The sequence below is a fragment of the Centroberyx affinis genome, unplaced genomic scaffold, assembly GCF_046629955.1.
Source record: "Centroberyx affinis isolate AG114_WGS23_722 - 3 ecotype Tasmania unplaced genomic scaffold, CSIRO-AGI_Caff_v1 ptg001908l_1, whole genome shotgun sequence".
Classification (NCBI taxonomy): domain Eukaryota; kingdom Metazoa; phylum Chordata; class Actinopteri; order Beryciformes; family Berycidae; genus Centroberyx; species Centroberyx affinis.
In genome coordinates this window covers 286,458-358,546 of record NW_027280271.1, presented here as the reverse complement: position 1 = coordinate 358,546, position 72,089 = coordinate 286,458, and the positions used below count along the sequence as shown (strand labels likewise).

The 72,089-nt window shown below is 39.8% G+C and overlaps 3 protein-coding genes across 5 annotated transcripts; 2 read left to right on the top strand and 1 right to left on the bottom strand.

Moving 5' to 3' along the window:
- Nucleotides 1–295: 295 nt before the first annotated feature.
- ccdc142 (coiled-coil domain containing 142) lies at nt 296–11,092 on the top strand. Its single transcript, XM_071530289.1, has 8 exons — nt 296–414; nt 2,045–2,200; nt 3,647–3,761; nt 6,020–6,197; nt 7,516–7,626; nt 8,527–8,627; nt 10,365–10,524; nt 10,736–11,092. The coding sequence occupies exons 1-8, from the start codon at nt 340–342 to the stop codon at nt 10,842–10,844; spliced, it is 1,005 nt and encodes a 334-aa protein (XP_071386390.1). The 5' UTR covers nt 296–339; the 3' UTR covers nt 10,845–11,092.
- Nucleotides 11,093–16,553: 5,461 nt separating this feature from the next.
- On the bottom strand, nt 16,554–25,968 carry tmem129 (transmembrane protein 129, E3 ubiquitin protein ligase). Of its 3 annotated transcripts, XM_071530284.1 has the most exons (8): nt 25,703–25,968; nt 23,037–23,095; nt 20,301–20,558; nt 19,026–19,037; nt 18,433–18,593; nt 17,813–17,972; nt 17,631–17,703; nt 16,554–17,549 (listed from the first exon to the last, which is right to left on the bottom strand). In XM_071530284.1, exons 1-8 carry the CDS (start codon nt 25,905–25,907, stop codon nt 17,365–17,367), a joined length of 1,113 nt encoding a protein of 370 aa, XP_071386385.1. In that variant the 5' UTR covers nt 25,908–25,968; the 3' UTR covers nt 16,554–17,364. The 3 variants fall into 3 exon arrangements, with proteins under 3 accessions (XP_071386385.1, XP_071386386.1, XP_071386387.1); XM_071530285.1 differs by lacking the exon at nt 19,026–19,037; XM_071530286.1 differs by lacking the exon at nt 19,026–19,037 and having other exon boundaries at nt 17,640–17,703.
- A 4,849-nt stretch (nt 25,969–30,817) lies between these two features.
- Nucleotides 30,818–64,510, top strand: atoh8 (atonal bHLH transcription factor 8). The gene is made up of 4 exons (XM_071530283.1): nt 30,818–33,658; nt 34,576–34,731; nt 40,686–40,877; nt 63,228–64,510. The coding sequence occupies exons 1-4, from the start codon at nt 32,975–32,977 to the stop codon at nt 63,231–63,233; spliced, it is 1,038 nt and encodes a 345-aa protein (XP_071386384.1). The 5' UTR covers nt 30,818–32,974; the 3' UTR covers nt 63,234–64,510.
- Nucleotides 64,511–72,089: the final 7,579 nt, after the last annotated feature.

Below are 72,089 nucleotides of genomic sequence, written 5' to 3'. Positions count from 1 at the left end.
GTACACTTGTGGTATATACTTTGAGGTAATGTGGAATTGGGTGTCATTTCGCCTATAGGGGGCGCTATATCAACCTTTTAAAAAGTAAATGTCCATAACTCAGTGACTGTAAATGATCTCATTGAAGGCTCATTGAAACATACCAGCACTATTATAATGTGGGGCCCTAACACAAGCACCTATGATCTAGTGTCCACTTGTGAAGATGGTCACAATGTGCCCAGCCTCTGTCTCTCTCTCTCCTCAGGTCCTGTAAGCACCTGCCCCTCCAGGTTAAGTCTCCACAGATCTACTGTTAACCTAGTGTTAACCTCAGTGCAGTCATCTACACTGTGGGTGATGTCTAAAGCCTACCAGTTCCTCTCCTCATGGAGCCTCAACAAGTTCCTGCTGATCACACAGGGAGACCTCAAGGTGGGTTACTCATTCATGTACATAAATAAAAAAGATTTTCCCTTTTGGGGATCAAGACTATCACAAAACATCATCATGATACTGAAAAGGCCTGTTGTTTGCTAATACCAGCATGGATGCATGCAAGGTATGGTAGGAATTCCACCAACTGGTTCAATAATAAGAAATACACACTTTGTCAAGTGTAGTTCGGCAACACCTGTACAGAGTAAGTGGGGAACAGCATACCAACAGCAGCCTATACAGAAGCATATATGTAGTTCCTCCATTGTTCTTTATTTGTTCCTCTATAAAACCACAACCATTGAACACATATAGAACAGGTAAAAAATAGGGAATTATGGGATAACACAAGACAACACCACTGTATAATGAAGCAGAAGGTCCACTGTTCTTTGTTTATTCCTCAGTAAAATGGCAATGAATGAACACATATAGTGCAATCTCAACAGCACTGTATAATGAAGCAACTTCTTCTGGTATTCTTTGGTTATTCCCCAATAAAACAAATACTTACCATAAATGCATATACAAAGCAAAATTTTGTATAACCAGATCCAAATCTTTAATTGTTATCCATTGAACAAGCTCAGTAATTGTTTTATAACAGAGGAACATTATGCTTCATTATACAGTGCTATTGAGATTGTATAATTACCACTTTTTTGCCTGCTCTATGTATTCAATGGCTGTGGTTTTACTGAGGAATAAATTAAGAGCAATGGAGGAACTGCCTGCTATAAACATGCAATTCACGCTTTTTTGCCTGTTCTATTAATGGATGTGGTTTTACTGAGAAATGAATCAAGCACAGTATAGTGTTAACCCAAAATTCCCCACTAAACAAATTTAATAGTAGTAAATTCAAGTGTTTTTCAGCAACCTTATGTCATTTCAGCATCCTCATGATTGAAGCAGGAAACTGGAGGTATTCTAGCAAAACAAGCCAGTAATAATAAATATCAACTTGATTCTATTCCTTTTTAATTCCTTTAAAGTCTTGCTGTTGCTCCCTTATTCTGTGCAGTTGTTATTCCTATTTAACTTTTATTTTATTTTCAGCACTGTCAACTAAATTGCTACCCGTAGATTTATAAGACTGTATCAAATAGCACATAAAACTAAGTTTTCATCTACTAGCCACCATGACTAGTAGATCTAAAATTGCACTAGCCTATTTCCTAGCAGCCAAAGTATGAACAGCTAAAGAAAACAAAAATGACTTAAGACAAACTGCGTGTTCGCCAAAGTGGTCTTACACATCTTACAGTCTTACAGGACATTCAAAATTATTTGACTTGTTCGATAGTTGTAATTTAAACTCTTTACATTCTTTGGTATGGATGAAAAAGGTCAAGGGATGTATGAAAATACAGAAATACAATGCCATACATAAAATGTAGGACTTTTTAGCTAATAGTTGGCCTACTCTGCTGTGTCATCCAGATTTCAAAAGAACATTAATCAAAGAACAGCTGTCAGTGCTAACTAAAATATGCGTCCTGAAACAGATCCATACTACAAATTAATGCTGAAATTGACCTAATGTAGAACAGAGAGATGGAACGCTGGTTTCAACATCAAAAATCCCTGAAATCAAATGCACCATGTCTTGTTTCTGTCTCTGTAGGTGCTGAGAGTGTCATTAGAGAGGCTTCTGCAGCAAAGTGAGTCCATGGTGATGGATGGAGATAATGATCTTCATCACTACATTCATCTTCACCACCACCAGGTTTTGCTGAGGCAGCAAATTGGAGCACTTCGCATGGCTGTCTCTGAGCTACAGGTGCCTAGTATGCCTTATTGTTCAAATCTCACTATGAAATTTGACCTTCTCTTCATGAAAGTTGGCCCCAGTAAATCTTGTTTGTTTTCTATTATTTGTCTTGCTAAGCAATGAAAGCAGTGCTTGGTTTGGGTTTGAAAGGGTACATGGTATCCCAGCAGTTTGAGCTGTGTGGAGGAGCAACGCTGCATTTTTAAATACAGGCTTTTCACTTTTTTGGATAAAAGAGACTAAGAATAAGGGTGCGTTCACACCAAGCATGTTTGGAGTGGTTTATTTGAACTCTGGAGTGTTTACTCCTTTAGTTTGGTTCATTTGGCCAAGTGTGAACAGTGTCATTCAAACTCAAGTGGCACCAAATTTCTGAACTGTAAATGCAGGTCTCAGTCCTCTTTCAAGCTAATAGTGGTGTGGTTCATTAGGAGTGTGTAGGGGAAAAATGAGTCTCACCCTTGTGGGTCAAAATGAATGAGCAAAGGTTCAAGAGTCTTCTGTGGATTCTTTATTCAGTCATGTCTGGAGAGAAAACCTTAAGCACATACAATTCAGTAGGCTGCAGGATATTCTCTGACAAAGGGTAGAAATGTCACTTTCTTTATACACTTCAGTATGTATAGCTGCTTTGTTCATCCTTTTCTAAGAAATCAAAATATAGCTAATGTAATATGCACGCTTCAAACTAGTCAAAACCAGTTCTACAATACACACTAACATAAAGTCTTTTCTTACATGATTGAGTAGGGTACTGAACTGCCCATCTGTGATGTCACCACCTTTTGTACTCTATAGAGGACATCACCTGGCACAAAGACCAGCCAATAGCAGATGACCAGTTCAGTACCCTACTCATTAGGTGCATTAGGTGTCAGGCTTCATCACAGATTTGGGTGAGGTTTAGTTACTCTTTAAAGTAAGGTTCAATGAGAATTAAAGAATGGAAAATCAACAGGTCTCATCTGAAGGACTGAATTCCAAGCTTGCTTGAATTTAAACCCATACAATGAACACAGGAGATATATTTATTACTATACTAAGGCACACTCAATAATCAATGAAACAAGTAAACATAAAGCATATAAGAAGTATATCTTCAATTGAACTGTGGTGATGAATGAATAGTAATACACAAATAGATGAGCATATGATAATAATGGATTATGAATAATGGACACTATGATCACAGTATAATTTCATCTTGCCATTGTGTGTACAGGAAAGGCCCAATATCTATAAGAGAAGAAGAGAGAACGGAACTGTAATTAAATGATTAGGCCTGCTATGTTACTACTTTGTTGACAAGCTCTGGTTCAATTGTAATCGGACAGTGTGAACCTAAACAAATCAAATGCAACAAAGTCAACTTTTCCACTATGGGTCAGACCAAAGGAAACAAACTGTAGGTGTGATCTCAGCCTCACATCATTGCTATCTGTCCCTGTCCCTCAGGCTTTCTCTACCCTGGTGTTGAAGATCTTCTCCAGTGACTGCAAGAGGATGTCGGGGGAGGTCTTTGAACAGACCATGCCCTCTGCCAAACACTGGAGACTGAACTACAAGACAGGTAACTTGTTATTATTGCTAATTTAGGCTATGTTCAGTCAGGCATCTGAAATCTGATTTTTTTGGCATATCCAGTGCTATATTTTTTTTCATTCGTGAACAGCAAAAAAAGCACATGGAATCTGATCTTTTCAAATATGATATAAACCACTTTCATATGTGGTCTGAAACCATTGGCGCCTAACTTAAGATTAAAGTGGGGTGATGGGGGTATCTAGGTTTTGGTGTTATGTTTTTGTCTGCAATTCTAAGAATTGCTGTGCAGCGACTGAGTGTCAGATCCACCGGCGGGGGCGAGCGGACACCGGAGCTCTCTCCTCTTGACAGACATCTCACTTTGATAACGGGGGAAACTCTACTTAGTGGCATTGTGTTAGAACAAGCACATATCCTATACAGACCCACGCTGTGTGTGTTCAATTCTATGCACTGAAGCACTGCAACACAGTTCAATTACCTAATTCCATAATGTTACTTAAAAAACTAACCCTAACCACAAGGTAATAACGTTACCTACCGTTAACGTTTGTAGAGCAGCAGAGGATGTGTTACTGTTTAGAAATCCGTTACTAACACAGGTGAGTTTGGAGCAAATTGTGGAATGCTAAGTTTCAATTTTGTTTTCACACCGTGAGACTCTGTAAGAGTACAATGCTGATGGTCTGCACATCTTCAAATGACAAACATGACATGATGCTCCATCAGAAATTGATTTAGATCAATTTCTATACACTGACCAACTTGATTTTGTGCCTCTGTATGGTAAACACTGCATCTCCCAGTCAAAGACATCTGACGAAGCGCATCATCTCACTAAGCGTCCCTGACTCACTGACTGACTGCCTGACCTGAATTTGCCTCGGTCCTTGCCTAGGACTGGAAATTAAAGGATAATGCTGGTGTTTTTTAATGCATTTTTTCAACAAATCCTAATAACAAAATCAGCAATGATTTTGTTTTGCCAACAAGTCTCGTCCATGTAGCCAGTGCCCAATGAAGCCATGTCCCAGTATCCATAGAACTCCATTGTATTAAAACAACTATTAAAAACAAATCAGAGAGCCATGCTGCTGCTCTGCAGCATATTTCATCATCGCGATGCACCGGGCCGGCCGACTTTTTCCTCAAACAACTTAATAAGCCGACTGTAAACATGTTTGCGATATTAGGAAAGTAGTTCCGTTGCACCGAAAATAGTCCCCGGTGTAATGAAGAATTTGTTCCCGTTTGAATTTGATTTGGTAATAACTACAATAGCCTCACTTTTCATGGTAACAGTTCGAGATTTTTAAAATTGAAACTATGTCTTTTTGAGCTGTATTTCAAGGTTTTTAGCTTACAATTGGAGCCAGTGACTTCCCGGTTGAAGGCTAAAAATGGTCTGTGGGAAGTCAGAAAGTAATGGGAGTAGAGCAAATGTATTCTTGATTTTGTTATTTTCATAGGATTTGTTGAAGTTCTCTAACGGTTGGGGTGATAACAGAGGTGAGCCACTTCCTCTAGGCTGCCCAACACTACAGGTCAACCTCTGTGTCAGTAGTTGCACCCAACTGGACCAAACTGTCAGCCGGTGCCTCCACAGGAAAGACTACCTAACCTGGACTAGCATTTTCAGCTCTGTTAGGCAAGTGTTGCAGGTCTTTTGCTATCCCTTGCCAGTATGCAGCCACTAGAGTACGAACGTAGTCGAGCAAGTTACAGGCAGTGGTTGCCTAGCCAATCACAGTGCAACTGTCCCTGCGGGCGATGGGATCTAGACTCTACCATAACAAAACAATCTGTTCAGAGCTTATGCTGTATTTTCTTTGAGATTCAGAACCAGATCTAGTAGGCCTATACAATTTAAGTTGCATGCTGCTGCAATGTTTTCTGGTGAAATGTATGGCAACTGGCAAGCCTGATCTGTTTGGAAATAATTTGACCAATGATTAGGATTCAGTGTGAGTTTTTTGCAAACAATGCATAGTAAATATGACATGGTTAATGTAGCTAATATAACATCAGAAAAAAACAAATATACTTTCAAGAGCTGACCCTGAGAGCAAGTCTAGACAACATGCTATAGCACTCGACTCGACTACTTTTAGACACAACCAACCTGTGTTGTCCAATTTGCTAGCTGTCTAGCTAAGATATAAATGTTAGTTCATTATTTATTTACTCACACACAGTAAACAAAGCCTTTCAGAGATTATAGGTTTCTTTAGCAGTATTTTCTGTTCTCTTATGTATCTTGTCTATTTCTCTATCCTGTCCTAGATTTTCCCAGCAGCCCCAGTGCGTACGTGTCTCTGGCAGCTCAGGCTGTGATTGGTCAGGTTTTAGAGGGTGTGGCTCCATTGTCGGACGACGCCCGTGTCCAGGCATTGAGTGTAACCATGACAGCTTTCATGGAGGCATGGATGGAACACATCCTAAAACAGAGGATAAAATTCAGGTAAAGTATTTGTGTGATCTGTGGTTTTACTATGTTGTGGTGTCCAAATGTCCACAATATAAAAGACATACACACACAACTGTGGTCACATCAACACGATCTGGTTACATAAGCCTATTGTTTAACATATGCACAAACACATAAGCAGGTCTTATTGATATAGCCATGATTCTAATATGTCTGGCAAAGTGAAATCCAACCAGCAGCCTATTGCACCAAGTGAATGTGTGTTCTTTCATAAGTTAGGGTGTGAAGTCTACACTACACATTACCTTGAAACTGGTTAGTTTTACACTAAAGCTGTGTCTTTGTTCAGTTGCATGAGACTTGCATGGAGATGTGTAGGATTTGAAAATTGTTGACTTTGGCAACTCCTAGTGGTAGTGCGGAAAAAGGCATTATCACGTCTTAGCAACGATTGCTTGGATACATGGAGGTGGCTGAGAAGAGGCATGATGATGGATATGTATTGTAATGGCTGTTGAATTATTCTAGGAGATCGCCACACCGCATACATATTTTGTTCATGTAAAATATGCAATTTAGTTTTCATCTTAAGTAACTTAGCTGTCATTGCCGTCATCGAGCTAACACTCCCTGGTTATTGTCCAAGGCAAATGCGAAATGTAGCCCCACTCTGTCAGCAGCCGGCCATGTACCGACAAGTGAAGCTAATTTGCTAGGTTAGCACTTAGTTTGCTAAGTTTTGTTAAAATCAGACCAGTTGTGTAGCAGTTTATGGCCTTTCAGAGTTTGAAATGTTGCCCTTTATTTCCACTGTTCCCATCAGACTAACTAGTGTAATTTTTTAAATACCAGAACTAAGTGCCAAAATGTAGTGTGTAGGGTCTGAGATATCACCTGCGTTCCACATTTGACATACGGAAACAGCTCGATCCAGTCTCCCCCAACTAGATGTTATGAATACAGACAATAATAGTGACATCAAGTGGTGTGACGTTACTTTCAACAGGGTAAAAGCTATGCAGTCCCCCCAATCATGTTGGCATGATGTGGCATGCCAACATCTACTTTACACAAGACTTAACACCTAGCAGGGGGTTGGGTGTAAGTTTTAAGTTGTAACTTCTGTCTACATTTGAACTATGTCAGTTGGTGCTACCATTAAGATTTTAGTAATGCAAAAACTTGAACTTGGTGTGAATATGCAAATTGGCCTATGTTTGAATTTAAGTTTAACTGGTGCAACAGGCTGCTAATATTTTGTTCAGTGGCAAATATTCAGAGTGTAAGTTGTAATGTGTATGGGTACTTTGGTTGAACTTAAAATTGATTTACCCTCTCTCCCTCTCTTCAGTATCCAGGGAGCTCTCCAGCTGAAGCAGGACTTTGATTCAATCAGAGAGTTGATCCAGTCAGACCGATATAGTCTATCAGCTGATCTAAACCAACGATTGCTCAACCTCAGGTATCATAGGTTGTGTTATGTCATATCATATTACTATTCACAATCTACCTCAGTATAATACTGTTCTTGGCTGCAAATCTACAAGTTGATGAGGAGTGGGGTTTTTACGTAATGATTTTCAGTGTATTGACAGAGTAGACCTCTCAAATCCTATGGGTGCTTTTCTGTAGAGGACCTTGTTACAACTGTAAATGTAAATTTATTATCAATGTAAAAATTGTAATGTAATAAACCATGAATAACAATTTGCAGCCAATTGTGTAACAATCCTGTTAAATTACTAATAATTATAATAATTACTAATGATAATAACTTTGACTTTAAGCCTGACTGACACCAAACTCGACACTAAGCTTGGTACAAATTCCAAAACTAAGTCCACCACAATGCTTTTGGTTTTAGTTGGTGAAGTGGGAGTGGCCTATGCAATAATGCCATATAACTCATATTGGGCTTAAATGTCAGTAGGGTATGAACCCTGAAATTGCATAGCTATATTAGCATAAAAAACCTCCTCTCTTACAGCTCAAACAAAACCTCAAATTAAAAAAAGAAAACAAGCTATCCCTGAATATAAAAATTCATTTTCATAGCAAAGAAACAAAAGAGGTGGTCTTTCCACAGGAAAAGATGAAATTAGCCAGTGTTTATGAACTAGATTTGATGTCATGATTGATGAAACCTTGAACTGGAAAAACACATATTTTGATTAATATTAGAGTGTGACTGCTGAACTCCATGAAGCTCTTGAAAAGCTATTCACCATTACTGACTGCCCCAGATATCAACAGTCATATCAAGCACCTAGATTCCTTTGGAAAATGTAGACTAACACATAACAAACTCAGGTAATGAGGACTTTGGTTAGGGAGATGAGTAATCTTTCTCTCTGTCTCTCAGGGTTTTTCAGCAGGTGGATTCAGCAGTGGTCTGTCTGCTCCAGCAGCCTCAGGTCAAACCATATCTACAGTCCAGAGGCTGGGAGCCTTTTAGACGATGCTGTGAGTATGGGTTTAAGTCAGTAAACCAGTCAATCATGTAGTCAGTCAACTAAGCCATATTTACAGGTCTAGAGGTTGGAGGCCTTTTTAGGGTGATGGTGTGTTACACCAAGCATGTTTGAAGCAGTTTAGTTGAACTCAAATATATTTATTATATTCAAGGGCACTTGCAGTCAGAATCACAGTCAGGGGTTCCACACCAACCCATGCTCTCCCACACCCTCCCTCCCACCACACATATCAACAGGAAGGGCACAGGTACAACAAAACCCAACAATTAAAAAAAAAAAAGAAGAATAGTAATAAAATAATAAAATAAAATAAATAAAAATAAAATAATAATAATAAAAAATAAAAATAAAATAATAGAAATAATAATAAAAAATGATAATAACAGGTAAAAAAATTACATCAATAAATCAAAATGACAAATTCATCATATCAGAAGTTGTCCATTACGTTTCAGTCTGTCTCATTGCCTGCCATGTAGGCAAGAAATCCACCCCACACCTTGTCGAAAGTTCTTGGTTTCTTCTTCAAGTTATACATTATCTTTTCCGGAGGAACATAAGACGAAAGCTCCTTCAGCCACATAGTAGAGCATGGTGGTACAGCACTTTTCCATCTTAATGCAGTACACTTATTGGCAGCAATCAAAGCCATTTTGATAAATCTAATATTCTGACTGTTCCTTGAAGGCAATATAGATTCATCTCCCAACAATACCAGCCTTGGGTTTAAAGTAAGCTCTAAGCCAGTCACCTTTTCAATAGAGTCCTTCACAACTCTCCAATATTCTTTTAAATGGGAGCAAGACCAAAACATACGGACCAAAGATCCCATTTCTGTTTTGCATCTAATCGACATAATAATCGACCACCTTGTTGAACTCTAATATAATTCCTAACCTGCAAGTACCTAAAAAATTGTGTGGAATGCAATTGGAATTCTGTCCGCAACTGCTCAAAGTTCAGTAGTACCTTATTTTCAAATAGGTCCCCAAATGTTTGAATACCCTTACTATACCAAATCAATGAAGTTCCATCCCTAAGTACCTCAGGTAGAGCTGGGTTGGCGTAGAAAGGGGGATCTGTGTAAATGGATTGTTGATTTTTGTTTTTTTTCCTAGTTTAATAAGACCTCAACTGGAATATGGCCAGTAGAGGGTTATCAGGTGACAGAGTGCACCCTCTGGTGGCCTTATTTGAGGTCCTCAGCTTTTATAACAACTTATAACAGATAGTTGCGTTTCTAAATGTACACTTCGCTGTCAACTCAACTTTTGAAACAGTTCATTTTTGTGCTGTTTTTGACTGGGAACTGTACAGCAATTAGCCTAAGCTTGCAACCATGGATCAGAATGTACAAAATTGCAAAACTAAGTTTACAAACACAAATCTAAATGTACAAGTACAGCTTTATGACATATTTAAAATTCCATTCCAGTCCATAACCCTTTCTCCATGCATGTAAACACAACATAAAGCGTGGGGCTGGGCTCCATCCAGAGGCTCATCTACCACCACCTCCTGAGACGGAGACATACTGTATGGTTATATATATGGCCACAATATATTCAGAGATACCTCCCGACTGATGATAAAATGCATTGTTCAGAAGTAAATATTAACACAAAGTTAGAGAAGGACATGGAGCACCAATTCATCGGTTGGCATTAAAAAACTCTCTGCAGCACTAGGGGAGAAATACCATTAACCTTTGTCTGTCTCTCTTCAGGTCCTACCACAAATAGTAGAGGTAGCATTGATGCAGCAGCAGGGGGCAGTATAACCAACCTGGAGAGTATGGAGGGGGAGGTCCTGACTCAGTCCCACTTAACCACTGACACCCCACCGATGGCACCATCCCCCCCTAGAGAGCCCTACCTCGCTCCAAGGTAAATTATATGGGAGAGTGTTTGGACAGTTGCTATGTAATCCACAACTGGATGCACTAACAGTTTGTATTCTCACAAAAATACTTCCAGTGTTTTTTTGTGGAAGAAAATTGGAGACAAAAACTCTCCAAATCTCCATGCTATAATAACGGAGTTTAAAAAACAATATGAATTTATATTAATGTAATGTGTTCTTATTTTCTGCTCCTAGCTTGGCTCTGGGTGCTGTTCAACAGGAGTGGTTGGACCTGAGAATCCACAGCAGCGCCCCCCGCTGGCGGCTTCCGGGACTGCACTGTCTGTCCAAGTCGGAGCCCTAAAAACAGAAATCCCTGACTTTCTCTGGCAATTTTGTTCAATATTGAGACAGAAAAATAGCTGAGGACCATGGTTTGAAGGAAATATCCACCAAAGAAAAGAAAGAAATAGTTTTTTATTTCATTGGTTATTGGACAGAACATATTACTCTTTTGCAAATAAGTACTTGATATTTTTTGTGTTTATGGAGGTTACTTGTGTATTATGTAAATCCTTTTTATTGACTGCTTTTATATTTCTTTCATGATTGTGCTACTACTTGTCAACAGTAGTATATGTCATATTTATATATATATTATATACTGTATATAATAAAACAACCATTATTCATTATACTTGTGTCTGTTTTACTGCTTGCATATAGCTGCATTATTTGTTTGTGTGTGTATGACTGCAGAACAGATTCAATTGGGATTTATTTATTTTTTTACATTCTGCACAAAATACCTCACAATGACAAAGTGAAACATTTCCAGGACAATTCTGGATCAGCTAGGCACATCTGGATTTTCTTTTTTTTTTTTTTTATTCTAATTTGAAGATTTGCTGTCTTCAAGTAATTCCACACATTTTTAATGGGATTCAAGTCTAGGCTTTGACTGGACTTCTCCATACAAAGCATCTGTTAAGTGCTCTGTAATCTTAGAAAATATTTTCATATCAGAGTTTCGCTGTACGCAAACCATACGCACGCCAAATGTACTGCAAATATTAAAGTCCAGAATACAGAATACATACATTTGGCCATATACATTTTTAGGTATATTCACATAGATTCTTGAAGGGTCTGACTTAAGCTGTCCCATAGCCTGTGGTACCTCAAAATACCAAACATTACCAATGTAAACAAACATTTCATTGAGTCAAATAACAAATAAAGCTCATGTTTATTTTCAAATTCTGTATCAATAGCTTAATCAATGAGAAAATGTCATCAGTTGGCATCAAGACATTTTGATAAGAGGTTGCAGTTTTTCAACAAAGGGTGTAATACAAAAATTATGGATTGAGAGTATTTTTTTTTTCTAAGGCGGCTGAACTCCTTCCCCTATCCCCTCAGGTCGTAGGGTCAGACAACCTCTGGCCAACAAGCTGAAAAACTAATTTATCCCCCATGTTATTAATATGCTAATTTACTTTAGCAGAATGGACTGTGATTATGTTTGTGTTGGGTTTTTATTTATTTTTTTATTTTTTTTGTGTGTCTTTTTATGTGCCTGGCTGCTACAAGAATTTCCCCTTGGGGATAATAAAGTTGAATTGAACCAAATTAGTCTAGCTGTGTTACTTGTGTTACAATCCTGTGTGAAGGGTGAAATTCTAGTACATGATGTGCCCATGGGTTAAGTAAATTAGTTGGTATGGCTTTTTCGAAAGAATGTCCCTCTACCATCACTGAGAAAGCAATTGAAACCCCTGTATATCAATATTTATGATTCAAATTAAAATGTTTAAAAGTCTGTCATAGGCGCTCTTGAGATATGCCCATTTTATTCATAGCCATTGTGGCCCTGACGCAGAGTTTGATATTTATTAGGTTTCTTAGATCAAACCATAATTTAAGTGTATTGTTAAATGTCATCCGAATTAAGGTTATGCATTTATTTTCAAATTCAAACATTAATTAGGCTCCATAATTGAGCTAATATGTATAACAAATCACAGTTCAACAGAAATTAAAATAATAAATAATGGCCAATCAAAAAGTACAATGAGCTTGTGCTAGCCTGATGAGAAATGCCAGCTACCTGAAGCTTGCAAAAAAGTCTTTTTATCTATGGGAACTATGGGAAACTATTTACAAATATATTCTTGTTCATTTTATGTCCATCGGGTCAGAGCTGAGCACTAGTGAGAACTCCACGCTTGGTGATTTTCAGCCAATTCCTCCACCAAGGGATGATGAGAAATTAACTTCAGCCTATATACTGTATATGTAAATATATATATATATCATTCATTAGGAATCATATGTAATTCCTTCCAGTGAGAATAAAAGGGCATAATGCAAGCAACTGGAAATATTACTGTGGCGATTGTGTTTTGAGTAACCATACTTTCGTGTAAAACATTAAGATGTTTTAAAGTGGGGGTAAATTGTTTCAATAAATCAGTTAATACATAGTAACTTGGTGATTAACATATAAGGAAAATCAATGAAATAAAATATAACCTTTACCGGTGTATATTACAGTGTTTCACAAAACCTGAAACGCATGTATTAAATCCCTAAACCAAGTCTGCAAAAATACAAGCACATCTTCTGCTTTTCACTCCATTTTCAATTTTTAATCACACTTTGTGCAAAACACACAGTTCTCTAGATTAGGCACATTAAAAAAAATAAAACCGCTTGTGTTCATTTGGAAAGCCATTCAAAATGTATTATTATATGTGATATTTGTCTGAGTGTGTAATACCTAAATGGATCCTACTTATTTTGAATGCCTTTTTGTTAAAATAATTCTTCATGAAAATAAACATTTGACTATTGAGAATATCCACAGGCCTCCCTCTGCTCCCTCTGACTCTACTAAATGTATATTGTCTACCATTAACTCCTTCAATTGTTGAAATGAAATTATTATTCTAGGTGACTTCATTGAATTATTTGGCTGCATAAATCTTACACAACTACTTAGTGAATGTACTAGAGTGGAACACAGGTCCAAGTTTCTGCTAGACTGGATTCTTGTCACTAATCCTGATAGGATTATGAAATCTAGGGTTTTATCCGGCTGCTTTAGTGATCATTCAGTTATTGTCTGTGTCTGGATGGAACATTAAAACCCATGTCTCCTCCAAAATATATTAGAATGAGAAAGTGTAAGTAGATTTCAGATTTCATCTAATTCCTTTTGTTGAAGATGCCTGGAACTTCCTGTATTCAGAGTTGACTAAACCTTGGATTAGCTCAGACTTAATTATTATTTTTAAACAGAGAGATAAAGCCTGAGCATAATATCGAGCAATAAAGGATCCTGTTGATTGAGAAACATACAGGTAAGGAATCTGTGTAAAATGAAATGCTAAATCCAATTTATTACAAAGATTGCCTCTCTCAAGATTCCCATTACCCTAGACAGTTTTGGAACCAAATAAGTATTCTTAATAAATCTAACAGAAGTTCCACAAACCTGATCAGAGTCAATGATGAAATTGTTTGTGATCCTTCAATTATTCCTAAAGCAACATCAACATCAACATTTCTCTTCTATCTGTTTACCTGTCAAAGTTCAGTATGCCATCTGTGAATTGAAGGAGGGTAATAGTGCTGGTCCAGATGGATTGGAAGCCAAGGTCATCTGGCTTCAGACCAAATTTCTCCACTACTACTGCTGTCCTCAAATTTACCAATGATGTGTCTTCATCCTTTGATAACGGTGAGTTCATTGGTGCAATTTTTATTGATCTTACCAAAGCATTTGATATGGTTGATCACTACCTCCTAGCTCTATTCCATTGGTGTATCTCAACAGGCTTTACTTTAGTCAACGTGTATCTCCACAACAGATGTCAGTGTGTTATTTTTCATGGTAGTCAGTCTGATTATTTAATCATGGAAAAAGGTTGTGCTGCAAGGTTCTATGGGGCCGCTCCTTTTTTCTATTTGTATTAATGATCTTCTGCAAATTTGTTCAGACTATCATGTCCATTTATATGCTGATGACACTGCTATTCATACATGTACTTCTGATATACCACAAATTCAAAGTTCATCGCAATCTGATTTTAATGTTGTACAAAACTGGTTTCTCAATAACAAACTTTTATTGAACAAAGGGAAGTCCTGTAGTATGCCGTTTGGTACTCAATATAATCTTACTCATACATGCAATGATCTGCATATGAATTTTTATGATGGGTCACCACTTGAGAAAGGTGATGTCTTTAAATATTTGGGTCTCTGGATTGATTCTGAACTTTCCTTTAGGTCCCATATAGATTTTGTTTTGTTTGTAGATTTTGTGGTAAGAAAAATAATTATTTCTCAGTATTACCTATATTTGATTATGCAGATATTGTTTATCAGAACATCTCCGAAACACATCTGCTTCCTCTAAATGTATATAATAGTCTGTGCAGATTTGTTTTTAGGGGTCCTTATCGAATCCATCGTTGCTTTATGTTTGAATCACTTAATTGGTTACTACTAAATTCCAGAAGGCATTTTCACTGGCTGCAATTTATTTTTAAATGTATTAATTTTAATTATCCTTCCTGTGTGTGTGTGTGTGTGTGTGTGTCCTCCTGAGGGGTCCTCAGTCTGTTAGAGTCTGATGTGGCTTGCAGATAAGCGGTTATTCCTTTTCATTAGGAATGTATGAGAGAGTCTGAATCCTTTAGATGACGGCGCATCCTGCTGTTAATCTCATGAGATGTTTGTGTAGCTGTTTCTGATTGGTGGGAGAACCAACTTCCAGGTTTTTGGTTGGTGTCAATCTTTAGAACTTTTACAACCTCAGGGGTGAAGGGAATTTTTTTTTAACAATGAACAAACTTTATGTTGTGGAGTCCTGGTTTCACTACAATAGAGATATGGGTATATACTGATGCCTCGGCTGACATCACATGCATTGTTGTTTTCTTCCTACAGAGCGAGGTTAGAATAGGCAGTTGCCTATTCTAGTTTAGCTTCCCATATAAGAAAATTTGACTAAGTAGGCACATATCATATCAGGGGACAGGTAACCATGTCTGGTTATGTACTTGTAAACATGTAAAAACAAGGACTTGGTTTTTATTTATTTAATTTGAAAATACAAACTTTAAGTGATATTGTCAAATAAAGGCATGAAAGTCTATTAAAAAATGTGGCGAATGACCAGTGTGTCCCACAGGTTGACAATATACTGGTGTTGGTGGTTGTTGGCTGGAGTGGGGAGGGGGGCACTGAGCATTGGTATGTACGTAGGCCTATTTGGCAGATGACTACAGGTTAGGTAGATGAATGCAAATAGTAAATTACAGTAGGATGAAACCCTCTGTCTTAGAAGACTGGAGTTACAAATGTAAACTCTGCTAATGTACCACCAAAATGAAACCCAGTTTGTAATAACTAAACAAAAAGCTGCAGACACTGAACCTTAACTGTGATTTATCCCATCATGGTTTGTCATGGATTATGGATTAATTACTTGTCCTTTCCTATGGTGAGAGCAGTTTGTCCAATGGAATCCAATGGTGAACCAGGGCAATATGCCAGTCTTTGCACTGTTAACTCTGAGTGTTGGGCAATATTACACATCTCTCTTGACATAAAAAGTCACTGGTTAAGCAGCAATTATGATGGAACTCAAAGTGAGGGCATCCAAAACTATTGCGGGGGAATACAAAACAATATAATATTTAAAACTTCCCAGATAGCACTTAGAACTTAGAAAAAGAATCCCGTGATTTTTTTCTTCACTCATTTGTAAGTGAATATATAGAGATAAACACAATTAGACTAAACCTAATTATTTGAATCCACCAAGAGAATCCAGATTTTTTCCCTTCCTTTTAGGGTTTAGATACAAAGCTGCTGAATTGTGGTAAAGCATGTACCACCTCTGGAAAGATGCTTCAGATACACTAAGTGCTAGCCCATCCCAAAACCCACACATACAGCCAGTGGCTAAGTATATGCTGTTGACTCATCTACAGTGTAATATGGATTCCACAACAAAGTTGAAAATATGACAAAACAGACATCTTTAATTAAAGGTCTTTATTGGCCTCCATATAAAACTAAACTGAAACAACAATGTCCAGTGCTCACTATCCCGATAGAATGCTTGTTTAAAAAATCTGATTACACCTATATAGTACAAAACTCCTTTCAGGAGTTGTTTATCAGACATATTGCACAGAGGTAAAAAGGAGACGCAAAGAAAAATAATTCTATTAGGACTCTGGGTATAGAGCAGAGCTGCGTTCCAACAAGCCTTTTCTATGGAACATCCCATGGCACAATCTGCAGCTAACTGTGTTTACAGAACAATACTGCAACCACAATATTTTAACTGTCACTTAAGTTAGAGGATCAGCTTTATTTGTAGTCAGATATTGGCACAAGATTACACATAATGGCACCTAATAGCCGAACATCAACTTTTCATCCAGGTTAACACGGTATGGGCCTTTACCAACTGAGCCACCAGGACGCCCCTACATATATAATTTTTTAACCATCAATATAGCATTGTCAAATTGATTTTTATACCTTGGTATAATTACTGTAAACAAATGAGACCATGGTGGAGACGACTAGTAGCCACTATCTGTAATGCTATTGTTAGTGTGAGTGTTTCTCCAAATTAACGCCACCTCTGTCCCCCTCCCTGGTGTGTTTTGCTTTCCTGAAGATGATAAACATGTGATCGGCCTTTTGTGCTGTAAAGCAATCCAATACATTTCCCTCCAAATCCAACCCCCCCTCTCCCCTTCCCTTGGCTGGAGAAACTCATTGCTGGATGTTGCTTTTAAACTCACCTCTGAAACTTATAACATTATTTTTGGGATTTGGATCTGTGTGTGTCATCAGTGAACCACACACACATCCAGTATACAGAATTTGGCTCTACAAGTGGGGCAGGGGACTCTGCTGGCCAACCAGGTCTCAGGTCTTTGCTGGTCCTGACGGCTGGCAAACCATCGACCCAAACAGGACAGACACCACATGGGTCTGCAGAAACACTGCTGGCACTCAGAGTCATTATCACCACCTAGAACGCAACATCAGCAAATCATAGTCAGAGACACATTCACACAAACACAGAAAGACACACATAAAAACACACACTGACCGTCTTCACGGCAGAGTCTGATCAGCTTGGTCCCTGCTGGAACCTGCATACAGCCGATACAAGGCTCCAAGTCCTGGACAGGGAGGTGGTACGGAGAAAGAACATTCTTCAGTTTTAATTTTACACTTTTTTAACAAAAATGTGCAATTGAAATGTGAAATGAATTGGGCATATTCATTTACCTGTTCACTAGGGAGAGTATAGGACTGATTGAGTTCCACCTGAGCTTTGAATGTTTCAAGGAAGAGATCACTGATAGTTTGGTGAATCACAACGTTGGCAGCGTTTCTTATGGGAGCGCGGAGTTTCTCCCTCAGCTCTGCATATTCTGTAGAGTTCAGCCTGTAAACATGGTGATAACAACATCAAATACTTTTATTAGCACGCAGAGTTCCTGATGGGTTGGAATCCTCTATAGAGATCATTTTTCTAATTTTGGATATATGTGGATATACTGTATATTTATATGCATCAATTCCAGTTCCCGAAACAAAAAAGTGCATGCCATATGGTTCACCACCCACTGTTCAGGTCGTGCATGCATACCGAATCATTCGGTTCTGTGTCATATTTTACATACTTTCATTAATTTCTTTGTCTCAGTGCCTTCTATTGTTACCTCCACCAAGGAGGTAATGTTTTTGCCTGCGTCTGTGTGTTTGTCCGTCTGTCCGTCCGTCTGTTTGTTAGCAGGATATCTCAAAAGGTTGGCCAAGGATTTGCACAAAACTTGGTATGAAGGTTGGTTATGAGACAAGGAAGAACTGAGTAACTCCTCCACAGACACACACACACCCCCTACCTGATATCAAACGGTCTAACAGCAGGGTTAATGCTGGCCACTCTCAGAGTCAGTATCTGTGTGGGTGAGGCTGAGTCTGGACTCAACTGGTGTTGTCTGGACTCGGTCACTGTCAGATGACTGTCACTCTGTAACGCCACACAGACATGATAGGTGGTCACCTAGAGAGAGAGAAAGGGAAAGAGATTTTATATATATATATATACATATATACACATACACACATATATATATATATATATATATATATATATATATACATACACACACACATATATATATACATATATATAAACACTGTATATAGGCCTGCATATACTGTACATACGCAAACACACATACTGTATATGTACACAGGCTTTTTGTCAAATAAGTTCTTTGATCACCTAAAGGCTAGGTCATACTAGACAATTTTAACGCTGATTCTAAGCCAGACTGGACCAACCCGACCATCAGGGGAGGGAGTGGCACTTGGGCCCGATGGTCGATCAGATTTTCCCGTAGTGTGAATGGGTTCAAGACTCCCAGTGACTCCACACCAGTCAGAGCCCAACAAGATTTTTTCCAACGTGCTTGATTTTGTTGGGACTCACCATGACTGAATTCTAAACTCCAATGGGAAAAGAGAATGAAACGAAAGAGAAGTCACTTTTAATAACAACAACTCCTAATCACGTAGCTAGTTTACATCAATACGATTCCCAACTCCAATTGCTCCAATCTTGATAAGTTGCTATACATTTATTTTTGGGAGGAATTAATGTCATATGAAATGGTATAAAATGGCAATGTGCCTAAATCAATCCACATGTTAACCTTACTTACAAATACATTTGAATGTAAATATACAAGCAAGAAATTATAGAACACCTATTTTGTAACTGTACGGACTGAACAGCACTCGGTGGGCAACATTTGAACAGTCTGATAGTCTGACCTAGGCTTTACTGTTGTGCATTGTGCAGATTGCAGCAGCAGTTTCACGTCTCTGTTTTCAATATTTATTTATGTCGTTACAATGTATGCTTATGCTTCACACAGTTGATATTTGATGGAAGCTACAAGTACAAGCTCACATCACATAATCGCAAAAACACTTAAAGGAATAGTTCACCCAAACATGAAAATTCAGTCATCATCTACTCACCCTCATGCCAGGTGAAACACAGGTGAGTTAGTCCATAAAACATACCTGGAGCTTGCCAGCACAACTTCGTAGCAGCATTCTCCAAAAAACCTTACTCCATACAGCTCGTGCAGCATAATCCAAAACTAGGAGTGGAAAGGAGATTCACATGACTGCACACGCAAAACCCCAAAAAAACGGCTGTATTAAAGATTTGCACTAAATAATGGCATCAATATCGGTCTTTTCCACTCACTGTACGATCGTTGGCTTCAAGAGACTTGGATTATGCTGCAAGCTAATGCAGCTGTATGGAGTAATTTTATGGATATTTTTTGTTCTTTTTCTGCTCTTTTTGGAACTTTAAAGATCAGTCCCCAAAGACTTCAGTGTTTTTGGAGCAAGCTGCTACGGAGTTGTGCTGGCAAGCTCTGGGTGTGTTATATGGACTAACAAACTGCACCTGTGTTTCAACTGGCATGACTAAGTTTTAATTTTTGGGTGAAATATTCCTTTAAGTACACTTAATATCGACCAGAGATGTGAAACTACTACCAATCTTCACACACATAATGGTACTTGCCAGAAAGTTGTATATTCCTGTAATAGCCATGTGCCAGTGATGATCACCTTCACTGCTGCAGCTTGTGTGCATATACAGTATTCAGGTTTGTGTGAGTGAACATGTATGTAAATATTGACATGTATGTAAATATTGTATTCATGCATCTATTCTATTTACCTTTAACACCCAGGTATCAGTAATAATGACCCTAGCTTCAGGAGCCCCAGTAGCAAATTTATCTATCCGTCTAAACTCAGTGTTGATGCTCGTTGCCACAGTGCCCCAGGCAGAGTGGGGGGGCAAGGAATGGGCCTGCAGGGCCCGGCTGATTGGATGGTTGGACCAATGGTGGCGGGACCAGTAGATGATGAGCGTCCAGCTAGCCAACTGGAGGCAAAAGGAGATGAGGAGGAAGACTTGCCAGCTGTCACTCACCTGGTAGAAAACAATACAATTGTAAGTTTATAAAGTTTAAGTTTATTAGGTTAACACTTTTCAATATGGTTGTAACTAATGAGTTAATGCATTATTTAATGGTGAACAAATGCTTAACTAAGGTATGAATACATTTCTTTATGTTAACTAAGTAATTAACAAATGCATTTTTAAATGCAGTAATTAATCTGTTCATAACCTATTTATGAATTGTCTCTGTTTTGTAACTTCCACGGCTCTTCATGCCTTACCAATGACTTACAAGTCTATGTGAAACATCACTTAAGGGTTCCCCAGCAATGATGCATTCAATTTCACATTACTTATTGTAAAGTTACAGCTGCACAAAGGGTTACTTCAGCAAATCACAAAAAAAGTCTTCATAAATCAAGGTCGAGAGTCACACAACTATTTTAAAATTTAATGAAAACTAGGGTTGTGAAGCAAAAACTAATCACACAATTTGCTGTGATTAATTGCAATGAATCACTTTTTTTTTTCTTAAGACTGAAGCTTGTTATAGATATTCAAATGTAGAATGGCCTAATTAATCACTAAATCACCAAATTAAAAACACAAAGTGAAACACACTCTACCCTGTGAACTACTGATCAGTAATTTCCATCAAAAACATCAAAATTTAGCTTGAAAGGCATATTTCTTTATATGCACTAACTGAAATAATAACAAAAGCTACATGTTCAAGTGTCAACTGAAACTTTCTGCCTAAAACTCCATCCTTGTCCTTCTCCATCATTAGCCAACAAAAGCACAGATCCTGTCCAGGCCCATGGCGCCCTCTAGAGGCCTATTATCGAAGTGTGGATGACTGACTGACTACTTGCCTGACCTGAAAATGACTTGTGATTGAACTGAATTGAACACACTTGCTGTGGGCAGGTGCAGGATCTAAAAACAACTTAATCTTGCTGGTTAATGTGATGCCCACTCACTGCGTTCAGAGGTATCAAACACAAGGCAGAGAGTCCAGTTTATAGAGTTCAGAATATGTAGTAAATATTGAATGAATGAATGCAGGGGGTACAATACAGGCAAACAGATGAATTATAGTCCATGGATAATAAAGGTAACAATAGAGATGAAGACTGAGGTTGGGATATGATTGGCATGCCTGATGATTAAAATATCTGGTTTCTGAAAGATAATAAGAAAAATGAAGCAATGAAAGCAAAAGGCATTCAGCTATCAGTAGCCTTAATGGCATTAATAGACAAATGAACTGCGTCACCGTTAGACAAACTATCATTACATAAAGGTTAGAAAAAGGTGCTAAAAATACATAAATGGGTGATAAGCGCTGCTATTCATGAATATTAATTAAAAAAATGAAATTCTCAATTTCAAACACATCTGAATTAACAATAGCCAATGTTAAACCAAAATTTGCGATACAAAGCAATTACCATTAATCATCACTGATAGTGAATGTCCCATAAAACAAACAAACTAGTGAATGAATGATGACATGGCATATGGATTTTGCTGAGTGCCAGGATACTATACTATACTATTTGCCGTATTTCCTATGGAGAATAAATGTAAGGAATTATGTGATCTTACATTGGCAAGAACACATAAAGTCAAGCAATTGTTCAACTGAGGATCAATCCGGATTCAATCGAGGCTGTCAGACACAACTCCTTCCTTCTTCCTCCTCAACTTGATGTGGATTCGAAAATCAAAATCTATGTGTACATGCTTGTCAGAAAGCTGCTATGTTACCATGACAAAGACATCATTTGACTAACCATTCAAATTCTATTTCTTTTCTTTCATTATATCATATTAATTATTAATGACAGAGCACAATATAATAACCAGTGAATCTGCATGTGTGGGGAAATCAACAAATCCTCAAGTCTGCTGGAGGATTTGTTCACGAAATTAAGTAAATGTACGAAATTAAAACATTTAAAACACATTGACGCCAATACAGTCCTCTACTTTCTATGCCCCAAGTAGAGGTGAAGTCATATGTGCCGGTCTGATCTATAGTGAAAGGCCAATCATCAAGGTGAATTAAAGAGTAACTAAACGGCAGAGTTTTGGCTGAAGTGCCTCTACCCTGGAAAGCCTCTAGAATGTGAAAAAAAGTAGCAACATGGGCAGGGCTCAACTTTTTAAATATATGTCTCACGCTCTGCAGGAGGTACAAATGAAGGATAGCTACTTGTGTTGCCACCATTTGACAAAATGCACTTATAGAAAGTCGCTTTGGACAAAAGCGTCTGCTAAATGACATAATGTAATGTAATGCTAACTTGTGGATACAAAGTATCTCAGACCTCTGAAAGTGGTTTGAGCAGTTGGATATCAAACAGTCTCCAATGCGTCTTGGTTGCATTTACACCTGGCTTCTTTGCAATTGGATGGCTATTCGATCAGCTCAAGACCCATGAAGTGGCTTACGTGTAAATGGGGTAAGAGACAGACCGACAGAAAGAGAGACAAGCTGACCTGGTGGATATATCCCAGGTTCTTTTCAGGAGCAGCGATACACATCCCCATGTAGTAACCTAGAGAAATTAACAACAAGGCACATGAGCATGAGACAGATGATTTACTTACACCAAAATACACTATCAGAAATAGATCATATCCACCACCAACTCCTTATGAGTTTACCTGGGATTCAAGCCCCATGTTGGGGAAACAACAGTAACACAATGTCAACCTATCTATACCATTCTACACCATCCACAAACCTGGGACCCAAACTGAATAATGTTGCCTTCACATCATATTGGAAGAAGCGGAAAATGGGATGACTCTTGTCGCTAGCGCCCTCTATGGTGGATTTTGGTGGAATAAGAAGCAAAACATATGAAAAAAGATATTTTTTTATTGAATAAAATACTGCTTTGTATTTTGGTTTAATGCCAAATTGTAGAATGGACCCAAAGGTTCATAAAACTTAATTCAGGGTGTATCCAGTGCATAACCATAACCTCTTGTCGAAAATTTTTTATTAACTTTATATTTTGAGTGAGAAGTTGGGTTGTGGTCCCATTGACTTGCATGGAGTTGGGCCAGGTTTGGAGTCTTTCTGGAGCCAGCCCCTGGCAGACTAGCCACTTCCTTGTTGGCTTCAAAATTCACCCGTGGTTTTGGCCACTTGGGCTACATAGTTATAGGTTAGCTCTCTGCCTCTCCTCTCCCCAGTTTCTCACCTAAGGCTAACTGTGAACGGGCCCCGTTGAGTTCCATTAAGAATTTTGCAGAAAAAATATTTGCGGCACTTTGACTTCATGTGGGCAAGGTTTCCAGACCAAACTTTGCCACTCTGATAAACTTTCTGAAATCCTTGAATCTTTTCTTCTTACACAAGTAAAACATATTGTGTGAAAATATTATATAAATATACAAGCAAATAGTAAACATGTTGTCCCCCACCAATGATGTAATTCCACCCTTGGGTCAGTCAGTGATTGCTGAGTGAACTTGAAATATGAATGAAATTGTATAAGCATTTTCGTATGGGACAATGAAAGGACAGATTGACCATATATTTCTGTTGCCTACTCTCCTCAGAATTAGGCTTATAAGTTATATCTTGAAATGTAGTAACTGTAATTGTCCTGTTTTTACTCAATACAGTACAAAATACAATACGATACAGAACTACAATACGCAATAAATACAATCCGTACATTACACAATGTACACTACAATACAATTTATAATATAATATACAATATAACATACAACACCAGGAGCGTGAGTGTTATGAATAACATAAATGCTAAATGATAAGTGATATATGGTATTGCACAGTAGGTAAGTGGTAATATGATATAAGTAGTCAACACTGAGGCACAGTGGTAGTGCAGTGATGATGCAATAACAGAACAACAGTCCAACAACTGGACAATAACTACAGTGTCTTGTGGTTAGAGGTTTGCCCAAAAATTCTCTATTGACTCTCACTTCAACACATCAACCCAGTCTGATGTCTCCAAGTGTGTAGCGTGTGTAGACTATTATGTTACCTATGATAACCTTAACTGTATTGCTTTACCACTGAGTCCCCATTCATTGTCCCCCACACTGTATGATAACTTTAACTGTATGACCTGCTTTACCACTGAGTCCCTATTCATTGTCAATGCCGCCCCCCAAAGTCAATGTTACAGTGTGACTAACAAACGAACGAACGAACTAACAGACGGAGACTGATCTATAGTCCTCCCTTTGGTGGGGGACAAAAATAAAGTATAAAATCTCATCTATGTGTGTAAAATGTCAGATTGGCAAATTTTGGTCTGGAAACCTTGCCCAAAGATTTTCTCAACAAAATTCTTAAAAGCTGCACTAAGCGATTTTCCGACCACTAGAGGGTGACAGATACCGCAACACATTTGTAAATAACGCACAGCAAAACCACTGGACTACTGAGGCCCCTAAGAACAAACCGTGCATAAAGGCTAATAGCTAAGCTACACTTAGTTACCAGTCTCGCTTTGCCAGATTTTTCTCTCGCTGAAGGTTACATGTCCCACAATGATAAGAGGTAGGTAGCAAGTTTACTAGTTTAACAAGTTTACTAGTTTAACATGTTTACTAGTTTAACGAGTTTACTAGTTTAACAAGTTTACTAGTTTAACAAGTTTACTAGTTTAACATGTTTACTAGTTTAACGAGTTTACTAGTTTAACAAGTTTACTCGCTTGCTTCATCGATTCCGCCATTATGAGAATTTTTTCAGGAATGGGAGGGGGTGAGCAGCACTTTTAAACAGCGAGGGAGGAGACAAGCTAGTTAAAAAAAAAATTAAAAGCTACTCAATGGGCTGGGAGGAGCTTAGAGTCGGTCCGGGTTTTGACAACAAGCTTTAGAACAGAAGTGAAAACAGCAACACAGCTGGCCCGCGTGTGTGGATACTGGTTTATATCATTATATCTCAAGGAAATCTCCACATAGCACACGTTAGTTTCAGGATTGGTTATAGGGTCTGAAATAGTTAATTGCAGGTTTAATGGAACGCCTCTGAACTGGCACCCACAGTGTAGTGGCAGTCCCAACGGGGCTAACTGTGACCCAGCTAGTTCTTGTTCTTCGGTTTCGGTAAAATTAAATAAAGACATGTTTGTTTATATCTCTATCTGTCGGTCCATCTATCTTACCCAGAGGCAGTGTAGAGTGGACCAGTATGGTAATGCTGGTCCTCTTTACGTGGTACTGGATGAAGCCGATATCCTCACTTCCTAGCCAGGACGAAAATAGGTTCTGAATTGTTAGACCGGCCGAACGGAACTCGTTAGGCGTAAACACGAAGCAGAGAGCGAATACTATGTAAGCCAAAGTGAACGTTACTTCTGGGCTCTCCATAGTGCAACTAGTATCATTAAAGATACTATAAGACCGTCTATGTTTATGCTACAACACTTCCTGAAAGTTGCGTCAAGCTAGCAGCGAATGCCAGGGATAACACTTCCGGTGTTAAGACGGATTTTGCATGCCTGCCGGGGAAGGTATACACCTCGCGGGAGCGCGCACGCCGCACACTTGGCAGGTGTATTGCTGGGGACCCTTGGAAGTGCAGTGTACGATTCGGTGCAGTTTGGACACGCGGCACGTTCAATATTAATAAACTTTGAATAAACAAGCGAACAGGCTCTGTGCAGCGGCGGGGCGAACAGCGCTCTGTGCAGCAGCGGGGCGAACGGGCACTGCACTAGTCCTATTAAGTATTACAAGCCAACAAAAGGGGAAACTATCACATTTTAATGATTTGTCAGGATAATTGCTCATTTGGGAAACCAATATTACATATTTTAACGATTTGTGAGGAGAATTGCTCATTTAGAATGTAAATTACCTTCACTGCCATCTCGAGTCCTTGGGGCTAGTGATTTAGACTGTATTCTATATGCTCTCATATCATATAAACCTACACATTAGGCTACTGAAAACACACTGAACTCTAATCGGCCAGATATGTCCAAAGACTGGGCCTAATTCATAGAACATTTCGTCTTTATCAACATTATTATGATTATGATTATTAAGATGACTATTGTTAATATTAGTAGTATTATTGTATAGTAATATTGTATTGTATTATATTATATATTGTATTATATTATTGTATAATAATTGTAATATGCAAAGGAAATACATCCATAATAGCTTACATTATGAAAGGAAATATAAAAAGTAATTTACTAAAGTATGTATTATAAAATGTGTTAACTGTTGGCTATATAGACTAAGTCTCACAATAAAATGGAATAAAAATGAATATTACACTGATGAAAGGTCTATTTTTAAAAGAGACTTCAATGAATGGAAGGCTTCTGCTGGTGTCTAAAGGTAGACTATTGCAAAATTTCAGGGCCCTGATAGTGAAAACTCTATTACATTTGGAACAGAAAGGGCAAAGGTCTATGGTAGACAAGACACTGGGGGGCAGAAAGGCCCAAAACCTCATACTCCCAATCCAAGGCCAAGGTCCACATGCATGAAATTTAATCTGTCAGCCAAAAGTAGCCAAAAATGTGTGCTGTAAAAAGGATTTGATGGGGTCACCAGAATCAAAGTTATAGGGTGGATGCCGGGAAATTGTAACAGTAAGAAATATGCCTACTATGTTTTTGGAACATTGTTTAGTTGCAGTAACAGATTACGTCACTGGGTGGCGCTCCTTGTTTTACTGAGACTGAGTTACTGCAACAGGTTGAGTTCTACTCCCAGTCTATCTCCCGACGAGTAGCTTGTCTCTTCAGTAATGACTTGGTACGTGTTACACTATATCAATCTGCACATGTGTGTTTATAGAATATAGTGCCGTAGAGACCAGGCATTGTATGGTTGACATGTATTGGTGAATAAAGCAGTGGATGTGAAACCGCACAGACAGGATGAAGGGCCTCCCAGACAGAAAACAAGTGGCGAGTAACTGTGCTTAAAGAGTAACTAAACCCCAAACCCAAATCTTTGGTGAAGCCTGACACCTAATGGTGAAAAGTAGGGTACTGAACTGGCCTTCTCCTATTGGCTGGTCTTTGTGCCAGGTGATGTCACCACCGGGGGCACGTTCAATCTGAAAACGGTGTGCACCGTTTTGCTACGGCTTCCGGGTTGAACGTCATGTTTCCTCGAAACGGTGTGAAGCGGGCTTTGAGGTACATTGTCTCTCGTTTGGTGGGTGTGTCAGAGGTGTTAGCCAATCAGCAGCGACGTGTATATAAACCCCGCCGTATTAAAAAGGCAGTGCGCACAATGGATCCAACAAAAGTCCTTTACCAATGCATCTGCTGCAGCTTGGTGTCTGCAACAATTTAACTAATTAGGAGACATGTTTGTATCTTTTGCTATTGTATGTACCATTGTGGAGTGACACTTTCATTAACTTTTCTACTCCACTCTACTCTAAATATATAATGGTAAATATTACAATATCATATTACAACAGTGACGAGCAATAATGATAGGCCTAATACTCATAATAAAATAATTAGCTCATATAGATGGTAACACAGTCTGAAGGTAAGAAGTGGATTATCCTTCACTTGAAATGTTTGCCTTGTCATCCTGAAATGCAAATGAGGCAAATGTTGGATCACTATAATTAGGAACCACAGTTTCCTCAAACCCCTTCACTCCATTGGGATGTTCTCTGCTATTCTGGACGGCAAGGGCAGTGACTGTAACATCGAGCGTATTTTCTAGTATTAAACACCTATTTCACCGATTTCATTAGGCTACGAAAATTCTTCGAAAAGAACGCAAAGAACGGCCTTCTCAGCTGCCATAGTTGCAACGCTTGAGTAACACAACACGGTGTTCAACGCACCACCGTTTCCGTTTAAATAAACGTTTTGCTATACGTTTTGTCGGGGCCGAACGCAGGCCTGTTGTACTCTATAGATGGTGACATCACAGGGCACAGAGACCAGCCAATAGCAGATGACCAGTTCAGTACAGATTTAGATGGGATTTAGTTACTCTTTAAAGCTACACCAAGCGATTTTTTCTGACCACTAGAGGGTGACAGAAACTGCAACACATTTTGTAACGTGCATAAAGGCTAATGGCTAAAATAAACAGAAATATCACCGGTTACCAGTCTCACTTTGCCAGATTTTTCTCCCACTGAAGGTCACATGTCCTACAATGATAAGTGAAGAGGTAGGTAGTAAGTTTAGTTGACAACATTTACTCACTCGCTTCATCGATTTCCCATTACTCGGGCCGACTTTGACAACAAGCTTTAGGAAAGAGGTGAAAACAACACAGCTGGTCCGCGTGTGTGGCTATTTGTTTATATCATTACGTCTCACGGAAATCTCCACATAGCACACGTTAGTTTCAGGACTGATTCAACCCGGTCTCACGGCAGTTCGTGAAATAGTCTATTGATTCGTGTACATGGACACGATTTTTCCATTTTTTTCGTGACACTCAGTACAACTTTCAAACTAATGTATTTGAATTGGAAGTATCTTTCGTGCCTGCAACACGTTTTTTTTTTCTGTCAGTCGGGACTCAGGAAGTAGTGTGACATTGAAATAAAATGGTGGCGGACGGGCGTATACGTTTGCCTTCGATGCCGATGATCGGGTTTGGGTTTGATTCCCAGCGTGTTCAAAGTACATTTCAACTGTAAGCCACATTTAAATTTTTAATGAATGTTTTTGTTATTTAACCATGACCAAACCATTTCTCTAACCTTACCCAAGTTGTTTTAGTTGCCTAACCATAACCGTAACACAAGCTGTTTTATTTGCCAAAACTTACGTTTTCATATTCGTGGTGGAGGAACGTAATTCAGGTCGTGGTGGAGGCACGTTTTTTAGGTCGTGTTCATTTCATGAAAAAAATGGCAAAATAGTGTCCATGTACACGAATCAATAGATTACATTTTCGTGACTATTTCACTGTGTTGATTGGTTACAGGGTCTAGCTACAGGGTCGCTTGTTGCAGCTTTAAATGAAGGGCTCGAACTTCTGCCCAGCTAGCCTGTTAGGCCCAAACATTTCAATCTGTCTGGTACTGCTCTGGAACAATGGCCGCAGCAGCACACTAGGGCATTACCAGGACCAAAGGCCTTGGTAGGAACACTATGCTGTTGCCCCTCCCCTGGCTGCAGTCCCTTGGCATAGCAGTGGTCCTGAGGGCTTACTATAGTGCCCCCTATGGACCAGTCAGTACCATTCTTTGTGTCCAAGTAGCAAGTGACCAGGACTATCTATGTGCCAAATTAGAAAAGCAGTTACCAATGTATGGCCAAATTATTGGACCAAAATAGCAGAGAATTATTATTATTATTATTATTATTATTATTATTATTAATAATAATAATAATAATAATAATAATGATAATAATAATAATGATAATGATAATGATAATGATAATAATGATAATGATAATAATAATAATAATAATAATAATAATAATAGGATTTCCAGCAATAACAATTCCATATTTTATTTTACATCATATTTAGTAGACCTATTTCAATAGTGTTAATTCTAAACAGGTCATAATTTGAGTTGTATTGTAAGGACAGGTGAACATTTTGACTGTCTATGGTGAAATTAGAGAGATTAGATTAAAATATCCCAACTATAAGAATCATTTCAGGTGTAGGCTTGAGCTCATACGAGAAAAAACGAGCAATAACGAAAGAAAGAAAGAAAGAAAGAAAGAAAGAATTCTTTCTTTAAGTTTACACCAATGTGCACCAGGAGATGACGCTGTTTAACCAGTTTTGTCTTCTCACAGCTGAAATGATATACTAACACTAACATTAATACTAACTATATTAAAATAAAATATTAGTAGCCTACTAACATCAGAACACATACACTGATAACACTAATAAAAATAGCTTACTATAATTCTAACACTAGCCTACTAATACTTACAAATATGAATACTAGCACTATAGTACATAACACTAACGGTAATACTAGGCATACAAATTAACAGATTAGATCCTTTCAATCCATTAATCTAATTTTAATATCTAGGCCTCTCACCATCACCACCAATGGCTGTTCTGAACTAACTCTCACTCTCTCTCTCTCTCTCTCTCTCTCTCTCTCTCTCTCTCTCTCTCTCTCTCTCTCTCTCTCTCTCTCTCTCTCTCTCTCTCTCTCTCTCTCTCTCTCTCTCTCTCTCTCTCTCTCTCTCTCTCTCTCTCTCTCGCTCGCTCGCTCTGTATAGGCTATATATATTTCCAGCTGACACTCAGTGAGGCTCGACACTAGCCAGCCAGTCAGACGCCAGCGGAGCCGGAGCCGGAGCCGGAGAGGAGCGCGAGCCTGCCCCGCCACCAGCTGTCTATTCGTTCTTTATGTTGTGTTATTAATAACGGTAACCGACGTAAACGGTGCGCGGTGTGTTACCAGGCAGATTAGCTGGAGCCACGGAGGACTGGAACCGAGGCTGGGACTTAATTACATCACTTTCTACAGGTGTTAGTCCATTGGAATACTAGGGTAGGACGGAATAACGGAATCGGCTACCAAAATCTGAATATCAAGTATCTAATAAGGAGCAGGCCTAGTGCCACCGTTTGCCTTGAGAACATCTTAAGTCCTCCTTGTCCTGATGTCATGAACTGTCTGTAGTGGAATATTAGAGCTTTCTTCAAGAAGGAAAGCTTCCGATTCTTTGAGGGATGAAAGAGGAGGAAATCTTGCCGTAAAGGTTCAATGATGTTGAGATCTGCTGTTTGGTGAGGCCATGGAAAGAGTTTGATTTCATCCTGCTGTGCATGAAACCAGCAGTGTGTATGGCGGCATTATCATCTTGAACAGGGGAACATCAGCTCCAGTCCTCCCTGGACTGCTGTCACCCAAGCCCTGAACTGTGTTGTTGTTATTGAGACTGGGTCAGTTGCGGTCTAACCCTGTCGGTGAGCTTCCACTTCTGACTGTTCCCCTTGACACATCGATTTTTTTTTGTGTTTGTTTTTGTGACTAATCCATCTGGAATTCAAACACCAACTATTCGTCTTCTGTGTAACTCTGTTAGTTGCCTCCTGTTGCCTTGAAAACGAAAAATATTGGATACAATATTGGACACTGCTGATTGGTATTCAACTTAAGAGTGGTCAGTGTAGCTACTTTTGGAATTGTGATTTAGTTACTTCAAAGTTGAAGTTCTTTTCATGTGGTGTTTCCGTTATTTTGTCCAGCTGCTGTAACTCCACTGGAGCAGCTCTGTGCTCAGTGTGTATCAGTGTGGGTTATTCACAGTGCTGCTATGCAGACTGCCTGGAGCCACACTCAGACTGCTAGACTGTAATCCAGAGTCTGAACAGAGGCTGGGACCGCTTCCACAGAGAGAAACCTTTACAACTAATAAGGCAAGAGCTTTCTGCAGGTGTCAATCCACAGGGACAACTTGTGCAGAATAGCAGATGCTGCACAGCTTTGTGTACCAGTGTGGATTATTCAGAGTGCTGCTATGCAGACAGACTGGAGCCACAGAAAACCTGCTGGTAAAGTTACAGCAATGCACAAAGCTCTGCAGCTCCACTCAGTGCAGTTAAATAGCTTCTGTTTTACAGCAGGGAGCTGAAAGTTTTGTCATCTGTCATTAATGGTGGATTGAGACTTTTTTTATTGAACAAAATAAATACTTTGCTTGTATGTAAAATTGTGAAGACTCACCATATAGACATACTGGAGTCAAAGGTTGAGACTGTAAGCAACAGAAGCCCTTAGATTATATTATCATGATGATGCTAGAAATTTCTCTTCTGTAGTAAATGAAATTTTGTGGAATTGAGACTTTTGTTGGGACAGCTCTGTGTTTGAAGCATAAGCCTGTGCTAGATGGAGCTAAATGTCTCAATGTCAATGCAAATGCTGTTTGCAAGATATTCATGATGCTATACCTTTTATAATAGGCTATTAGCAATTATCATGTCTGCATTGCTACTGCAAAACCGCAGTTTCCTTTAGCCTCTTAAACTTAACTGAGATACATCAGCTGTCAATTAGGCATAGATTGACATAGAATCAACTTTAAAGTTTAAGTTAGTTGAGTTATTGAATACATTTATTCAATAAAGAGGGCTATGGATGAAAATTGGCTCATCTATATGATGTAAGCTTTTATTATTGATATCTGTCATAAATATAGGCGGGTGCAACATTTATTGTGTCTAGTAAGATGAAAATGTACAGGTTTTTATTTTTTATTTTTTCATATTATAATCTGACACATGGTACAAGGACCACAGTGAATGACAGAATAGACAGCAGGCTGTACATCTGACAATAGAGTAGAGAGTAAAAATTAAAAATTAGTTAAGCAATTGATACATGTATTATTATTTGTTTTCGTTTTATTTAGCCCAGTTTAGATGAGAGTAGTTGTTAGTTCTGTTAACTTTATTTCAGTTTAGTTTTGTTCGTTTATACTCGGTGTTGAAAAATGAGGAACCCTCATCTGTTGACCGATTCCTGGAATAAAACAATTAACAGCAACAAAGCAGACCCGGTACTGATATCTGTCCCAGGCATTACCAAGAAGTTCAAGAGGAAGTCCCGTGAGCCCAAACGGCTGTACAACAGCACCACAGACCCTGTGGGTATGCAAACCTACCGAGCGGACATCGTGGATGAAGATTCAGCAGAGGTGACCCATGAAGAACCATGCAATGTCAGCAGGTTGGCTTCAGTACAGAGACAGCTGATGATGCCACAGGAAGAAATGCCCAGTACTACCGGGATCCTACCAGGATTACCAGAGGGCAAAGTGGCTATATCGTCACATAGCACTCAGAGTGGTGCTATAGACATGAGGATTGGTAGTAATGTTCCTTCTATCACGGCAAAACTGACCCAGTTACCTGTCTCTCAGTTCCCTAACACACAGACATCCCACTGGCCGTGTACCATCTCCCAGCCCCAGTCAAACAGACTCAAATTGGGCCTCCGGTCCCCTTTCCCCCCTCTGACAACAACCAACACCAGTCACAACCATCCATCCATCCACCATGTCTTCCCCCAGGACTCCTCTCTGTCTGGCCAAGCTGCAGCCCTGTCTGTCCCTGGAGCCTCCCAGACCTCCCAGTGTAATGGTCATGTTATGGAGACCCAGGTCCATTCACCAAAGGTCAGCTGATCTCTGATCACCGACTTAAATGATGCATTTTACCCAGACTTTCTTCTAAGTGCACAGCAAGCAGAATCAGCACTGTATTGAACAGATTATTCTTATGGCTGGATGACATTGCTGTCTAACCATGTTGAAATTAATAAAAAATTTTACTCAAGTTCTTACATTTTAGTGGGTGCTTGATGAGAAAGGTTTTCATATTGTCCAATACATTGGAACTGTTTCTAGTCATATAGGCTAAAATTCATAAGACAGCATTAGAAATGTCAGTGTTTAACAGTTGAAAATAGTGAATTCATCTTAATCCTAATGATTAATTACTTAATATTCAGACTGTTGAAAAAGCAGTGAAATTAAATGACAATATCTGTCTCTGAAATTAAAAACAGCAACAACGACTTATACAACACCAATTGATTGGTGCATCCCTCGCAACAAATGGGAGTCAATGAACCTGACATTGAAAATATGGTTTAACTGTCCTTGTTTTCTACTCCTACTACTGTTTTCTGCTTATATCAGTTTGACCCCTCCTTGTTTTCTACTCCTAGCAGTGTGCTAAGGTTGAGTCAAGCTTTATAACCCTGGAACACAGTGGTTTTCAATCATGGTCCTTCGTGACCCAAGCGTCTACAAGTTTGCATCACAACAAAACGCTATATCAGCTGATTTTACTGATAGGAGTGAATCAGGCAAATCAGCTGCTGTAGTGTTTGGTTGGAAGGAAAACCTCTACTGTTGGACCTTGATGGCACATGGTGAAACCAATTTGTCGAGATCACAAGTTCAAACCTAGTCTGTTGTAGTTTCTTCCTGGAACAACATAGAAACAGAATAACACGTTAATGACATCATTGTATAGTTGTCTTTTGACTGGTTCTATAATCTGACCCTTCCTTGTTATCTGCTCCTAGGACTCTCCTAGGAAGCGGGCGGGGATGAGTGCTGATCTTCCTGGGCGTATTCCAGAGGTCAAAGCTATCCAGCAGACCAGGAGGTTGCTGGCCAATGCCAGGGAGAGGACCCGCGTCCACACCATCAGCGCTGCCTTCGAGGCCCTGAGGAAACAGGTCAGGCATCTCACAAACTCTATGTTACATCCTCGCAGAGAACTGTGCAGTAAGTTAAAAGAAAGTGGTTTAAAACTGTTCACTAAAAAGTGGGCCACGGGAGGAGGCCAGGGAACAACTGTTGGTGTGCTTTCCCAAACTGATTAGCACATTGGTGCCATCATTGGGGATGTGTTGGTCTCTGGCATTGTTCCAGATGGGCACAGTATCATCATGCCCAGCACTGAAACTTCTCACTGGCTAACGGGCTCAAGGGAACAGACCTCGTCAGATTGTGGGTTGACTGCATCTACAACAAATGTTACTTAAAACAAAAATATTTAAAATATTGTTTTATTTATGCTGGGCATACGTTCAAAACAGCCTATTTAACGGCCAGTTTCATCAATGAATGTGAAACATTTTGAGTTTACAAGTTTACACATTCTTTACAGCTACAAAAAATATTGATGAATATCCAAACGTGTTAAATTTTCCCTCTACTAACGTTTATTTATTCCTTCTGCTCACATTTCATTAATTAGACCCAGTCACTCTCAAACAGAAACAAACATAACACACAATGTCAGCACAAAAACCTGTTGTAGAGAATATTATGCTATGAAGCTGTCAAAGAAAACTCTCAGCCTTCCACCTCACCGGTCAACCCCCTCACCAAAACCCAACACACCCAAATGACTATCTACATGTGAATGTCCATGTAGGGTGAATGTAGCATTTTTTCCAGCTTTTTATTTTTTCAACGGCACTTTGGGAATCTCACTCAAAAATAGCACAAATGTCGATGTACCAATAAATTTAACCAGGTAATATTTCATTGAGATTAAAAAGGAAATCTCTTTTACAAGAGTGACCTGGCCAAGAGGGCAGCATTGAACAACAGTACAAAGTTACATACAAGGACAACATAACAGCATAACAAGAACAACAGTTAACACACACATACAAATTCATTTAAAACAGGTCAGGTAGATTAATGGCAGAGATGCTGTCTTGTCCAGTAAATTTTAGGTATCCTGCAGTATGTCTCGACAACACCTGGGTCTATGAGTGGTTTGCAGCTTTGGCGCTCCCCAGCTTCCACAGCAGTTTGTGTAGCAGTGACATACTTTTTGATCACACCTCAATTGCTCATGTTCCAGACCCAGGGGGGGTATAACCAGAAGCAAGCCTAAAGATGGCAAGATGGTATCTTAGTAAAAGGAAATTTAAAGCTGCAAGTTAGTTGAGTTGCTGCATACCTTTCTTTAATGCAAAACTGCAGTACCAGGGAGAGAAAATCCTGAACCCATTGCCTACATGCAGCCTATTTAAATGGGAAAGTCAAATCGAGTAACCTTACACACCTAGTGTGTGCCAATTAGTGGGCGTGAACCACTTAAAGGGGTAGCCTACAGTATGTCTCCCTGCTACAATCGGAAAGTTGCCTAATCGCGCTGGTCAAAAAATAAAGCCTCTGTGTGCCTGTAATGGTCATGCATATGTAAATTATATGTAAATCTCATTATTTTGGCCACATAATATTTATTTGTAGGCAAGCAATGCAAATCGAGATTGCACCCAATTCGATAATACACCAAATTCATGAGCTAAAGGACCGCACCATCAACTATGACACTGAATGAGAATGCGGTGGGTAGTTAATCGATGAAGCATGGACTGTCTTGGTTGCAATGTGATATCATCATAATGGAGTTGGCTGTGGTTTTAGGAAGGAGTTGGGTGTAGGATGTTGCCGGGTAGCCTCTGTGACCCCCCCAGTGACCCACAAGGGCAGCGTTCTGACATTGCTTTAAATAAATAGAATTTGCCAAGGGCTCAACGGAACTTAAGTAGGAATTGAGTTTGAAATAGACAGGGGATTGGATGGCCTGTCTGGGTTGTTGCGCATCGTTTGAGGTGAAAAACTAGACAATAATAAGATTGGAAAGACAGGTCTGAGATGCTTGGCTGTCAAGATGGATCAAATTTGATTGAGGAGGTAGTCAATTTGGAGCATTGTAGAAAACTGAAGAAGATGAGCAGGAACATAGTTTCAAGTGTATGATCGACCTGGGGAAAGCTGTATCCAGAACAAAGGGTTTAATACAAAGGGAAAGAAGATCTGCGGTTAGCGAGAGCCAGTGGGGTGAAGTGATGGACTCTTGATGCTGAAGGCCTCTAACAAGCAGAGACATTTGAGGATGATTGGTTGGTTGGGGAACCAGACAGTAATTTTGAGAAAAAGTTATTTCTGTCAAGGTACGCTTTGATGGTAGGAGTCATGAGTGATCATGAGGAGTGTTCGTAAGAGATGATGCTTGTCAAAGTAACAAGTAACAAGACAGGAAACAGAGGCTGAATCATTGGTGAAAGGATTGGTAAAATCCTGCACTGTAAGAGGAAAAGGTACTGAGGGCGAGACTGTTGGTGATTGCGTATTGAAACTCATGGATTGAAACAGATGTTGAATATTGTTGCTCAAAATGGTAGAACCAGGGTAGGATTACCCTTTGAATGCAGAGCCAAGCTTCTGAATTTCTGAAAGGAGAAATGAGAAAGAGATTTCTTCGACCATTCATGACTCCACAAGCGAGCAGCAATGATGACTGGATATGTTGACTATAGTGCAGAAGAGGGATGAAGAGAATCGTGGGAGAGCAAGGAAAACTCAGGTGGCTATTTGGCAAAGAAACATCTACCTCTGTAAAAAAAAACCTAAATCCAGCAGAAGGCGTAGCATCTGTAGAGACCTGGATATCATCTGGATGGTGGTCGTCATAAAAGAAGGTGATGCTATTCCAGCTGACAAGGAAGTGTTTCCAAAAACAGGAGTGAGGTGGATGAAGAAGCAAGAGTGGCGTTGTGAGATGATACACAGGGTGAAGTTGACATGGCCCAGAAGTGACAGCAGTTGCCTTTTGCTGCATTGTGGTGCAAGGAGGAAGTTGGAGACGAGTAGACTGATTTGGTTTAGCTTTTTGACTGGCATTGGCTCAAGTTCATGGGCTAGGGGAGAGGAGGGAGGAAATACGACAAAGAAGTCATTGAGGAGATGAAGAAGATGGAATTTTGTGGTTGTTTAGGAGGATCCAGCATAGTGCTTTGGAAAGGAAGTCAAAAAGGTTGCGGTTGCTTTTGCAGCCAAAGGTGAGCCTGACTGCAAAGGGATTCAACTGTTAATGCTGGGTGGAATCCTTCTCAAAATCCTTTGATGAGAAATTGGACAAAGTTTGGATCTGGATGATGACGGAGGGCGGCTAGAGCTGAAACATTGATGGGAGTGGACAGGTGCAGAGGTGTGAGAGAAAGGATATGGGCAGTGTTGCAAGAGTGAAGTTGGTGTTTGCTTGCTGGGTGGGTGGCTGGGCTGTGGAATGGAGAAGATTAGAGACTGAGGGCATATTTGGGGGGTTGGAGGAGGTTGGCATCCCAGTGCCAATGACTATGGTTGAAGGAGGAGACTGTTGGGGGAGAGTAGGATGAGTGTTGAGCTGAGAGAGGGGACAGAGGTGAAAGAGAACAGGGATCCTGGTGCCTGGCAATTTTGCTGGGAGAGAGCGCACACATAATTCCAGTGTTACTGTAGCTGACATCCTGGTGCCAGTACTGTAAGCATGCAGTGAAATTTGTGTGATGACCTGTCTGAAATTGAACATTATTTTTCTCAGGGGCTGGGCCTCTGCTGCGTGGGACATGTGGCTGTGTGATAATGCCCTTCTGTGCATTATCTGGCATGATCACCCCTGGGAGATTTCCTGGTTTGTTTATAGCCATGAGTGTTTCGAATATTTTGGCTTTGTTGTTGGAGCGCTGGAATTTGATACCATTATTTTTTAAAGCCCTTTAGAGCTTAACCACTGTCCAGTCAGAGATTTTTGATGGGAGACAACCCAAGGGCAATCTCGGAACCCATCGTCTATCGGTCTGACGACGATTAGACTCTGGGGGCGACGGCCAATATTTCAGGGTTTCCGGTGTAGCCAGCGGACATCCGGGCCAACACTTTCTCTTCCGTGTGCCGGTCATTGTTGACGTCTACGACTGGATTGTTTCACAAGTTTTTTAAGTCCAGACGACATTTTGGCTAATCTCTATAAACAGATATCTGCATATGAGATGTTGTTTCTCAACTCCAACTCCATTCTCGCGTCTCAAGTTGCTACTGTAAACAATGACCGGCGCACGGAAGAGGAAGGCTTGGCCCCGATGTCCGCTGGCTACACCAGAAACCCTGAAATGTTGGCCGTCGCCCCCAGAGTCTAATCGTCGTCAGACCGATAGACGATGGGTTCCGAGATTGACCCAAGGGAGTCCTGGGTGGAGCATGGGAGTGGAAGCTCCAAGTGCGATGGGTGGTGGTGTTCTGCACAGCGATTAGTTTGGTGTGCTCTGGAGTTGGGGAAAAGTGGCAACTGATAGGGTTTAATTGTCTGCCAGAAACTTCTCGGGCAGGCTACTCTAAGTGAATGACTTGGGGGCGGGGGTCTGAATCTTGGAAGGAGAATATAGACCAGGGATAGGCAACCGTGTGCCATGGAGTGCTGAGAGTATGCAAGTTTTCATTCCAACCAAAGACTACACCAGGTGATTTCACCAATTTGTTTGTCCTCTCTGGTTGAAGGTGTGCTAATCAGTGAGCTGTTGTCTGTGAGCATGGAAGAACAAGGGAATGGAGAGGTAGGACAGGTACGTATTTTAAAGGAGATGGTAGGAAGGGGAGTTGAGATATGTTCCTGCTATTAAAGCTCCAATTATTATAGCACATCCTCTGAAAGGAGGCATATACCCTTTTTACACCAAAATTAGCGTGTATATGCAGGTTTTTTAAACACGGGTAAACCCGCTAAAAATAAGCAATTGACTCCTTTCACATTGCCAGTAGACGAGTTTGCCTTTATGTTTTTTTTTCTGGTGTGTCACGTTCAACGTCACAAACGCGGCCTGGAAAACAGGGTTAGCAAACAGTAGAAAGCAGCATGGAGGCCAGTGACAATGTTACGGTGGTTACTTTTTTTTAATATCTTTTACTTCAGTCTCTCTTTCAAACTCAATGCCGACTGAACGGTGCCATGCCATTGTTCCGATGGCCCATTATTCCGAATTTTCTCCCCTCTCAAACAAACAGAAGCACATGGCTAATTATTATGCAGAATGACGTCATCGGACCTTATGAGTGCAACGGAATTATTATTAACGGTTGGAATTATGCAGCGTTCCATGCAGCAGTGATATTACGATGGTAGTGAGGGCTTAATCCCCTAAGAAGAACAAGCTACTCACGTTTTCTTCATGGACACACATGGTCTGATGTTTGGAGCAGCCGAGTGGTGTAGTTGGTAAGTTACTGGACGTCAGTTCTGACAGCCATATATATATAAAAAATTTAATAAATAACAATAACGTCTGGAACTTCACCACGCGTCATAGCGTCGCAGCGAAAATTAGTGTGTCCACCCGGGTGTCATGTTTACATCACTGCCGATCGGAGCTGGAGCCGAGAATTACCCGTGACTACTGCAGAGTCATTTGACCCGGGAATGAATGCCGATTGCACGCTTTCACACTGAAGACAAAAGCCAGATGTTAGCGGGTGTTAGTGTTTTTTTTGACCAGTGTGAAAGGGGCTATAAAGAGTCTGTCCATTCAGAATGGCTGCTATCATTGCTGCAAGACACTGCTGCCAGCAAATCAGACAGTAAGAGAGAGGATTTTCCATCCTAGAACCTCTGATAAGATCAGAGAATACTCTAATTTTAAAGGGGCTTAAGGTTGCAAGGGTGCCTGCCTTGGTGGTTCAGTCTTACAACTCAAACACGCTATATGTGTATGAAATTGGTGATGAAGGGGCTATATGTAAGATGAAAGCTCTGTGCTCTTACCTAAAGCAACTGAGAAACAAAAAATCTTATCTCTTATCATTTGAAAAAGCATCATTTCCCTCCAACCCTCTCCCTCCATCTCTCTTTTTCTAGGTGCCATGTTACTCCTATGGGCAGAAGCTGTCTAAGCTGGCTATATTACGTATAGCCTGCAACTACATCCTGTCACTAGCTCAGTTGGCTGAACTGGACTACAGTTCAGACCACAGCAGTCTGAGCTTCTCTCAGTGTGTGGAGCAGTGTACCAGGACCCTGCAGGCCGAGGGCAGGAGCAAGAAGAGAAAGGTAAGGCTGCACTGGCTGTGTTAACATACATGAACACTTCTCTTCTTAACTCTGTTAGTATTAAGTATTATAAGTATATGAGCCCTTATATACCCATAAACAACATAGGTGCACAAGCCTAAAACTAGTTTCAAGCACATTTCACATGCTAATGTTTTCATGTCCCAGACCACACCATTGATGCGGCAGCTAGATATTTAGTTTCAATTACTGTAAGGGGCGTTTATTGAAAATCTGGAGTGTTTACTCCTTTGATTTGATTTAGTTTGATTTGTTTGGCCAAGTGAGAACAATTCCATTTGAACTCAGATGACAGCAAATAACCACACTGAAACACCTGAAAATGCATCTCTCGGTCTTCTTCTGAGAGAACAGCAGTGCCATCTCACACAGTGCTCTCTTTCACAAAACTTTTTATCAGTTTTTCCTCAACAAAATGTACTTAGGAAACCAAACTTTTTTGCAATTGCCCGTTTTAAGGTGTGACCCAAAATATAGCATCAATAGCACAACATCACCATCATGGAAGGAACTTTGAATTGACGGGGAGGCATCTATTATTGTGACTATTATTGCGTCATGTTATAGCTTGTGTGTCATATACTTGCCTGGAGATTTTTTCAGCCAACAGAATTTGTGTGTGCCGTAAATTGCCCTGTAATGCTGATCTGAGGTCAGTTTTACAGTTTTCATCTAAATGATTTATGCCAGGAGAAGCTAATCTTATTTGATAAGCCCACTTCCTTTGTAAACAAATGCTCAAGTCATGTTCCAGACTATTGATGGCTAAGGTTTTGGTATAATAGAATCACAATGCACACAGAGTCAAAACCTCTTGTCTGTGCCTTAGATGGATTTTAGATGTGCTTTGAGACTTTATTTCAGTTAATAGGAATGTTAACAGACAACCAATACTAAACCTGATACCCGATAAGTTACTTAACAGGTGAACTCAATGAGATGAGGGGGAAAAAACAAATGACACTGGCATGCTCTTTTAATTACATATATACAGTACATTGCATAGAAATGTTTCATGGCCAGAGACCAAGGAAAATCACTGAAAGTATTTTGTAAAATGTTAAAATATATGGATGTAAAATAATTACAATCAACCAAATCCTGAAGGTTACGTCTGAAAATAAAATGTGTCACATTTCTCCTAGTTGATGGTGGTACACATCCACTGGTCCAATACTGTCCCTGTTCAGTCTGCTTCTACATAAAGAGTAGCTGCAGTGTGTGTGTGTGTGTGTGTGTGTGTGTGTGTGTGTGTGTGTGTGTGTGTGTGTATGTGTGTGTGTATGTGTGTGTGTGTGTCTTCATCAGTGGTCTGACAGGAACAATAGATCAGCAGGGTGGTGGGACCAATTAGCAGCCAGTGCTGTGTTCCGTTGACCAATCAGAAAATGATTGGGACAAATAATCAACAGCTCAGAACTGGATGTATTGACAATGGAGTGTGTGTTTGAGAGTGAGAGAGAGAGAAAAAGTATGAGTGTGTATGTGTGTGCGCATGTGAGAGACAGACAGAGGGAGTGTGTGTGTGTGTGTGTGTGTATATATGTGTGTGTGTGTCATAGTGTGCGTCTGTGTTTGCCCCCCTGTCAACTTCCTCCCTCTCACTCACACACACCATACACAATTACAACTTGTACAACTTGCTTTTCATCACACTGTCTTGTCTCATAAATCAACATCATTCTCAAAACGCTTTCCACAGCAAAAAACACAACATCCAATTTATCAAAGCATCTAATATGGCAACACAACAATGTGAAACTCCGACCTCCTTCGCCCCTACTGCCAACGAAATGGAACGTAATGTAATAAGTAATGTGATTAATTTTTAAATGAGTAATAAGTAAAGAGTAATTGAGTAGTGCTGAAAGTTGCTAGACCTATCGGCTGCCTTTGACACGGTTAACCACCAAATCCGCCTCTCCACAGAAGCTTGGCTTCTCAGGATCTGCTCTCTTCTGGTTTGAGTCCTACCTCTCAGAAAGATCCTTTAGAGTGTCTTGGAGGGGGGGAAGTGTCTAAATCCCTCTGCTTGTCCACGGGGGTACCTCAAGGGTCAGGGCTTGGACCCATTCTCTTTTCAATATACACCACCTCACTTGGTGCAGTCATCCGCTCACATGGCTTCTCATACCATTCATATGCTGACGACACCCAGCTCTTCCTATCGTTCCCGCCAGACGACCCCACAGTCTCGGCATGGATATCGGCATGCCTCGCCGATATCTCGGCATGGATGAAGGAACGCCACCTTCAGCTTAACCTATCAAAGACTGAGCTCCTTGTCATTCCAGCCAGTCCCTCTGTACAACAACAGATCAGTATCCAGCTCGAATCAGCTCAGCTCATTCCTGCAAAGTCTGCCAGAAACTTGGGTGTCATGATTGATGACCAACTAACCTTTAAGGAGCATGTGGCTTCTGTTGCTCGGTCATGTCGATTTGCCCTGTACAACATCAGGAAGATCAGACCCTACCTATCTGAACATGCAGCACAACTCCTGGTACAGGCTCTTGTAATATCACGCCTTGACTACTGCAACTCCTTACAGGCAGGGCTCCCAGCATGTACGCTCAAACCTCTCCAGATGATCCAGAACGCGGCGGCGCTTCTGGTCTTCAACCAGCCCAAAAGAGCACATGTCACTCCGCTGTTCATATCCCTCCACTGGCTCCCAGTTGCTGCTCGCATCAAGTTCAAGTCCTTGATGCTCGCCTACAAAGCAGCAACCAAAACGGCTCCGACCTACCTGAACTCCCTCATTCAGGTCTACGCTCCCTCCTGCTCACTACACTCTGCCAAGGAGCGGCGCCTGGTGCTGCCACCACAACAAGGCCCTAAATCTCTATCCAGACTCTTCTCTTCTGTGGTTCCTCTGTGGTGGAACGAGTTACCAAACTCCATTCAATCCGCAGAGTCCCTCTCAATCTTTAAGAAAAGGCTAAAGACCCAGCTCTTTAGCGAACACCTTCTCACCTGATGGACTGTGTAATTAAATAAAAAACATTTTTTAAATAAAATAAAATAATCTTTATCTGCCTCTATGCACTGCCTCTTGGCTCCTGTGTCCTGTCGGACTACAACTTAGCTTTATGGCACTTACTCTTGTTGTTCTCTCCTGACTAGATCCTTGCTTGTGTTGTATTCAAATCTCATATGTACGTCGCTTTGGATAAAAGCGTCTGCCAAATGGGAAATTGTAATTGTAATTGTAAATACTACTACAAGTACTAAAAAAACCCCCACCTGCAACTGTCTCTAGTGCTACCTCAACTACTTGAAACACTACTATTAGTACTACTAGTACCGCTACTGCTACTAAACATGCACACACACACACACACCCGTCTCCACACACACATGCATACAGAAACATACAGAACACCCATCAGCGTCCACACACACACACACACACACATCAAGTCCAGTCTCTAGTCTAGCTCTCTTCCTTTGTCTCTCTTTCTCTGTTCTCTTTCACTACTCCTACACCCGAAGACTGCTTTCAGGTTATCATGGGCTGTTCTCTGGTCTCAGCACTGTACGCTTGAAAGATGTTATCCCCTGTCATTTTAGCTTTTGTTAACAGTTCTTTAAGCACAGAGACTACCCTCACATTTCAGCCGCTTCTTAAAAAGCCAAATTGGGCCCGGATGTCGAGCAACTATAGACCAATTTCTAAACTCCCATTTCTGTCTACAGTGTTCGACTAATTTGACAGATTTCGTAAGTAATCATTCCCTCTATGAAAAATTAAAATCCGGTTTCCGAGCTCATCATAGCAATGAACCTGCCATACTTAAAGTGTCCATTTACTGAGCTCTGACAATGAGGATTGCACCATTAGTTTTGTTAGATCTCTCTGCTGCTTTTGATACAATGGATTACATTTTAAAGCTGGGGTAGGCAACTTTCTTTTTGTATTATTTGCCGAAAATGTCATAACACCTTTTCAGCTATCAATTAAAATGGTCTGAGATAAAATCAGGCCTCTGTGATAGCCCCTGCCTCTGTTTTCAGGCTGTCCATAATCTCACCGCTCCCGGTAGTAGAGGTCTGCAACCTGACCCGAACCCGACGGGACCCGAGACACGAGAGTGTTGTATGTCAGGTATTGGCCGGGTCGGGCTTGGTTTTTAAATAAATAATTCGGGCTGGAGTTGGGTCGGGCTCTGTCTTTTTTTTTTTCATTTTTCCGCTCCGTCACTCCTGGTGCTGAAAGATGCACAGCGGCTACAGAACCAAAATGGGCTTTTTTCATTTTTGTTTTACTATTTCATTTTCTGTTTTACAAATGATAATGGGAAAATCAAGTCCTTTATAAATGTTGTAGTATCTGCTGTTTCTGACCAGGAAAACGGACAATGCCTTCTCTTTCCGTTTTTCATTTGTGGATTTTGAAATGAAAATCAAACCACCATTCGTTTTTCATATTTTGATTTCTGTTTCTGAAAAGAAAATGGAATGACCAAACACGACATCACTTATCCGCTACATACAATGCTGTCATAACTTCTTTACCTTGGCAATTCACTCAGTCGAAATACTTATACTATATCCCTCATCCCTCAAAGGGCAATTCAAGGCAGCAAGCACAATATAAGTTCAAGTTGAATTTGAACTATAATAAATAATAAATAATAAATAACTGTGCAATTCTGTTCCATCCATCCCTCAAAGGGCAATTCAAGGCAGCAAGCACAATATAAGTTCAAGTTGAATTTGAACTATAATAAATAATAAATAATAAATAACTGTGCAATTCTGTTCCATCCAGAGTCCAAAGGAAAGTGAGAGTGCATTTATCAGTCTATATGCTGTGTGAGAATAACACGCCAGCTTACTCCCATTCACAGCCTGAAGGAAGGGCATCACCATAGGGGCATGTCGGGTTTCAACACCTCACCCCGGCAGTTTCACACCAATTCACACTCATGTGACTCTTAACAACTCACATGACTTCATGGTGTGAATCTCCCTCAGAGGTTAAATGCCGGGGAATTCTAGCCTGATATTCAGACTGAATGGTCATTTCATTACCACTCCATTATTAAGCCTGAAATTGCCTCCTTGTTAGCCGTTTTCTGTGTGGGGAGGGGTTGATTTTCCTGATGTATCTGGCCACTCAGTGACATTGACTGACACTGATGCTAGGCGTATTTACTAACTTCACCAAAAATGTTGGTCGGTTTTGACAAAAATACTGTCTTTGCAAAGACAATATGTTGGTTAATGGGGTGACTTCAACAAATATTATTTTGCCAATACGGCAATGATCAGGAAGTTGTAATGTACCGGTTTAGTTGTTACCATGATGATGTGAAAAGGGCAAATTTTGGGCAGGTTGTGGAGCGATTTAGTGAAGGCCAGAGCTGGCAACAGGAAGTTGTAACGCACCTGTTTCTCAGTGCAGAAGCTGTTACCATGACAATGTGAAAAGGGCCTGTTGGCCAAAAGGGGGCGCGGTGGTGGGCGTGGCATATCACAAAAAGGCGTGTAACTTCCTTGCAGGGTGTTGTCAGACATGGCGGAGGTCTGTGCTCTACTGAGCACATTTTCTAGTTATTAATATTACTTTTATTGTATCCTTGTACAAGCACTTAGAACACTTTGCTATTGTAGTATTCATACAATGCCATTACAGTCATAGTTTATCAGGAGTCTGTCAAAGCAAAATGTCTACCTGGTTCACTTCCCTACGCAGTGGCCACAATTACCCTTGTTTAGAAACATACACTAGCCAAACTGGGTGACCACAGGCCCGGCTCTGGCCTTTTGCTGCCCTAGGTTAGATTGTGGATTGCCTTAGGCAAGATTGTGGAAGGCTTACTAAATCGAGGCCTACTGAAAACCTGAAGCTAGGGCTAGGGCTAGGTTGTCCATGCCAAATAATTTTGTAGACATGAGTAAGACTACTAACTAGCCCCGGTGGTTTCAAAGCTAATTCTGATATTTCCAACAGCACCTTGAAGCAGCATAATGCTCATTTGTTAGGGCGACTCGGCCGCAAATTTCTGCACAACATAGTCTGTCACTGTCAGCTCAGCATATAAAAGGTGCAATTTACCAATTTACAATTTAAGTAAATTTGGCAGGAGGAGATGGGCCCCCACCTAGTGGGAGATGGGCTATTTCATGAGTAGTATCACAAACTGTTACCACGCATTCTGATTCACATGGATTTCTTTTCTTCTATATATAATTTCATACCTAAATAAATAAATAAATGTTTTAAGATTTTTCTAATTTCATAATTTTCATAACTGCAACTGTATGGTCCATGTATTTATACATGGACCATTTATTTGAAAAATGAAAAGAACACAAAGATAAATTACAAACGAAATCCAAACATTATGAATGGCATGTAATGTTAGACTAATTGGGTTCGCCAAATAGATCTGTGGAATACAAGTGATGTCATGAACAGGCACATAAAGCACACCTAACCCGAAACCTCAATTTTCTGTGCTCTGTTCTTGTCTGCACATATTAAATACCAGTGGAATTCTCTTGCAGAATACTATTTTGATAAAAGCAAGCTGGCACTGTACGTATAGATCTGCACGTTCCCGAAGCAGTGCTCAGATATACGTACTTTGCCTATCCTCTGAGATGACGTCTCACAAAAATATCAGCCTTTTTAAAAAAAAAAATCCTTCATGATTAATGATTAAAGTTTAATTTTCACCTCTGTCCGGCTCCAGCCTCTTTCAGGCATAGTTTCTGAGATCCTTTGAGACTCCAGCCTCCAGAAAATGTAGGTTGGACTCTGTGTTCGGTGGTCTAGGAGAGAAAGTTGTAGGCGTCTAATACTGCCGTGAGAGATTTTACCATGGAGTCTATGGAACACCCGGTGCGTCCTATACAGACGCGAAAGGGAACCTTTTGCGTCGCTATCGTGACGCCAAAGGATTTGACAAAAAGTCAGCATAGGACAAGTTGGGAATGTGAACGGGTTGGAAATAGACACGACTATAAACAGGAAGTAGTCTCACATTGAAGTAGCGCAGTGGAAAGTAAGGGTGTCGTGGTTGGGGTTTTGGATGGGCGTATGCATTTGCCTTCAGTGCTGGCAACTAGGGTTCAATTCCTAGCTTTTATGAAGGAAATTTCTACCGTGAGTCAAATTCTATTTTTTAGCTAAAGTTTTTTCTTATTTAGCCAACCTTTAGCTGGAAATGCTATGTCCAATTTGTGCTCGCCACAGAATCAAATTTGTGTTAGTCACAGAATCCAATTTGTGGTGGAGGGATTTAATTTTCAGAGTTTCAGAGTTTGTGCACATTTCACGACTTTTTATGAGATCATGTTGATGGGGAAAATGCTTTCTGGGCTGCATGAGAATTTTAAGCTGCAGTACTAATGTCAGCCACCATGCCAAATTGGCAGCAAGGCTTAGACCTGACCCACAGAGGCTGGGTAATAGAGGTCTTCACGACCCGAACCCTAATGGACGCGGGAAATTTGTTCCAAGATCCGATTGGACACGATAATTTTTTTAAATATATACCGACCCGTTTTTGCCGGAGATATTACAGACCCGACCCGGTGCATGTCCGAGAGGAGAGAGACCTGAGACCCGAGACCTCGGGTCGACCCGACAAACCCGGTAATTAAAATTGCTACTAAAAATGCCACTTCTACTGCTAAAAATGTTTATCATGTCGGATACAACATATGGTAGCCTAATAAAGGGAGATCAAAATAACAGAAAGACTTGCCAAGTTGTGCCATTCTACAGTTTGTCCAGTAGATGACAGTGAGACTCCATAATGGAATCTAGCAGCTACGTAGCCTACAATAGGCTAAGTGACAAGGAAATTATATTAAATTATTATTAAATTAAATTAAATTAAATTCATTTTCTTTTAGCTCACCTCAGTGAAGAAGGTATCCATCTTTGCGCCTTTCCTCCGCTCCAACTCGCTGGCGCTGCTCAACGTTTTTTTCACCTTATTTTCGCTCTTGTAATCTGATCCTAGGTCAGCCTAATCATTTTCTCATCTCGTCACGTGATCAGCGCTGATCACGGGTCTTCTCAGATCCTCTCGGGTATTACACATAATGATAAAAAGACCCGGAACCCGCAGTAATAGAATGGGACCCGACCCGGACCCGATTGACCATAATAAAACGTGGACCCGAACCCGTACGGGTCCCGGCTCGGGTCTCGGATCCTAGGGTCCGGGTAGACCCGTGAAGACCTCTACTGGGTAAGACCAAACAGTGCTCTCCTCACCTTGTATTGACAGATGCTTGCTCACTTTTTTTTTAAATGTATGCGTGAGAAAAAAATCCCAGCAAATAGGTATGGAATTTATTAAGTTTGGATAATGCTAACAGGGTAATATGTTATGATACTGAAAGACAACTAACCTAATGGAGCAAAGCAATATAATATAGTGGATCTGTTCTTCTTGAAAGAATGGTGTGGTTATTACAGGACTGTGGTAACTTAAACCAGTGTTTCCCAAACTTTTTTTCTGGGGACCCATTTTTTAAAAATGACAAACCATCGCGACCCAATTCACAATAGGCCTTATCTGTAAATCGTGAGAAGAGCGAATTGAATGTGCATAAATGAACGTTCCTGACCATTTTTACTGCCATTTCCGCATCACCTTATATTATCTTGAATAGGTAAACCAGCCACTTTGAAGAGATATACGTTTGATAAATCACAACTTCGTTTTATGCACATGTTATTAAAAACATATACACATGTTAAATACTTTATAAATGAGACCAAATAAACGCATTTAGGCAGAGTTAACAGGGTATCTCATTGTTTTTATTTCCTCTCATCAGTAAAACAATATACACATTTTAACTTTATAAATATGATGTTCTCTTCTTAGTAGGAGGCTCTTCACCTGATCCCTCGACCCTTCCATCTGTGCTGTCATCAGCGGGTTGAATGTGACCGGTAGCAGGGGTCGGTTCACGTCCATCCTCATGCTAGCTTCCCTCACAGGCAGTAGTTTGGCTAATGTTAGCTGTAGTCTGGTCTTTAGCTGGGCCTTTCTTTCTTATTAGCCAAGCATCCATTTCTTGTGGCCGGCTGCAGAATCTGGTGGAAACCGTGTGGTAGAAATACCAACGAGCTCCCTCATGTGGCTCAAAGGTGTACTGCAGTTATACATCTTAAATAAAAGACTATGGAAGAAATTCTGCAAATTTAATTGGGGACCCAAATAAAATCTCCTGCGACCCACCTGTGGGTCACAACCCAGTCTTTGGGAATGACTGACTTAAACTACAGCAACAGTTGATGCTGCACACCTAGCTAGGCACTGTGGGGCTGTACAGCATTTGTACTTGTTTAGGTATCTCCCTTTTTTCACACTGCTTATATATTTATATATATTATTTGCACACAGCTACTTCTCCAGTGGATCTCCATGATGGAGACAGATATGGCTGATAGGAGATAGATAGATGAACCAAGCAGATCAAGCTACGGATTACTGTATAAAGGCAGTAGCCAGATTTCATTACTCTTCCTCACCAATTTGACGATAATCTGACAATAATCAGAAAATGTTACACTGTCACTTTGCATCAAACTCCATGGGCCATGATTCACATTTTGGGGCAAGTGGGTAATTTAGCCAGCAACTATAACTGCTACCAGTTTTTTCCAACATGCTTCTGTTAGGGGTGTAACGATTCACCGCTTCAATCCAATGCCCCAGGCTTCATGACTAAGATACGACTGCATCGTTTGAAACTTGATTCGAGCCAAAGCTGGGAGGGAATCACAGCTGAATTGATGCAGGCCTCTCTGTATGGGAAAAGCCTGATATGACAGGTGTATCTTGTTTTTATTTTAGCTCCTAATTTATTTCAGTGAGGGTTCATGTGTCCCCCTGCCCCTCGCTCAAAGAGAACAAACCACCATGCTCATCTGCCCAATGTGCTTGTTGATTTGTCAAGGATGTCGACCGACGGAGAGCAAATATACAACACACCAAATACCTATAAATTGCAAGATTAGACTCATTTTGGGTTTTATAATGAAGTTGGAAAATGTGATAAAAGTGTGGTAATATGTAAAACTTGCTGAGCAGCAGTGAAAGGTAGATCCAAGTAGCAAAAATGCTATTCTCAAAAACACTTCTTATATATTTTCTTAACTTTCTTCTTATGTTTATTTATATAAATGGTATTCTTGAAATGAAAGTTCTCAAATTTGTTCTTGATTTTTTTCTTAACTTTAAGACAACCCTTCAGCTGTCTTAAAATTCCTACAGTGAAAAGGTAAGCCTCTAATATCATATATTTAAACACATTTTAGACAAGTAGGTTATAGTTCAAAGTCTTCATAGGTTCCCCTACACCTAACATTAAGATGAACATTTATTGTAAAGCTTTATTTGGTGTAGGGCCAGGTAGGCCTCTGTCTCATGTCTGTTGAAAATAAGCTAGCAAATTTTACAGTTACCAACAGCAACCGATGTTTAAATCTTTGCTCTAGTTGCCCTAAATAGGTTTTTACCCAATTGTTTTGTAGATGGAAGCACTTTGGGTTGCCTTCTTGCCTTGTCTTCTAGCCTCAATGGCAGTAAGCCTAAAGTTTATTAACCAGAATTAATTAATTAATTAACTATTTTGAGAAGTTCTTAAGTTGGAAAATTAAAGAAACTAACTACTACTAAACTAAACTAACTACTAAGAAAATATTGAGGAATTGCACTTAAGAGCCTTCTTAAGAACTTCCTAAAATTTCCTCTTATGTAATTTCTTAAAAACACATTGGTGAATCTGGCCCCTGGTAAGTCTAAAGCTTAGTTTATACCTGACGCAGTCACTAGGTCGCGAGGTTCACATGCCACAAATTACGCAATCGCAAACCTGGCAACAGACCCGTGCGAGGTCGCTTCGCTTGGTCGCGCACCTCCCAGATTTTGTTGTGAGCCGCGCGAGTGTTGCTCAGTCCAAAATGTATGAATTTGAGGGAAGACTTGCTGAGCTGGTATGCTCATACCAGCATTTGTACAACCCATCATTGAGAGATTACAAAGAGCATCAAATGGCTCAAAACTTCCTGCTTTATAAAAAAAATTATTTTCTCTCTACCGACCCCTGTCTTTGTGGAGAATACTGCAAGGGAGAATGCGGCAAGTATAAATGTCTTCATGCTCTGTTGAAGTGCGCGCGCCATCTGCGAAAGCACCCGGGCGAAAGTATAACCAAGCCTTAAGAGACGCTATGGACTCGCTGTTGGAGAGAGTTTATCGAATTGTATTGAATTGTTGGCTGCTTAAAATGTATCTTAGTATTTCAATTTGTTTTGATTTATTTTTATACATATTTTCATGTTGAATTGTTCGGATATATAAAACTCTACAAAAATTGTAACCCCTTGTAAAGGAAACTGTCAACCTATGTTGAACTATTTTTAAAAGGGGATGTGAGAAATAACCAAATAAAAAATAAGTTTAAAGAAAAAAAAAAGTATCTTAGGTGCATCAAATCATTTCGTACCGAGATGCGTATTAAATCTATCTCAGAAGGAGAGATACACACTCTTAGATTCTGTACTTTCAAGTGGATATTGTCTGCTTTTGTTTAGTAGAGCTGATTGTATTAATGTGAATATAGCTGATAATATTGATTTTTATTATTTTGAACTGCTGACATCAGTGGATTCGCTGCCCTCTTTGCTGCCTGTGTTGACACACTTCTGGAATTTGTGATGCCAAGTGTGAGATATCAGAACTGACAAAAAATTACCACTAAGAGGCTGATATATATATTTTTTTCCAGTCTGCGACTTGTATTTATGGTAAATCTGATATGTATATGACATAAAAGCCCACTATGTTTCACATTTTGGACAGTCTGGTCTTCAGTTTGCAAGGGATATTGTTTGTCTTAGGGATCTGTCTGTGTAACAGTGCTCAGAATGGAAAACAAGTCCAACATCAGCAAATCATACGATAACAGGATGAAATTTTATTGATCTCTGTGGGGAAATTGAGTCATCGCAGCAGCAAATAGTAAAAGGATACAGCAAAGAAAAATAGATTATGAATAAGAATAGAGCCAATGGGGAGTATTAAATATAATGCAACTGAGAATTACAACACTACAATGTGTTAAGTAAGAAGGTTAAGTAGGAAGCAAGAGGGTGTGTAAATAACAGCAGGACATCATACAGTTAAGAAAGTTTCTGTCATTTTTTTTTGTCGACTTGAGCTGAACGTTAACATGGTTGTATGGCCCAAAGCCCCCATGAAACACAATCCCATTGGAAATAATCCATGTGGATATTTCAAAAAATATATTGGAAAGTGATTGTCTTTGGACAAAAAGGTAAAGTAGTAGTAGTTGTGTGGTAGAAATTAAAAGACATGGTGGACTAGGTGTGTACAACTCTCAAATCCAACTTCACACTAATACAGTCATGCTGCTCTTTTAGAAGGAAACTAGCTGAGGGCTTTTTCCCCTGCTGGCGGGCTGTTACTGTGTGTGTGTGTGAGTGTGAGTGTGAGTGTGAGTGTGTGTGTGTGCGTGTGTGTGTGTGTGTGTGTGTGTGTGCTCTAGAAGTCCCAGACACCAGATGTTTAGAGTGAAGGGGGAAGTGGAGCTGGCGCCATGAAGGGCAGAGGGCAGTGAGAAGGCACGCGAACTGAAACCACACACACACACACACACACACACACACACACACACACACACAGACACACACACACACACTTGGCACATTCCCCAGCAGCCTCTCCAACACATTCCCCTACTCTGCCTCCCCAGGCCATCTGCTCCGACACACTTTGAAACAAGGAAGGAAAAAAACACGGTGATCATCAGTCTGTCAGCCGGCAGCAGCTGCTCAAGAGACAGAGGGAGAGACAGGGGGGAGAGAGGAGGGGGGTAGTGGGGGCTGTGGGAGAGGGGTGGGGGTGGGGTGGATAAAGGAGGAGTGCAGCAGAGGGCTAGAGGGTTTCTGGCTAGAATTAAATGCTTTTCTTTCTCAGAGCAGAGCCACTGAGTCTGACAGGAAAGTTTCCAGGGAAAAAAGAGTTTTTTTTCTACTGCTCCAGCATGCTGATTATGCACTACTATAGACATAAAGTCACACAAGCAACAGGAAAAATAACTGAACTGGAACCTAACCTAACTGGAAGAAAGTTGCTTCTTCTGTCGCTTTTACACAGTTATAGGGCGGATCTCTGAGCTCTTTTCAAATGGGAATAATATTATTTTAACATTAATTAATCTACCATGCACGTAATTTTGGGAGAAGATTTTGAAGATTAGATTAGATGAAAGCCAACAGAGGTATCAGTACAACTAACTGAGGCAAAACTAAATGTGAGGTATAACATTTTGTAATAATGTGCAGTATAAAATAAGTGAGAAATTAAAATAAGGGTTAATTATTTGAGGCCAGCCTTAAACAGAGTGCACATGTGTTATTCATAAAGTTGTGGATTAAGTAGATTAAATCAGTATTTGTGAACATCAGCAGCCATGGCTCCGGTCTGTCCTGTTGCTTAGACTGTTCTTGAAGCTGTTTCATAGACTGACATTGTGGAGTTATAGAGTAGCAGTCTGATCCTTTACAACCAATGAGTTCATTACACAGCGTTCTTGCTTAGATCCAAGTTTAAAGCAACTGTGGCTAAAAGTTAGGAACATTCTCTCTTTAGATCCAACACACAAAAACACTGCAATCTGCTGGATGACTTTGAATTAACATTAAATTTACATGAACTAATGCAAAATGACACAGTGGGTCATATGATCATCACGTGGAATCCAGTATCAAAGGATACCCACTGTGCACCAGACATTTCAATGTTGCATCTATGCCAGGGGCACTCAAATTTTTTTATTTAAGGTTCGCTTATGATTTTTACACAAGTTCAGTGGTCCGGAACAATGCCAGTAAAACGCACCGACATAAATCAACGTCCATAACTTGTCCATAACATAACTTAAACATACGGAGCCCCTCTGGGGTCACATGGTAGAAAAAAAACTGGATGTGTAAATCCGTGCGCTCAGATTCACAAAAAAGCACAATAAATGCTAAATTACACATAAAAGCTGTGAAACTCCAAAAACACAAAGCTAAATCAATTTAACTCATTTCACTATCGTTAAATCTGCCGTTAAATCTAGATAACATCGAACTTACTTGGTGGATGTGGTCACCGTGGTCCATGCAAGGCAGGTCCATTCACTGAAGAACAGAAGAGTGCATGTAACCGTGCGAACGGATTTGTAAACTGTGCAAACGGATTTGTAAACCATTTCACAATTCGTTCGCACAGTTTACAAATCCTTCAGCGAATGGACCTGCCTTGCATGGGCCGCGGTGACCACATCCACCAAGTAAGTTCAATGTTTGGAGTTTCACAGCTTTTATGTGTAATTTAGCATTTATTGTGCTTTTTTGTGAATCCGAGGGCACGGTTTTGAAATCCACAGTTTACAAATCCGTTCGCACGGATTTACACATTGAGGTTTTTTTTCTACCATGTGACCCCAGAGGGGCTCCGTATAAACATAACTTAAAATACACACATTCAATAGTACAGCATGGTGGCTTGAATCAGTTGGAGAAATGGCACTGTTTGCCTGTAACCAATGCCTTGAACCTGGGCACAAAAGGTGTGATTGCCAGGCGGAGGCACTGACCCAAGTGTTCACTGGTCAAACTGCTGCGGTAGGAGTTTTTCACAATGTTCATTGTGGAAAATCCAGATATGCGGAATGGCAATAACGTTCGCAGGTCCCGGGCCTCTGACTGACAGTGACAATTTGTTGTCATAGCAATGACATTACGCTTTGTGTGATTGGACCAAAGCGAATGCATCCATAGAAACTGATGACGGGCGTGCGGCACACACACACACACACACACACACACACAAGCGGCTCGGTGAAAGTGTGTCGGACACAAGAAAATATATTGCTACATTAACTAACGTTACATTAACTTCTGTCTAATGTGACACAAGATCTGGTCCGGATTGATTTGTAGTTCAGAATCACAATCAGAATCCGATCCTTTTATTGGCCAAGTATATTTGCACATACAAGAATTTAGCTTAGTGGTTGCTTGTGTACTTGTGTACTAAGACAGAAGGAATAAAACACAATATAAACCAATAAAAACAGTTTATACAAAACAAGGAAAACAGTATATATATAAAACAGTATATAAACAACTCAAAAACAAAATAGAAACGTAGAAGAAAAGATGAGATCAGAAACAAATACAGAATATAGTTATTGTTCGGTCCGGTATGTATAGCCCAGTTTTAGAACAACTATTACATACATCAAAAATATGCATCGGAGAAGTACAAAATAATGCTGTATTTTTGTCATTTACCCCAGAAGACATAGTCTACTAAACTTTCACTTTTAAACCCTATGAAGCCTAATGTTAGCCTAGACGTCTATACCCACTTCAATGTCTTTTAAAAAGCAAATCAACGTAAAATAGCTAAGTGCAAACAGTTGAAAGTCAGTTGATTTCTTTAACCTACAACTAAGGCTACAAAGTTTCAAGACCTTAGAATGAAAATAAAAAGACCACCTTCAATGCTGGAATGATGTGAAAATGTCCTGTCTGTCTGGGTCCACATGACGGGCTGGACTGGGCTGGGCTTCTCACTAGAGACACAGCACAACCTGTTAAGACCAATAAAAATGAACTGAAGACTTAAAGGCTATATGTAACAGTATTCAAGTATTTCTGAGGCTTTCAATATAGAAAATCAAATTCAGTATTTTAACTACAGGACTTTTTGCCTTTGGTTAATGCCATACTGAAATTAGTGGTATCATTATAAGACAACTACATACATTAAAACCATAATCCTACATTTTATGTCAAGAAAATGTAATTGTGCAATGGTTTAGAGATCAGTTGATTGTTACTTACTGATAGTTCCGTCTATCTATCTATCTAGATGCCCTGAAAATGCTACAGGCACTAGTGTCCTGGCAGGCTTGTCTATCCGGCCACTTATGGAGGTTTTCGTGGTGAACTGACCAGCAGCAAATAAGTTAGGTTGCGCTTTGTTCAACTAATCAAGTTTGTTTACACACGAGTTCCACTCTTTTTTATTTATTTTTATGCTGTAATGCAGCCGATACAGATGGCAGGCTTGGTAGTCTACATAATCAGTAAACAAATCTTTTGCAATATATAAGCCAATGTGCTTGCATATTTTATTCCACCATATTACATTATGTCATTTTTTTGTAGCCTAGGCTTACTGAGACTGCAATTCAACACCTATTTGTCCATTACCACAAGACGGAAAAAGCTAATAAAGCTTATCACATGGATTGATTTCGAAGGTGTCACAATTGATTTTATCATAACATATGTATCCAAGCTGTTTCAGTTGTATTTTAGTTGTTAAAAATAATTCAGAAGTGAGAGCTTATTGGTACACTTGTTAGTCTGAGTTCATCTCAGGGTGCCACTCTGGGCTCTGGCTCAACTGATGCATGAGCAATTTTAAGGGACATTTTTTTTTTTACAATTTATCGGCGGTTTATGCATTTATTAGGATATATAATTAAACTTTCTTCACAAAGATTATCCTCATTTAGCTTAATAAGTAACATGTTACGTGTTCTAGTTCACAAAAAAGCTCATGTTTGGCTAGCGGGTTATCTACCAGTTGAGATAAGGAGTTCTGGCAGCAAAAAAAAATCTTTGATTTTATTTATTTAAAATAAGCTTGTGTAGTTTTCTATTTTGTAGACCATTAAATAAAAGTGGAAAATACAGTTAAAAGAAAGATTGGCTGTACTGTTCATTTAAAAAAATTAATTAACAGAAACAGGCCCGGATCTACTAAAGGTTTGCACCAGTGCAAATCACACTGTGGGTGCTAAAACCTTGTTCTCTGATCTGCTAAGACAGCGCACAGGGAATTTGCGCATGAAATGGGTTGATCTGGGTGCGCCGTTTTTGCGGTTTGGTCTAATTGCATATGCATTTGTGGGTGATTCAAAGCCGAGGCGCAGAATAAAGGCAGGGATTTATGGAAATTGGCAGTGGACGGGATTTATCAAGAGGCGGTGGCTGTTATCATCTGTTGATTGCGCACAGAATTTAAGACCTAGGAAAAGCATGTCTTATCATTTTGCACATATAGCTCCACCCAGACTGTCTCTGGAACCGGCTCCAAGATCAAAGTGACTCAATCATCTACACAGCAAAACATGCAGTCATTAGATTGCATCCCTATTACTATTCCAATTAGGTTTAAAATGCGGCAATATTCCAGTTTAAAACTAAATTGAGGTAAGGTGGTAATCTCCCAAAGAGGGCTTTGTAAATAAGCATATACTGGTCTTTCATAATAGAATGCAATGGTGAGTACTGTAACTATCACCTGTTATAAAAGAGCTGAGTGATAAACTGCAATCTAATGACACACATGGAACATGTATTTCTGTAGATTATGTCCCCATAATTCAAAACAGAAAGAACGCTATTAGTCTCTTTCTAGCAGACCATGGAAAACAGGAGCTGTTCTGATACAAGGAGCGAAGTTTGATCCGCAATTTTTCAATTAAAATATCAATATGTGTTTAAAAGGAAAATTTCTCATCCAACCAAATTCCGAGGTATTTATAATGGGGAACTCTTTCAATACATGTGCCATTGAAAGTGAAGAGCTGAAGATCATAATCAGCGTTTGTTGCTCTAGAAAATAATATATATAATAATATATTTAGTCTACTTTTAACATCAATTTAATGTCTAACAGTGATTTTTGCAGATCATTGAAGGCATTTTGCAGATGATGTATGACAGCTTGTATAGAATTTTAGAATGTGAAAAACAATAAAGAATAGTGTCATCTGCATAAAGGTGTACATTACAGGCAATTGTTGAGGAAATCACTCAAAATCGTTTTAGGAGTTTGCTGGAGTAGTTATTAGTATACTAGTATACAGTTTAAGTTTAAGGTACACAGAGAATAATGGAACAGGGACGTAATTTATACAGTGGATCAAATGGTTGTAGCCAACTGGTATGCAAACGGTAACACTTTACAATAAGTGTACACTAAGTTCAGGGTTAGTTAATGCTTAATAAGGGTTAGTTAATGCTTACTAAGCATTAACTAACCCTTAATTAACAGTTAACTAATGTGTAATTTACTAATGGTGTTCATGTTAACTAAGGTATTAATTTATACATTATTTAATAGTTTATAAAGATGACTATTAAATAATGTATAAATTAATACCTTAGTTAACATGAACACCATTAGTAAATGATTACCAGACACATTAGTTAACTGTAATGCTTAATAAGCATTAACTAACCCTTAATTGTAAAGTGTTACCATGCAAACTAAGTTGTAGTAACAGACTAAAATGACAGTATGCTTATATTTCAAAGTGTTTTGATGGTGGCTCATTGTCTCTGGTTAGTTCTGAGGTTGTTTGCTTCATCAGTGCTGTTTTTCATCTTCATCACTATCAAAGCAAAATCATTTATGTAATGTATTACTTATATTTATAGTTGTTTGAAATCGTACTGCCACCAGCACCAATCTCTTTCTTGTCCACCACTGAAGGTGATGCATGCAGGTTATGCTGGCATCTCAGAATGTCTAGTAGCCTATCGGGCATCGAACACAGGCTGAGAATGGCAATAGAACATTTTTGTTTTTGCCTATATTTGATAGGTTAGTGGAGAATGACAGGAAAGTGAGGGCAGAGGGGGGATGACACTCAGCAAACCCATGCCGCTGTGGGAAGGACTTTGCCTTAATGCTCTACCAGTTGAACCCTAACCCCTAAATAGTACATCTTTAGCATGTTTTGTAAGTCTGAACACAGCCTAATGTGTTTGCATCAGCTCTGCTTCTCTGGGATTTCAAGGAGGACAGGAGAGAGACACAGGCCAAGGACAAGAGAGAGATATACAGAGACAATACGATGATGAGAAGGAAGGGACGAAGATAGAAAATGTGAGCAAGGAGAAAAGAAAGAGGACAACAAAAGAAGAAAGAGAATGAGCAATAGCCATGAAAGGGAGACAGAGAGAGAGAGAGGGACAGTAGATAGGAGAGAGAGAGATACAGACAGAGAGAGACAGCTTTTGATATTTAGCTTGGTGAGCAGCCAGATAGAGCCAAGGAATGCAGTTTCCTTTCAAATGACACACACGCACACACGCACGCACACACTCTTCCTTCAAATGTACACCATGTGCATATACGGGAGACTCATGCACTAGGGTGAGTGTGTGTGTGTGTGTGTGTGTGTGTGTGTGTGTGTGTGTGTGTGTGTGTGTGTGTGATGCTGTTTGAGTTGATTGGCCTGCACTACTGGTGTGTCTCCCTGTTTATTCCAACTTTGCTCAACTCTCTCTGTCTCTCTCTGTCTTGGTGTTTTTTATTTTTTTTCGCTCTGTAGCAGTGCTGTATGCTGTATGTAGAGGTTGTTCTGTTCCACTCAGCACTCTGCTCCCTGTCATTACGTCCATGCTGTTTCGGATAAATTCTCGGTACCCTTTCACACTGTTTGTATTGTGTGTTCTGTATTATATGTTATGTCTATTTATGTAGCACATATGCACATAAATTCAGTCCCATCAACTGACCTACAAAGTACAAAGTTCAAACCATTTCAGTTGGGCCGGGTGGAAAAAAGATAGATACACATGCAATATATACATTGCCATTGTATTATTTCCTTTTTAGAGTCAATTCTGCAAATCCTGATATTAGTGCTTGCAACACACGCTAGAAGTGCTAGTTTCTTTTTTCTGTTTTATAAAGACTCTGCTCCTGTAGGTGGTGCTCTAGAGCAGTGGTTCTCAACGTGGGGCCCGGGGACCACCAGGGGTCCTTGAGGGGGTTCCAGGGGGTCCCCAGCAAATTGATGAATTGTTAAACTTCAGCATTATTTAATTTACAAGAAGTTAACACAATTAGAAAATGTAGAAGAATGACTGTTTTGACCATAGTTTCACTGTTATCTCTCTACCTGCAATACAGATAGTCATGGAATTGTGGACAAAATCATATTTAACAATAAAGATATTCTCAGATTTGGGTTTGAGAGACAAAATCTCATCAAATGGGGGTCCAGGGCCCAAATGTAGACTAAATTAGGGGTCCTTGATATGAAAAAGGTTGAGAACCACTGCTCTAGAGATAATTTCGCTGTGGCTTTTAGAAGAATGGAGGCTCCCCTTGACCATCAGGAACAATGGCAGATGCCGTAAAAACAGCAGCAACAAATTTCAAGGCAGATGGTTGGGCAGATTTCAGATTGAAAAACCAAAAGCAGCAACATGAACTCAATGAAAGTAACATCATCTGTAAGCTCTGACATGAAATATTAAATTACTGGATACTGACATATTAAAATACTATGGTAACACCATGTGTAACACCGTGAATTTACACACACACGCATACACCTTACTAGACAGCAGTTGGATGTTAAATCTGACAGAACCGTTTATTAGTGTGTGTAGCTCACAAAGAGTTATTTTCAGCGTTTACGTTCCTGGTTATTACCAGTTATTTCAGTGTTTCCATGTTATTAGCAGTTTTTCAGTACACTTAAAGATACAGAAGTCGGCCTTCTTTACATTTTAGTCACTATAGGGAAATAAAATCTTATTTTTTGTCTCCTTATCTGCATCAATACTGCACATAACCATGTATTACAATACAAAAAAGAGACACGGTATAGTTTGTATAATTTCACTGCAATTTCAGTCATGTATACTGTATGTAATACACTGTGATAATATTGAATCGTAATGCATTGTATTGTATAGTATCAATATTTAATTGCCTGGTGAACTCCTTGACAATACCCCAGCCTCCAGTGTCTCTATGGCTATGTACACACTACCAGAATTTGGTAGTGACAACCAAATTTATGAATGAGAGTGAATGTGCATGTATGGTACACATTTAAGCAGACCAGACTACACAGTCTTTAGTTGGAGAGAGAGGGAGTGGAGAGACTCCTGTTACCCGTAATCTTGCAATGGCTGTAAATAATGTCTGTAACCATAGTGACGTTTACTTCAGACCAGTATGGTAGCTACCAACGCCTGTGTTTTTAGTTCAATTTATCCATTAGATCTTAAAGGCATACTGAGCAGGATTTTCCCCCTTGAAATAGCATAAACTCATCCAAAGGTTATCGTACTCAATCATTACTTATGGCCCATCTGAAGAGACCCTGCCTTCTGCCTTATTTCTGAATGTTTGGGCAGTTTCTGGGCGTCAACCTTTTGGCAGTGGGTTTGTACGCCTGCAACCAATACCACTGCTAAATCGTTTTATATCTAAAATCTATGCTGGCTACAGTAGCGATCCCGAACTCTAAAACAGAGTAACTGGAGTTCTGGTCAGAGCTAGTGTGTCTTGAGCTGGCAGCTAGCTACCGTTGTTAGCGTAGCTTCTTTGTACTACAAAAGTGAGTCATTCCTATGTTCCCAGGGTCCTATGTTCCCCAGTTCTAGGGTTAGGGTTAGTAGGGTTAGTAGGGTTAGGGTTAGTAGGGTTAGGGTTAGTAGAGTTAGGTTGGTTGTGAGTAGATGTTTACCCAGAGCTCTGACCGCAACTGTTTCACAGAACAGAGGGGCTTTTTACCAGAGCTATCCAGGTTAGGCACTGGCCATCCACTGTAAATAGATTGCACCTTGCTCCAGCTGCTTTGGAAGTAGGAAGGGTTAGGGTTAGAGACCTTCAAAATCAAATAAAATGATAACCATTGGTTTTGTTGTGTTTATATAGCTGTTTTGAAGCCTTGTTCCAATAAAAAAAACTGGATAATATTTATGAAATATTTTAACTTGAAACGAAATTTGACCCGAACACAATAGGAGGGTTAATGTGTGTTAAGAGAATATTGAACTGGGGAACATAGGACCCTGGGAACATAGATACGCTCCCGTAGAAAAGCTGATAGCAAAGCTAACCGGCACCTGCCTATCCAACAGAAAACAGGCCAACTTGTGTCATTCTTCAGCCCTCATCCTCTCCTTCAATACTTGCCAACAGGTGAAAGCCAAACCCAGATTCACTCTCATTTTGGAACGTACCTTGTCTACAAATTTTCTATCCATCCTGTTTCCTCAATGTTGCAGTTGTTTCTACCAGTTCCTATCAACTATCAAGTTCATGGCATGGAAAACTAGACAATATGACACTACCGCTGTCGGTGGTGGTTTGTTAAAGGCATACTAAGTAGTATTTTGCTGGCTGTGGCTTGTAAACACAACTTTCAAAGAAACCAGTTTTTCTCTTGTCAGTTTCAGTTTGACTGTTTTCATGGACTGTTTTCCTCCTTGTGTTTCAGGAGTGAATCCTGATGGAGGCGAGCAGGTCCAACACATACAACCTCTCACAACACTATGTGGACTTGGGACACTGGGAGAGGAGGAGAGGAGAGACGAGAAGAGGATAACTGGAGAATGGAGAAGAGGATTTGTTACTGGACTATTCTTGTCTTGCTATCAGTCATAGATTGCTCTCACTGAATATCAGCCAATGGACTTAAGTCAATGCCTATCAGGGGTAGGAGCTGTGACACAAAGAAAAGGATGTAGAGGCTTTATGGACAACTACTGAGCAGACAAATAGGCAGCAAGACAGACTAAAGTGGGCCTGAAAAGGAGAGAAGTGAGAGATGAATCTGTAGAACTTGAATTAAAAAACAGACTGAGCAGACCAGAAGCTCATTGATTGAGCAGCAGCCTGCTAAATACCGCAGCAACTCTCTAACACCCACTTAACTATGCATACTTTGATTATATTTGATATAGGCAAAAGTTGCAGTGTTTCATTTACTATGCCCTGCTTATTTGAGCATCTTCACTGAAGTCGAATGTCATGGTGTGGGGAAGAGGAAGCGTTGGATTGTGTGAATACGTGGTGACCAGACAAACATAGTGAGAGCCTCCATGTTTGAACTTCATATCAATACTGCAGGAAATCACATTTTTACGATGCTGAAAGCCTAAAGGGGCATAAAGGCTGTGTATGTTGTTGTTGGCTAGGCCCTAAAATGAATGACAAATCTGTTTCTTATGCCTCTCCATGTGACAAGTGTATGTCAGGAGTATGCTGAAGAGAATATTTTCCCCAAATTTGAAGGATTTTAAGTTTAAGGATTCACTGAAGTATGGTTTAAGGGAATTCCTTATTTACAGCTCATGGTAGGTCATTGTTGCAAATATTTATGTTATACATTGGACTTTAACATTCACTGTTATACACTGATTATTAGATTTTGTTAAACTCATCACATAATGCGCTGTAACATTCTGTCAAGGGTTTCACATAGGACTGTAACATTCTACCAAATCTGTTCTCAGTTAGCCATGCTTTAACCTGTACCCAACAGATGTGAATGTGTCATCATGTTATGTATTACCCAGCAGTTGTTCAAACAGGTATGGATAAAGTGGCTTGTTGGTATTTTCTATTACTCGTCCAGTATTGTTCATCTTCTGTTCACCTAGTTGTAACTAGGTATATTTTTTAATCAAAACATTAAACTATATTTTCTAATTTTAGTTACCATTCAGTATATTCTTCCTCAAAACATCAAGCTAAAATTACCTGTTACTAGTTGCTATTTGGGATGTTGTTTACTGGAATATTAAAAATGTCCTATCCTGTCCTGTCTCTTTTCCTGTCTTGTCCCGTCCCGTCCCGTCCCGTCCCATCCCGTCTTGTCTTGTCTTGTCTTGTCTTGTCTTGTCTTGTCTTGTCTTGTCCTGTCCTGTCCTGTCCTGTCCTGTCCCGTTCTGCTCTGTTCTGTTCTGTTCTGTTCTGCCTGTTCATGTCTTATTTCCTGTCCTGTCCTGTCCTGTCCTGTCCCGTTCTGCTCTGTTCTGCCTGTTCATGTCTTGTTATTTCCTGTCCTGTCCTGTCCTGTCCTGTCTTATCTATCTATCTATCTATCTATCTATGGGTGTGGGCACAACATGGGTGTTCCAACTGAATGCAACAGAAGCAGGCGGTCAAAACATATTAATAGGTGTTTACACATGATCAAATGCCATTGGTCTGGTGAGACATCATGACTTGAATGTAACAATGGCTTCAGTCATAAACTAGTGAGTGGTACACTTCCCATCAGAACCGCAACAGCTCAAATTTGAGCTACAGTTTGTTATATATAATGTTATGCCAAATACGCCAGCTTTTTACTTCTGTTTTTCAAAAGTTAAACTTAATTTGACTGAATTCCTAGTCCAACATGCGGTTCAGCTAATGTTTCATCGTATGCATTCAGTTATTAAGAGAATGAGATCTATCATATAGCCTATTGTTGAAAGATGTGTACAGGATCATGGGATGCACATTTTCATGATCATTCTCATTTGTGGCCATCATAACAATTTGCTTTCTAAAGTCTTTTACATTTGGGAATCCCAACAATGGTCAATAAATCAATCTGAAATTATTTTCTTATAACAGTTAATTAAATCATTAATAGAAGCACAGATTCTTTGCTGGACCCCTTTCTTCAATAGTCTATGTCTATATGTTCTATGTTCAGGTAAAATAATGAATCAAGTCATAAATTATGGCAATCATTTATTAATAAGAAGCATTTGCAGATGGATTTTCACAGCTTATCATTACAGCAAAAAATGGAGAAGAACCACTACTTGAGTGCTCCACCATTCCCCGACATGACAGTGAGATTACCCTTACACCATATGCTGTGCAGTTGGCATTCCACCTGACCAGTGGCATTCAATGAGGTGTAAACACTTACTTAATATGTTTTTGACCAGCATGTGGGTGTTCCCAATTCTGTGGGAACACCCTGCTGGAGCACCCATGCTGTGCCCACATGCCTTTCTCCAGCCATTGTATACAAATCTCTATACTCCATCTGGTGGACAGAAGATGTAAATGCAGTTGACTCGAGGGTCTACTTATATGAGGGGTATAAGTAAGAAAAATTAAATGGTTAAAATAGAGGTGATGCAAATGCCAATGAATTGAAAACAAGAATGATGAAAATTCATGTGAAAAATTGAGTGATAAATTGTCAATTTATTCGATAATTCCAACAACGGTTTGATTAAAACACTAGTGATTTGATAAAAACAGACCTATTTTTTTTTTTTTTTTAGCATTTATCACTATAATTAATTATTTATAATTTAAACAACAAAATTGCCATTTATCAATTCAGGCAAGCCCTAGAACAGTGGAAGTAACAAAAATTTATAAAAGTAGAGGTGATGAAAATTAATGTGAATTGAAAAACTGATGAAATTGCATGTGAACTTAAGGCTGATAAATTGTCAAGTGACTTCAGAAATTCAAAGGTGATTTGAATAACTAGCTCTGTGGTTTAGCAAGAGTCATCTTTGTTACTTCCGCTCTCGTACCTAAATGTAAATCAAAAAACATGCCCATTGCCTAACTGGTTCATGGCTGATCAAGTTTTGTTATCAAATCATACAAATGAAAAACTTTTTTTGAGCTTTTTTTTAACTGCAGCTAACATTGCATTGACTACTATCAGAATTTCAATGTTTCAGCAACTACTGTAATAGTTCAGTATGTGCCTTTTCAGATTCAGTAGAAGAATATATGGAATCATAACATGGCGAGCGAGCGAGCGAGTGAGTGACAGTGCTGTCACTGTCTGTCTCTCTCTAATCTTTTGGTACATTTTCATTAAATTTCCTGTATGAGTGACACCTCTCATTGATAGTGAAAATGTTCTCCTCTATCTTCAGAGGACCATTTTAAGAGAACAATGTGGCAGACCAAATGACTGTGTGGAATCCACAACTGATCGAGTCGAGGCCAACAGGAGGAAGAAGGGAACACAAAGTTTTGCTTAACTTATTCTCAACTTGCAACGAAAAAAAAATAAATGTGAAATTAAAATGTGATGTAACTGTATACTGCAATTTATGAATATGCTAAATAGACTAAAAGGGGAGAGTCACTGATGGTGTCTGCAGTACTGTGTTCTATGTTCTACCTGATTAACATACTGTTCAACATGTCTCACTTCCCTCTGGCCACATGTTTCAGCCTATTCGAAAAAACAGCTTAATTTTATTTCATTAGCCTAGCTATAGCGATAGCAAAGATTTTAGTTTAGTAAGTGGCCATATATTTTAACATCATGACTCGCAGTTGCTAGTTGCTAGTCGCAGTTGCACCCTAGACTGGAAAGAATAAAAGCAACCGCACGTAAGATTACAATATGATATTTTTTACTAACTTCGAAACTGTTTTACAGCTATGAAAAAGAGCAAATTGTGTCCACGCCAAAGAAGCCTGCTCATCCACCACCACCTCCAGCATTTCAGCTGATTCAAATCGCGGCAGGTATACAAACAAATGCAAAACACAAATGAGCCTCAGCCACATTTTCACAGCTATTACCATGGATGCCTTTTGTGTGCTTTGACTTTGTACTTTTATTAGGGGGCCAAGCATCACAGGTGCTTAGGCCACCTATTGTTATTTCTTCTTGCTCCTTACAACTTTTGTTATGTGTCATGCAAGAATGAATTTATGAAAAGGTAGGGTGAAATATTTTTTTATTACTTTGCTGTTCCTGGAGTACAGACACTTGTGGAGGAACAGGAGGTGGTTCAATCAGGAGAGATTAGGTTGATTGCTCAAATGAAAACTTTATTCAGAAGAGAAACATGTTGGAAACTTTGACGTAAGCTCCATGGTGAAAGAGTATATCCGTGGATGGACATAGGAATTAGGACGTCCTCCTGGAGAGTTCCTCTGGAGCCTGGACATTGGTGGTGGTGGGGTGGAGGAGGGGCGAAGGTAACCACAGCAACTGGAATGACAGCATCATACAGCATAGTTCTGTGAGTAGCACAATAGCATAGGTGATGTGTATATACTCCAGGCCACAGAATGGCTCTCTGAAAGAGAGGGAAAGTGATGGCTAATTCTGATTGGTTTTCTGGAAAAAGAGGGAAAGTGTTCGCCAACTCTGATTGGGTAAAGAGAAAGCGTGAATGAAACTATAGAGTGGTGGGTAGTTTTAGGTAGTCTTCTTGATTGAACTTGCGTATACCAATGCCAATAGATCAGTATCTAAGTCTTTCTAAATACATTTTTCTATGTCACATGTTCCACATTTGTGTCTGTTGTAGTATGAAATCGGTGAGTATTTGTGAGGAAACCCAAGTGGTGGGTGACCTCATGAACAGTGTGTTAAATTACTTTTTTCAAAATATATTTTATACTGTGTGTGCATGTATGTTGTTGTGCATTTAACTTTTTATCCAAAAAGGTTTACCACACATCTTGTCATGCAGAATCGACTGGAAGGATGACGCAATATACCATAAGGAGACTTCAGGAAATGAGTTTGTAGCAGAGGAAGATGACAGCACAGACGGGAAAATATGAAAATACTGTATAGTGTGATTGTAGGGTGCTGAGTAGCTACATGGAGAACATTTTTCAACATAGTAATGGAAATCGAGTGTTTTGCTTCTGTACCTACATAACTCCTTCCACTCTAAATGTGTTTTAATTCTTGCATTGTGGTAGGGTACAAAAAACCTTATTACCAAAAGGTGAAATGCAGCAAGGTATCACTTTGCAGGTATGGCATACTACTGGGGCCAGCAGCACTGTGTGTCATACCAACTGTTATGTTGCTGGCTGTATTTGTCTTTTTTCTTTGAGGTACTCTTAACTCATCACGTTCATTCATTCAAGGTTATGTTTTTATGATTGTAGAAATAAGAATGAAGTAAAATCATGGAAACTGGGGAACTCTTTACTTTCAATGAATGCCTTTTGTAACCTGGCGGTTCCATCATGCAGTTGCCCAGTCAGGCAATTTTCTCAGTTTTTGGTTTTCCTCTCAGTCATTTAATATTTCTAACTTCAACTTCAACTTCAACTTCAACTTTATTATTATCCCGAAGGAAATGTGGTCTGCAGCGGGCATCGAAACACATCAGGTTACATAAAAAACATAAAAACACTGACAACAACAAACATCAGAAATATGGAACACAGAAATTCCCGGAATAAACCAATAGCTCAAGTAAAAAAAAATGAAGACACTCAGGTAGGCTAACAAATTAAGCCTGTCAATGACAACAGGAATAAGGGAAGCTCTGGCACGCCGTGTCTCCTTGTTATTGGCATTCTGAAATGGCGGCCAGAGGGAAAGAGGTCAAACTCCTTATAAAGTGGGTGGTCAGGACAGTTAAGAATTAGTTGAGCCTTATTGATAATGCGCTTACTGTAAATGTCCTGAAGCTGGGCTTGCTGCACCCCGATCACCTTACTGGCCACTTTGACAAGCTTTGCCAGCCTATTTTTACTGGACAGAGTGAGGCAATCAAACCAAGCCACAATGCAGTAGGTAAAGACAGATTCAATAAAACACTGATAAAACAGAGTCATTAAAATATTGCACACCTTAAACAAATTAATCTTTCTTAAAAAGAACAGGTGCTGCTGGACCCTTTCGCAAACAGCATCAGTGTTGGATTCAAAACTCAATTTGATGTCAATAATAGTTCCCAAGTATTTATAATCAGGAGAGACCTAGACCCTTCAGGTAAGACATAGCCTGCAGGCAAGCATTTAAGAAATCTGAGTTCCTTAGTCCTTCGGCATCCTTAGAGTGTATTTTTGGCCAGCTTGCTAGCTTCTCCCTAAATGCTCTCTGAATGACAAATGCCTGGTCGTATCGCTGGTTGAGTTTGTTCCAAGCATCTTGGTACGCCTCTTCATCATTCCGGTAGAAGGTGCCCTCTAGGCATTTATGAGCTGGGCCCCCCAACATATTTCCTAAGCTAGTATAGTTTATCAGCAGAGGAAATGCCCTTTCGATCTATAAGCGACATAAAGAAGACCTTCCATTCTATGAATCAAATTGGTTCACCATTAAACACTGTCGGCTCTGGCATAGGAAGTCTATTCATAGCTATGCTGTCCTGAACAGCTTGTGCTAGGTAAGACACAAGGGGGAGGCAATGTGGCGACGTTGGAGGGACGTTGTGTATCAGAGGAGGATATGTAGCGCTAGCCATCAGGATCACACTTAATAGGCAGGATGTCGGTTTCCTGCCCCATCTCTTTGTTATAAACTTCCAACCTGGCCCGAGGTGCCTCCAAGTTCTTTTTTGCATGTAGACGTTCCTCATCTGTGGAACCACTCCACAGTGATCCCCACACCAAAAAAGTTGAACCCTAAAATGCTCAACGACCTGAGAACATTTGCTCTCCTTGTGATGAAGGCCATGGCCGTACGCAGGGTTTTAGAAATACAGAGGTCCAAAAACTGAGCTTGCTAGGGGAGTTCGGGGCCATGCCCCCCCGGAAAAATTTAGATTTCCCTGATCTAAATATGTGCATTTTAAGACATTTGGATGGCAATAGCTTTAAAACCATGTCAGTGGGCAGTAGCATAAATGATCTGTCAAGCAGTAATACATGAGAATCAGGTTAAATGTTGCAACAAATGATCCACACTACAATCTGGAAATACAGAAGAGGCTGAAATGATCACAAACGAAATGAATGTTGACAATGTTTAATTAAAGTGTTCAAGTAAAGGGAAATTCACACTACAGACTTGCATTATGGTCCGAGTTTGACAGTGGGGGTTTGGCTCTACTCACATAGGCGTTGTTCACATTGCCGTAACATTTGTCTAGAATTCTGTCCTCTCGTGTCTCAGTGATTTTCAGTCCCCTAGAATGAAAATCGGGGCCTCAGGGGTGCGTAGTAATTGCTGGTGAACACAGTCAGTGATTTGAGCAGCTGCACTTGCAGCGTTCCCGCTGGGTGGAACATAGACAGTGCAGAGGATGACATTCCCAAACTCTCTAGGTAGATACAGGGGTCTTAAACTCAAGCACATCAGTTCAACGTCGGGGTTGCAAACAGTCTTGCGCAACGTGTATTGTCTGCACCATTTATCATTGATAAAAACACAGATGCCCCCACCTCTGCCTTTCCCCGACGTTTCACTCCTGTCTGAGCGAAAGACAGAGTGAAACCCTCCAGCTCACACCAGGAGTCAGGAATATCACGATGAAGCATGGGCGGAAATTACGGGGGGGACAGGGGGGTCCGGAACCCCCTTCCTGGGAAAAACAGAGAGTTGTCCCCCTCAATCTATCATTGTAAACATAACTATATAATTTTAAATAATATAATAATATGCATTGAAAGCACTTGTGCTAATTATAGACGCAAAACAATGCGTTTTTAAGTTTCGAAAAATTTCCACAATTAAAATCATCATAACTCGCTGAATTTTCGACCGATTTTCAAGCGGTTTGGTTTGTTACAAATGCCAGACGTGTATTTATGATACAAGATACTTGATTATATTAAAATGCGGGTTTTCATACCAAAATACAGTAACGCTTTAGATTACAGCCCGCAACCTACAGCGTAATTACTCCAGAGTTACGGTGTAAACTTTTGTACTAACGGTGTACCAGTAGAGTATGTACCAATACATATATGTAGGTACAAGGGAACAAGATGTGAAGTTATGGAATAAGGGGGTAACAATTCGAGAATTTACAAAGAACTTATACTGTAGTTATTTTTTAACTACTGGGTACCTATTCTATTATTACAGGGTATGTATGACCTACTGAGCAATAATCTGGAAGTTTGGGAGGAACTTAGAGAGAACTTATACTGTAGTTATTTTTTAGATACCTATTCTATTATTTCAGGGTACAGTATGACCATGAAACTGAGCAAAAATCTGGACCTTTCAGGGGATGGAGTGATGATTTCTGCAGCACTTAATAAATCTGATGTGATTTTATTTCAAAATGACCTTATTACCAACACAGGCAAACTACATTACTCCTTTATAATTTTGGGGTAGGCCTACTTAAAATAACTACGGGGTACATCTGTGCGTTTACTGCGTAACAAAGGTCCAGGGGACAGTGTATTGTCATGGATACTGTTTGCTGGTGAGGTGAATGACAGCTGAGACAGTCTTCAGAGGCCGACAGTATCCATGACAATACACTGTCCCCTGGACCTCTGTTCCGAAGTAAATGCACAGATGTACCCCGTAGTAACTCTTTACTAAAGGATAAAAATTTTAAAGATAAAATTCGGCAAGCAATTGGACAATATTTTCAGAATAATGACAATGGACAGGCTACACCCATTACATCGTGGGAAGCTGCTAAAGCCACAA

Excerpts from the sequence above, each read along its gene's own strand:
- ccdc142 (XM_071530289.1), top strand. The coding sequence starts at position 340 with ATGTCTAAAGCCTACCAGTTCCTCTCCTCATGGAGCCTCAACAAGTTC. Across the intron at positions 415-2,044 it reads TCACACAGGGAGACCTCAAG|GTGCTGAGAGTGTCATTAGA; the intron begins GTGGGTTACTCA and ends CTGTCTCTGTAG. Across the intron at positions 2,201-3,646 it reads TGGCTGTCTCTGAGCTACAG|GCTTTCTCTACCCTGGTGTT; the intron begins GTGCCTAGTATG and ends CCTGTCCCTCAG.
- tmem129 (XM_071530284.1), bottom strand. The coding sequence starts at position 25,907 with ATGGAGAGCCCAGAAGTAACGTTCACTTTGGCTTACATAGTATTCGCT. Across the intron at positions 17,973-18,432 it reads GTTAGACCGTTTGATATCAG|GCTGAACTCTACAGAATATG; the intron begins GTAGGGGGTGTG and ends CCATGTTTACAG. Across the intron at positions 17,550-17,630 it reads CAGACTCTGCCGTGAAGACG|GTGGTGATAATGACTCTGAG; the intron begins GTCAGTGTGTGT and ends GTTGCGTTCTAG.
- atoh8 (XM_071530283.1), top strand. The coding sequence starts at position 32,975 with ATGAGGAACCCTCATCTGTTGACCGATTCCTGGAATAAAACAATTAAC. Across the intron at positions 33,659-34,575 it reads CCCAGGTCCATTCACCAAAG|GACTCTCCTAGGAAGCGGGC; the intron begins GTCAGCTGATCT and ends ATCTGCTCCTAG. Across the intron at positions 34,732-40,685 it reads TCGAGGCCCTGAGGAAACAG|GTGCCATGTTACTCCTATGG; the intron begins GTCAGGCATCTC and ends CTCTTTTTCTAG.